Genomic DNA, 72089 nt, shown 5'->3' with positions numbered 1-72089 from the left:
GATTTCCGAGAAAATTAAAGTTCTTAAACACGATTTTACTAAAAGATTAAGTACTCATATGCCCAATATCCAAACTCGTTTACCCAACGACCGTAAGAAATGGGAAAATTCCAATTTTACGACTTTTATCCAAAATCTATTTTATCAAAGGAAAAGGTTTAAATATAGTTTAAATCACTTTTAAACATTTCTAAACTATCAAAAATGATTACATTTCTTCAAAATAAAATAAGGTTATATTTTATCAAATAAATTTTATTTCAAATAAATTAATATTAAATTAAAATAGATTAAAATATTACTCTTAAAATATAATAAAGGTTTTCAAATTTACGGGGTGTTACATTTATGGCCCACATAGCCTTGTACTCAAGCTCCACAGGTAAATGACAAGATTTGCCATAGACTAGACGGTAAGGTGATGCTCCAATCGGTGTCTTGAATGCAGTACGGTAAGCCCACAAGGTGTCATCTAGCTTACGACTCCAATCCTTTCTGTTCTTGCTTACTACCTTCTCTAAGATCTGTTTCAGCTCTCTGTTAGAAACCTCTACTTGTCCACTGGTTTGAGGATGATAAGCCAATCCTCTACGGTGTATAACGCCATATTTCTTCAAGAGAGAATTGAGATGACGCTCATTGAAATGCTTTCCTCCATCACTAATCACCGCGCGAGGCACTCCAAACCGTGGAAAGATAATTTTCTGAAACATCTTAACAACAGATTTAGTATCACAAGTGGGGGCGGCAATTGCCTCCACCCATTTAGAAACATAATGTACAGCTACTAATATGTATTGATTCCCATGAGAAGTAGGGAATGGCCCTTGGTAATCAATGCCCCAAACATCAAAAATCTCCACTTCTAAGATTCCTGTTTGAGGCATCTCATGCCTTTGCGAGATATTACCCGTTCTTTGATATGTATCACAAGAACGGACAAAAGTAGTAGCATCCTTTAAGATAGTAGGCCAATAAAAACCCGATTGCAATACCTTAGCAAATGTCCTAGAAGGACCATGATGACCACCATAAGAGGAAGAGTGACAATGAGAAAGGATGGCATGTACCTCACCCTCTAGAATACATCGTCTGTAGATACCGTCTACGCACTCCCGGAAAAGATATGGATCGTCCCAGAAATACCACTTCACATCATGCAAAAATCTCTTCTTCTGCTGATAGGATAAATCAAGAGGAAGCATACCTCCTACCAAGTAATTGGCATAATCTTCAAACCATGGAGTATTTGCAGCTACAGCTAGAAGTTGGTCATCTGGAAAAGAGTCATCAATGGGCAAAATCTCTCTTCCTGCAAATCTCAGCCTAGACAAATGATCTGCAACAACATTCTCAGCACCAAACTTATCACGAATTTCTAAATCAAATTCTTGTAACAACAAAATACATCTAATAAGTCGTGGCTTAGCCTCTTGTTTGGTTAAAAGATATTTTAAAGCTGCATGGTCAGTGTGAACAATAACTTTAGAACCAACAAGATAAGCTCTAAATTTGTCTAAAGAATAGACAACTGCAAGAAGCTCCTTCTTCGTAGTAGCATAGTTGATTTGCGTATCATCAAGAGTCTTACTTGCATAGTAGATGGCATGTAACACCTTATCCTTTCGCTGCCCCAAAACAGCTCCAACTGCATAGTCACTGGCATCGCACATAATCTCAAAAGGAAGGCTCCAATCGGGAGATCGGATATGGGAGCTGAGATAAGAGCTTGTTTAATCCTGTCAAAGGACTTAACACACTCATCAGTAAACACAAAAGGTGTATCTTTATAAAGTAGCTGAGTTAGAGGTTGAGCAATTTTAGAGAAATCCTTAATAAAGCGGCGATAGAACCCTGCATGACCAAGAAAACTACGCACACTTTTTACATTAACCGGGTACGGGAGTTGCTCAATTACCTCAGCCTTAGCTTTGTCCACTTGAATACCCTTACCTAACACCAAGTGACCGAGTACCACCCCTTCAGTAACCATGAAGTGGCACTTCTCCCAGTTGAGAACAAGGTTGCTCTCCTCGCAGCGCTGCAAAGCTTTAGTCAAGTTTCTCAAGCAAACAACAAAAAAAGTACCATACACACTAAAATCATCCATAAAGACTTCCATGATAGACTCTATGTAATCAGAAAATATGGCCATCATACAACGCTGAAAAGTAGCAGGAGCGTTACATAAACCAAAGGGCATCCTCCTATAAGCAAATACACCATATGGACATGTGAAAGTTGTCTTTCTCGATCGTCGGGATGAATGGGTATCCAAAGAAACCGGAGTAGCCATCTAGGTAACAGAAATAACTATGACATGCTAATCTCTCTAACATTTGGTCAATGTAAGGAAGTGGGAAGTGGTCTTTCTTAGTAGCAGTGTTCAACTTCCTATAGTCAATGCACATCCTCCACCTTGTAACAAGTCTAGTAGCAATCAACTCATTCTTATCATTCTTTACTACTGTAGTACCTCCCTTCTTAGGTACAACTTGGACAGGACTGACCCATTTAGAATCAGATATAGAGAAAATAATACCAGCATCAAGTAATTTCTGTACCTCTTTTCTTACCACCTCCTGCATTGGAGGGTTTAGTCGTCTCTGGCCTTGTGCACTAGGCTTGTGGCCTTCCTCCAAATGAATACGGTGCATACAAAAATCAGGACTAATACCTTTCAGATCATCAATGCTATACCCAATGGCCTTTTTATGATTTCCCAAAACAGTCAACAAAGCAGATAGTTGACCTTCAGTTAGGCTAGCATTGACAATCATTGGGTTCATTTCACAGTCATCAAGAAATTCATACTTAAGATGAGAGGGAAGGGGCTTTAGTTCAGGTTTCTTTACTTCAGTTACCTAAGGTGCGGTACCCAAACTATATACCTTTTGATGGGGGCATTCCTCTCCAGTTAGAAGTCTCTCAATCCGATGAACTTCTGGACTCCATGAACCCGTCTGATCAGCTGAATCCGAAACCAGGGAAATCTCCAGAGGATCCCTGTCCAAACACATAGGAAGACACTCATCAATAGTAAAATCAACAACATCTATACTATGACAAGTTTCTTCTATCATGGGATGTTTTAATGCTTTTTCCAAGTTAAAGACAATTGTATCATCCCCCACAGCTAGAGTCAATCTCCCTTGCCTAACATCTATAACCGCCCCCGCAGTGTGAAGGAACGGTCTGCCCAAAATGATAGGGATTTGGTTGTCCTCAGCCATGTCTAAGACAACGAAATCTACGGGGATGAAAAATTTCCCAATACGAGCAGGAACATCCTCCAACACCCCCAGTGGGTGTTTAACAGATCTATCGGCCATCTGTAGTGTCATATTAGTAACCGTCAACTGACCCATATTTAATTTCTTACAAATAGAATAAGGCATAACGCTGACTCTAGCTCCTAAATCACAAAGAGCTTTACTAATAGCAAGATGACCAATATGACAAGGAATAGAAAAACTTCGTGGGTCCTTTAATTTAGGTGGTGAATTGATCGGCGACATGGCACTGCACTTCTGAGTGTAAGCAATAGTTTCCACCGCATCAAAGGATCTCTTCCTTGTCAAAATCTCCTTCATGAACTTTGAATAAGCCGGCACTTGAGTAATTAATTTAGTGAAGGGAACACTTACCTGTAGATTCTTCACGACCTCTATAAACTTACCGAACTGCCTGTCCAGCTTGGATTTTTGCTGCCGATGAGGAAAAGGTAGTGCAATAGTAATGGGCTCGGCTTGCTTGACCTTAGAATCAAGTTTTGAAACACCGTCGTCTGTTAAGGAGGTGCCTCGATCGAGCCCTGACTTGACTCGATCGAGCACACTGGTTCCTCGATCGAGCCTGGGCTGGCTCGATCGAGGAACCTCAGCAGGTTCAGCTTTCTCGTTCTTTTTGCTTGTACCGTCATCTCGTGTTTCAACTTCGTCAGGTTCTTTCCCATCGTCACTAAGCTCAAAATTACCCAATCCCTTGGGATGCATGAGAGGTACCTCATCATCAGCAGTGGGCACATCATTATCAAGGCTTTGTAGGTCGGGATTTGCATATGTAGTACCACTCCTCAGCTGAATAACATTAGCTTGCTCGTGAGCTTGTTCACCTTGAGGAGGAAGACCCCCGGCCTGTTTTGATGGATTTTGAAGTGCCATCTGAGCTACTTGGTTATCTAGCATCTTATTGTGGGCAATTAGCTCAGAAATTTGAGTCGTCTGCTTCTGCTGCATTAACAAAGTTTGTTGCAAAAGATTACACAACTCTACCATCTCATTGTTCGGAGCTTGTTGAGGAGTTTGCTGAGGAGGCTGTTGATATTGATTGTTAAACTGCTGGCCTCCTTGATTTTGCCTTTGATATCCCCCTTGTGGTTGATTACCACGATTGTTGGGAGGGACATAAGTATTCTTCTGCGGTTGCAGCTAATGCGAGTTTTGCACATTTGGACTAGACCATTGAAGGAATGGATACTCCTTCGTTCTTTCATTATAAAAGTTGGAGAAAGGTGTACCTTGTGCACCTTGTCTGTAAGCCTGAAAGGCATTAACCTGCTCTAATGTGCTCAAGCAATCAGCTGCACTGTGACCGTCTAAACCGCATCTAGCACAAGACTCCTCTACTTGTTGACTCATAGCATGAACTCTCTCCTTACTACCCAATGATTGGGTAGTTTTTATCTCGGCAATCTGAGCAGAAATAGTCTCTAACTGTGCCGCAAGGGCACTATCAACACCAGAACCTCGCGTGCTTCCCCTAGGATTTCCATACCTGGCAGTATGGGTGGCAATCTGATCAATTAACTTCCAGGCGGTAGCATCATTGGTGTTGTCTTGAAACCTCCCATTAGCAGAAGAATCCAAAAGGGCACGATGATCGTCATACAACCCGTTATAAAACTGATTGCAAAGAAACCACTTAGGGAAACCATGATGGGGAACTGATCGGACCAAACGTTTGAAGCGAATCCAAGCTTCATTCAAATCTTCAGTAGCTCCTTGCTTGAAACTAGTGATCTGACTTCATAGTGCATTAGTCTTCTGAGGCGGGAAGTACCTCTTGTAAAAAGCAAGAGCTAGGGTATTCCAATCTGTAACTCCTTCACCCTCCATATCCAAGTCTCCCAACCACTCAGCAGCTCCATCTTTCAGAGAGAAAGGAAAAAGCACCTATTTTATCTGATCTTGTGTCACTCCAGCTGTTAAAGGAATAGAACAGCAATAGGTGACAAATTTCTCCATATGTGTCGCAGGATCCTCAGCAGCTGCCCCTCCAAATAAGTTTTGTTCCACCAGATTGATGTAAGATGGCCGAATTTCGAAAGTTCCATTGTCAGTAGTGGGCAGCTTAAATCCTTGTGGGATAGAAGCTAAGGTCGGCTCGGAATGACTGACTAGAGTAGGCATGATGGTAGTCTCGAGAATAGGAGTTTCAACTGGAATCTTGGTCTCGGGAATGTCGTCCTCTTCGTAGGACTGATCGCCCGACTGTGTTAAGCTCGTCGTCTCGACGTCAAGTATACTCAAGTCTTCTACTTGACCCACTTCTTGATTAAATTTTCGTCTGTAGCGAAAAGTCTTTTCTGGTTCAGGATCAAAAGGAATAACCTTGGACCTATTCGACCTGGGCATACACGGAACTAACAAAAAAGTGTGAGAACGGTCACAAGGAACTAGGTTCCCTGAGACAAAGAGACAAAATAAACAAAAACAAACTAAACAATTGTTGCCTCCCCGGCAACGGCGCCAAATTTGATATGACTAAAGTCGTATCACCAAATCAAAATAAAACTATCTCAAAACTAACAAGAATAGCTAGTGGCAAGACAGGTATCGAATCCACAGGGAGGCGGTAATAGTCAGTCTGTAAATATTTAAATTGTCTAAAGGTAACCGTTTTCTTGGGGGTTTGTTTTGTTTGTTATCTAGCCAACTAATTGCAAGTAATTAAAAGGATTTAAAACAATGATATTAAAAGTCTAGGATTTCCGGTTCACTAGGTCAATTATATGGGGTCTCTTAATCAATTGCTAGATCTATCAAGTTATCTATGGTCACAAGATTGGTCGATTCTATTATACCCTTTAGATCGATTCTAACATGCGGTCGCTATAATTAGATACAATCTATTTGATTATCGCAGCCTATATTATTTCTAACCCGGTCGGTGAAAGGATTAATTCGCTACACTAATTAACAACTCAAGCCTAAGTTAATTAACTAGAATAAGAACAATAATCAAACGACAAATTATATGATTTCTCTAGCAATTAATCAATTTCCCCTTTTTAATTAACCTAGATCCCCTTCATCCTAGAGGAGGAATTTAGCTACTCATGACTAAAGCAATAACAACAATAATAATAATTGTAAACATGATTAAGGACATGAAATAAGAACAATAATTGAAGAACATAAACTTGAATGATTAATTATTGAGGAAAGATTAGTACCGTAGCAAGGAAAGATTAAAGCTAGAGAGAGTATTCAGCCGTTCTAAGCAAAATAAAAGCATAACCTAATAATCCCGTACGAGTTTCTAATTTATAATACAAATAACTGTTTTAGGAAAATTCGGAAATAAATCTGCCAGAGAGGTTCCTCTATCGAGCCTGAGGTGACTCGATCGAGGGCGATTACTCGATCGAGCCTCAAGGGACTCGATCGAGGAATCAGCTTCACAGATGATTTCTTCGTTTCTTTCGCTTCTAGCCTTCATGCTACCTCGTTCCTCGCGCCATGCTCCATGTATTCTACTATTCCATCTCCGCTATGCTCATCTTAGCTTGATTATCCTCGTAATTCGTCATTTCTGCATTAAAACATAAAATAGCGGTAGTATCGACAATTCACTGAAATAAGGCATATAAATGATATAAAGGCACGAAAACGGTATATAAAATGGTATGAAAGGAGCTATAAAAGTATATATAAAAGTGATACATCAGTGCACCCGACGTGCTGAACTCCGCTTTGAACATTTTCCTTTGCTTCTTCTCTTCGACGGTTATGTGACACCCCCATACTCCAAGTGCCTTACCAGGACCACTTAAGGTATGAGAATGCCACCATCCCGGTTACCCAAGGCAATGATAATCAAATGACAATAAGGAAACGTACTTAAATAGTAAAAAGTTTAAGTGTTACATGCCAAACTCCAAAACTGATAAAAGTAAATACAAGGTTCTCAAAATTGTCTACTACTAAACAACAAAAAGGGTTCGACACAACGGAAGACTTCAAAAACTGCAACGTGGTGACTCATCCCAGATAACCCATGCGCATCGTCTCATACCTGCTCACCATCTCCAAATGGATCACCACAGTTTTTATAACATTTAAAAGGGGTCAGTACTAATTACATAAAAACAACAGCTGCAAGGAAACCATGTTACAAACAATCTCAAACAGCAATCTCAATCACCACAACTCCACCCTATCTCCACATATCTGACTACACACTAAAGTGTGTAGCCCTGCCAGAGTACCCATCGCAATAAGTACTCCTCGCCTCCAGTGGGGGACCGCAGCCGTTCCCACCTAAGCCCCGCTCATCTCCATAAAGCGATAAACCCAAGTTCATTAATGTGCACATCCCTTCTGTGGCGGGTTCCACATAAGGCGAATCAAGGGCGTGAAGCCACTCCCGCAAGTGACTCCACTCAGCCAGGGACGCACCCCGAAGATCACAGATAGTTATACAATCAATCAACAAGATACTATCAACAATCACCAAAACCAATCCAACATAACGATTATTCAACAACCACCACAACAATTACCAATACAATATATAGCCAATACTGAGTAGGAAAACCCTACCTGAAATGCAAACACCACAGACGGTCTTAGCAGCTAATCAGAATCTTTCCTCAACGAAACCTCCTCCTATAACATACATACATACAATTACTATCACATTCATACAAATCACCCACAACCTCCATTATCACCCAATTAGGGTTTAACCAATCTTAACAAAACATTATAAAAATTATATAAAAAGCTTACCCTCGACACAAGGATCACAACGGCGTAAAGAACAAGATGATCCGACACTCCTAGCCTTGGGGATTTGTTAACAATGCGATGAAAACAGCTTACGTAACTCCTCTTCTTCTTTAATAGGTTTTTAGAATATTAAAAGAGATTAAGAAAAGTGACGGTCATCTTTTTATATTAATCTCGCATCATTAACAAAACTCGTCAAACTCAGCCTGTAAAACTCACTTACTCGATCAAGTAAGTGACTTACTCGATCGAGTGACCCTTACTCGATCGAGTACCGTACACGCAGTCTACTGTTTTGCGTAAAAAGCTACTTACTCGACAGAGTAAGCCCCACTCGATAGAGTACCCAAAGACACATAAAACCGTAGTATTACAGTCTTCCCTCCTTAAAAAGAACTTCGTCCCCGAAGTTCAACCTACAAACAGAACAAAACATACTAACTTCCTCCCGACACAACAACATGACCGAAACTCAAAATAAAGCTCATAGCAAAACTCAAAACACACTTCCTACACAACACTCAACCCGACTCAAGACAACTACCAACTGAACTAAACCAACATAAAACATACAAAAACTCTATGCGACCATCTCCTACCCCCTAAAAGAAACATGGTTACGTCCCCGTAACCAGACATACCTAATCAAAAAGAGACGGATACCGCTCCCTCATAGCCTCCTCCGCCTCCCAAGTAGCCTCCTCAACCTCATGGTTAGACCAAAGAACCTTAAGCAACACTGTCTCACCATGTCTGGTTTTCCTAACCTTGCGATCAAGAATCTATTTAGGCACCTCAAGATAAGACAAAGACTCATCCAACTCGATGTTCTCTACCTCTAACACATGTGACGGATCACTAACATACTTCCGCAGCTGAGACACATAAACAAATTATGCACTCTATCCAAAGAAGTCGGTAAAGCTAACCGATAAGCAACCTCACCCACACGATCCAAAATCTCATAAGGTCCGATAAACTTCTGGCTCAACTTCCTTTTCTTACCAAATCTCATGAGCCTACGCATAGGAGACACTTTCAAAACAACCTTGTCCCCAACCTGAAACTCTATGTCACGACGATGTAGATCTGCATAACTCTTTTGTCGATCCTGGGCCGCTTTCATCCTTTGTCTAATCAGCTTAACCTGTTTAACCATCTCCTGTACCATCTGTGGTCATAAAACAACTGCCTCAGCACTATCATCCCAGCAAATCGGACTCCTACATCTCCTCCCATACAATGCTTCAAATGGTGCCATGCCTATACTGGTGTGATAGCTGTTGTTGTAAGAAAACTTAATCAAATCTAATCTCTGCTCCCAGATACCACCAAAATCCATAACACAAGCTCGCAACATATCCTCTAAAGTCTTGATGGTCCTCTCTGTCTAGCCATCTGTCACACGATGAAATGCAGTACTCATCTTCAAGGTAGTCCTCATCATCTTCTGCAACTCTTTCCAAAACCATTATATGAACCTCGCATCTCTATCAGACACTATATCCTTAGGTACCCCATGCAAACGAACCACATGCTTCCTATAAGCCAAAGCCAACTGTATCTTGGTCCAATTATCTTTCATCAGCACAAAGTGAGCTGACTTAGTCAGACGGTCAACAATAACCCATATCATGTTATTACCTTGTTGACTCCTCGGTAAACCCACTACGAAATCCATAGAAATGGACTCCCACTTCCACTCAGGTACCTCAAGAGACTGAATCTTACCTTTTGGTCGTCGCTGCTCCCCTTTCACTCTCTGACATGTCAAACAACGAGCCACGAACTCAGCTATTTCCTTCTTCATCCCAGGCCACCAGAAAGTCTGCTTCAAATCTTTATATAATTTATCACCGCTTGGATGTACTTAATATGGTGTGCAATGAGCCTCTATCATGATTATCTTTTTCAACTCCTCATCACTAGGAATACACCATCTCCCATCAAATCTCACACTACCATCTGTATGAATAGAGAATCTAGACATTGTCCCTTTCTCTACTCTAGCTCTCCACTCCTCAATCTTGGGATCCAAAGCCTGCTTCCTGCGAATATCAACATAAAGGTCTGGCTCTACTGTCAAGTCCTCTCTAGCATCCCCTTTCTGTATCATATGTATCCCCATCTTCCCCACCTCATCTCTCAACCTCATCAAAGACATAACTGTGCATAGAGAATGCACACTCTTCCTGCTCAAAGCATCTGCAACCACATTAGCTTTCCCTTCATGGTATATAATATCCATGTCGTAATCCCGAATCAGCTCCATCCACCTCCTATGTCTCATGCTTAACTCCTTTTGAGTGAAGATGTACTTAAAACTCTTGTGATCTGAAAACACCTTAAAGGTCGCCCCATAAAGATAGTGCCTCCAAATCTTGAGAGCAAACATAACCGCACCTAAATCTAGATCATGTGTCGGATAGTTCTCCTTATAAGGCTTCAATTGCCTAGAAGCATAGGTAATCACTTTCCCATTCTGCATCAACACACAACCCAACCCATTATTTGAAGCATCTGTGTACACCTCAAAGTTCTCACTCCCTTCAGGTAATGCTAAGATTGGAGCTGTAGTCAAACGTTCTTTTAATGTTTGGAACGCCGTCTCACAACTTTCATCCCAACGAAACCTGTTCTCTTTCCTCATCAAAGTTGTCATAGGTCTGGCTATCTTGGAGAAATCTTTCACGAACCGTCTATAGTACCCTGTCAAACCCAAGAAATTCCTGATCTCAGCCACATTCTTAGGTGCTTCCCACCGAGTAACTGCCTCTATCTTTGCAGGATCCACAGCTACACCCTTCTTTGAAATCACATGCCCCAGAAAAGCAACTTCCTCTAACTAGAACTCACACTTAGAAAACTTTGCATACAGCTGATTCTCTCGCAAAGTTTGCAATACTATCCTCAAATGCTCCTCCTGAGTCTTAGAAAAGACTAAGATATCATTGATAAAAACGACAATAAACCGATCCAAAAACTGACTGAAGACCCGGTTCATCAAATCCATAAACACTGTATGTGCATTAGATAACCCAAACGGCATCACAACATACTCATGGTGACCATACCTCGATGTAAAAACTGTCTTCGGTATGTCGTCTTCCCGAATCTTCACCTAATGGTAACCCGACCTCAAATCAATATTAGAAAAGACCGTTGCATCATTCAACTGATCAAACAAATCATCTATCCTCGGCAAAGGATACTTATTCTTCACTGTAACTCTATTCAGCTCCCTATAATCGATGCATAACCTCAAGCTCCCATCTTTCTTCTTCACAAACAAAACTGGTGCTCCCCACGGTGATACACTAGGTCTAATGTATCCCTTCTCAATCAGATTATCCAGCTGCTTCTTCAGCTCCTCCAACTCCTTAGGACCCATACGGTACGGTGCCTTAGAGATTGGCCCCGTCCCCGGTTTCAATTCAACGCTGAAATCTATCTCCCTCTTCGGTGGCAACCCCGGTATCTCATCTGGAAGACATTTGAAAACTCTCCCACCACTGGTATCTGCTCAACTGACGGACTCTCCATACTATGGTTTCTCACATGGCATAAGATCAACGGTCACCCCTTCCCCAGATAGGACTTCAAGGTCACTGCTGCAATCAACTTGACTTTGGGTTTGACAATAAACCTACGATAAGACACACTAATCCCCTTAGGACCTCTCAAAGAAACCATCTTTTGATGACAATCTATCTTAGCCTTATACTTACCCAATCAGTCCATACCAACTATCATCTCAAAACCCTCCAAAGGAAATTCTAACAAGTCCACTGGTAGGTCAACCTGCCCAAATATCATAGACACACCTCTATACAACCGCCCACAAGATACAGACTCACCCGATGGTATAAAAACTTCCTCTTTTACAGAATCATACTCACTCAAACCCAACAGCTTAACATGACTCGATGATACAAACGACAGTGACGCTCCCGAATCAAACAAAACAAAGGTAAAGACTCCATTAACAAGAAAAGTACCGGTGATAACGTGAGCATCATCCTCAGCTGCTTTCTTCTCCCTCATAAACAGCTTACCACTGGTCTTCTGCCCACCTCCCTGTATAGTACTAGCTGAGGTAGACGGCTTAGCGGCCGACCCCTGGTTTTTGTAGTTGTTCGTCGTCGGTTTCTGGTATGAATTACCGACATTGCGGTTAGCCCCACCATTGTTGTTACTCTGGCCACCTCTATTGTTCCATGACCCAGTCGGCCTGTTACTAGCATAACTCTGCGAAGGACCCTGAGAAAAACTCCCCTGCGACGGTCTCTGGAAACCCCCACTCATAGCACTAGTGCACTCATGCCTCTTGTGGCCCATACCACCACAGTTAAAATAGGTCATACCCCAACTACTACTACCACCACCACCACCACGCCCGTAAGAAGCTCCAGCACTAAACCCCGAACCTGATGAGTACGCTCTCGCCTAGTTATGGCCGATCTTCTTGTAACTAGACTGACCACCACCCTCACTCTCAGCTTTCCTCTTCTCAGAAACTCTCTCCTTGGTCATCTCAACTAACTTCTCAGCCCTCCCAACACGCTCATACTGTAATACTACGGTATTATGAGTCTTTGAGTACTCTATCGAGTGGGCCTTACTCTGTCGAGTAAGGGTGTTTTGATTTTAGAAACAGTATTCTGTCTGTAGGGTACTCGATCGAGTAGCCTTGGTACTCGATCGAGTAAGTGGCACTCGATCGAGTACGTTAGTTACTCGATCGAGTAGCTCGGTTAGCCGGTATTATTTTGACGGGTTTTGTTAATAACACGGATTAGTATATAATTCATATCGTCATCTTTATTAAACACTTTTAAAAACCTAATAAACTTAAAAAGGAGATTGAAACTACGTCGTTCGCATCATCCGTGATATTGACAAATCCCGGAGCTTGAGAGGTCAGATTTCATCATTCTTTGCATCTTAGTGATTCTTACGTCAAGGGTAAGATCTACATACCAATTTTATAGCATTTAATGAACTTTGTTTAAACCCTAGTTTGGGGATTGGGGGTTTTGATGGTTAATTGTGATTGTTAGTAATTATATGATTATGTGTTAGGAGGAGGATTCGTAGAGGAGAGGTTTTGCTACAGTTGTTGAGACCGTCTGCTTGTGTTGCATTCCAGGTAGGGTTTTCCCTACTCAGTATTAGTCACATAATGTGGTTTATTGTTGATTGTGGTTGTCGTAAAGTATCGTATTCATATTATGACGGTTGTTGGATTTGGATGTTGTTGATTGTTGTGATTGTATCTGTCTGTGTTCTTCGGGGTGCGTCCCTGGCTGAGTGGAGCCACTTGCGGGAGTGGCTTTACGCCTATGATTCGCCTTCTGTGGAACCCGCCACATAAGGGATGTGCACATTAATGGATTTGGGTTTATCGCTCGATGGAGATGAGCGGGGCTTAGGTAGGAACGGTTGCGGTCCCCCACTGGCGGCGAGGAGTAACCTGTTGTGATGGGTGCTCTGGCAGGGCTACACACTTTAGTGTGTAGTCAGTATTGAGGAGTTGGTGATGGAGTTCGGGTTGCGTGACGATTGAGCTGTGTTGTGTTCTGTCTTATTGTGATTATATAATTGTGTGATTAGTACTGACCCCGTCTTTGTTTTATAAAACTGTGGTGATCCATTCGGGGATGGTGAGCATTTGTTGAGCAGGTATGATTAGAGGCATATGGGCTAGCTGGGATGTGTCACCACGAGCTAATTAGAGTCTTCTGTTATAGTACTTGAGTAGTTTTAGACTTTTGGTTTTGAGGATATGTATTACACATTTTATCAGTTTGGATTTGGATTGTAATCGCTTTAAACTTCATTACTATTTAAATATTGTTTCGTTATTGTCATTTGATTATCATTGCCTCGGAAAACCGAGATGGTGACATCTTTATACCTGAGTGGTCCTGGTAAGGCACTTGGAGTATAAGGGTGTCACAAAGAGGTATTAGAGCGACGATCCTGAAACCTGTAACCAATGAATCCAATGAACATAGGGAGTCAATTAAAATGAACCCGGGGTAAAAGTTGTAGGAGCTAATGCAAAGGCTTTGGAAACGTCCTAAAGTCGCGAACTCGCCCTGCAATTTTGAACCGGTCACATGGGGATGTGTGTCAGGGTCGTATGTGTTTTCTTTTGGTTTGTATGTGTACATAACGGTATGTGTTGTGAATTGTTGGATGTTGGATGTGGAGAACTGAAAGTATGGTTAAAAGTTGAAGAGGTGTGTTTTATACGTGAATTGAGTAAGAAGTATGTTGGGTGTTTATAATGTGGCATTTTGATAACATGAAGTAGATTTTTTTGTTGATTATATGAGGAATTACGTAGATTTGCATGCGTAAGTATAATTATAATGTTGGAGTTATAAAGGTTGCATAGTAAGTTTGGAAAAGTGAGCTAACATGCGGGTAGTGTATACGAGTCAGCATGACTCGATCGAGTGGGGGGCACTCGATCGAGTAGGTGAGGTGCTCGATCGAGTGGATAGTTTGATGTTTTTCTGGTCAGAACCGTGTTTTTGGGTACTCAACCGAGTACATAGGGGCACTCGATTGAGTAGGGGTCACTCGATCGAGTGGCGAGTCAGCTCGATCGAGTATGTTTGTGATCAGGAGGACTGATTAGGTTCTGGAGTCGAGGCACTCGATCGAGTATGTTGGGCACTCAATCGAGTAGCCTCAACTCGATCGAGTGGGTTTTGGTACTCGATCGAGTGGGGTCTGTGCAGGCTATATACGTGTTTTGGGATATGGTATGCGTGTTTATATCTACCTTTTCCTATATAGTTTCAAGATGCCGCCTAAGAGAAATGCCATGTACGCTAGAGCTGAGAGCATGACCACAGATGACATAGTTAAGATGTTGGAGCACCAAGATGCTCTTACGGAAGCATTAAAGAGAGTGGGGAAAGATAAGGAGGTTGATCACTCAAAGATCAGTCTCTACATAGCGAGGTTTAACTCAAAAGAGTATAAGGGAACCGGAGAGCCAATGCTTCTAGATAATTGGCACAGAGAGATGGAGAACATCCTAGATTTGGTGCATTGTTCGGATGAGATGAAGGTAGAACAAGCTGCGTTCTACTTGAGAGAAGCGGCAGGTGAGTGGTGGGACAAGGTAAAGGTGAATGTTAGGGACATGTATGCGAAGCAGGGGCTACCTGCTATACCTTGGGAAGAGTTCCGGAGGGCCATGAGGAGAGAGTTTGTACCTGAACATGTTAGGAGTAAGCTGAGAGAGGAGTTCGATGGGTTTAAGATGACATCTGACATGTCGGTAACAGAGTACTACCGACTGTTCAACGAGAAGTCTAGGTATACTGAGGATATGGGACTGAGTGATGAGAACCTAGCTCTCAGGTTTGAGAAGGGGTTGACCCCCAAGATAATGGAGAAGTTACCCGTGGGAATCCTTACAGATGTTAAGGAAGCTTATGAGAGGGCTGGGAGAGCTGAGAGGCTAGTAGAGATGACCCAAGAGAGGGGTGTTGAGAAAAGGAAGGCTGAGAGTGAGGGTGGTGGCCAATCCAATTACAAGAAGGGCAACCACACTCAGGCTAGAGCGTTTTCATCTGGTTCGGAGTTTAGTGCTGGGGCTTCTTTTGGACGTAGCCGTGGGAGTAGTAGTGGTAGTTGGGGAATGACCTGTTTCGGTTGTGGCGGTGTAGGCCACAAGAGATATGAGTGTAGCAGTGTGTTGCCGGGAGGTTTTCAGAGACCGGCTCAGGGGAGCTATTCTCAGGGTCTGACACAGAGTTATGCGAGCAACAAACCGACTTGGTCATGGAAGAACCGGGGTTACCAGAGCAACAATGGTGGAGGTAACCGCAATGGCGGTAATTCCTATCAGAAACCAGCCACGAACACCAACAAAATTCATGGGTCGGGTGCTAAGCCGACTACCTCAGCAAGTACTGTCCAGGGAGGTGGACAGAAGACCAGTGGAAAGCTGTTTATAATGGAGAAGAAAGCAGCTGAGGACGACGCACATGTGATCACTAGTACTTTTCTTGTTAATGGTGTTCATACCTTTGTTTTGTTTGATTTGGGGGCGTCACAGTCGTTTGTATCTTCGAGTCATGTTAAACAGTTGGGTTTGAAGGAATATGAGTCTGTAAGTGAGAAATTTTTTATACCCTCGGGTGAGTCTGTATCATGTGGGAGGTTGTATAGGGATGTATCCATGATAGTTGGGCAAGTTGATCTACCTGTAGACTTGCTAGAGTTTCCTTTAGACGGTTTTGAGATGATAGTCGGGATGGATTGGTTAGGAAAGTACAAAGCTAAGATAGACTGCCATCAAAAGAAAGTGCCTTTGAGAGGTCCTAAGGGCGTTAGTGTGTCTTATCATGGGTTTCTTGTCAAACCCAAAGTTAAGTTGATTGCAGCTGTGACCTTGAAGTCCTATCTGAGGAAGGGGTACCCGTTTATCTTGTGCCATGTGAGGGATCATATAGTGGAGAGTCCGATAGTTGAGCAGATACCATTTGTGGGGGAGTTTTCAGATGTCTTTCCAGAAGAGATTCTGGGGTTGCCACCGAAGAGAGAGATAGATTTCAGTGTTGAGTTGAAACCGGGGACGGGGCCAATTTCTAAGGCACCGTACCGGATGGGTCCTAAGGAGTTGGAGGAGCTCAAGAAGCAGTTAGATGATCTGATTGAGAGGGGATCCATTAGACCTAGTGTATCACCGTGGGGAGCATCAGTTCTTTTTGTGAAGAAGAAAGATAGGAGCCTGAGGTTGTGCATAGATTACAGGGAGCTGAACCGAGTGACGGTGAAGAACAAGTATCCTTTGCCAAGGATAGATGACATGTTTGATCAGTTGAGTTGTGCATCAGTCTTTTCCAAGATTGATTTGAGGTCGGGGTACCATCAAGTGAAGATTAGAGAGGAGGACATACCAAATACAGCTTTCACGTCGAGGTATGGCCATTATGAGTATGTGGTGATGCCTTTTGGGTTATCTAATGCGCCGGCTGTGTTTATGGATTTGATGAATAGAGTCTTCAGTCAGTTTTTGGACACGTTTGTGGTGGTTTTCATAGATGACATCTTAGTCTATTCTAAGACTAAGGAGGAACATGAGGAGCATCTGAGGATTGTGTTGCAGACCTTGAGGGAGCATGAGTTGTATGCAAAGTTGTCCAAGTGTGAGTTCTGGTTGAAGAAAATTGCTTTTCTGGGGCATGTGATTTCTAAAGATGGGGTACCTGTGGATCCGACAAAGATTGAGGCAGTTACCAAGTGGGAAGCACCAAAGAATGTAGCTGAGATCAGGAGTTTCTTGGGTCTAGCTGGATATTACAGACAATTCGTGAAAGATTTCTCCAAGATTGCTAGGCCTATGACAGCTTTGATGAGGAAAGAAAACATGTTTCGTTGGGATGAGAATTGTGAGACGGCGTTCCAAACCTTAAAGGAGCGTTTGACCACAGCTCCAATCTTAGCATTGCCTGAAGGGAGTGAGAACTTTGAGGTTTATACAGATGCCTCAAAGAACGGGTTGGGATGTGTGTTGATGCAGAACGGTAAAGTGATTGCCTATGCTTCTAGGCAATTGAAGCCTTATGAGGAGAATTATCCTACACACGATCTAGAGTTGGGTGCAGTTGTGTTTGCTCTCAAGATTTGGAGACATTACCTTTATGGAGCGATCTTTAAGGTATTTTTAGATCACAAGAGTCTCAAAAACATCTTCACTCAAAAGGAGTTGAACATGAGACAGAGGAGGTGGATGGAGTTGATTGGCGATTATGACATGGATATTATCTACCATGAAGGGAAAGCCAATGTAGTTGCAGATACTTTGAGCAGGAAGAGTGTACATTCCTTGTGCACAGCCACATCCTTGATGAGGTTGAGAGATGAGGTTGGGAAGTTTGGGATACATATGATGCAGAAAGGGGATGCCATGGGAGATTTGACAGTGCAGCCTGATCTTTATGATGATATTCGAGGAAAACAGGTGTTGGATCCTAAGATGGTGGAGTGGAGAGCTGGAGTAGAGAAAGGGACGGTGTCTAAATTCTCTATTCATACAGATGGTAGTTTGAGGTTTGGGGGGAGGTGGTGTGTCCCTAATGATGAAGAGCTGAAAAAGACAATCATGACAGGGACTCATTGTACACCATATTCGGTACATCCAGGTGGTGACAAGCTGTACAAGGATTTAAAGAAGACGTTCTAGTGGCCTGGGATGAAGAAAGAAACAGCTGAGTTTGTAGCCCGTTGTTTGACATGTCATAGAGTTATAGGGGAGCAGCGACGACCACAAGGTAAGATTCAGTCTTGAGAGGTACCTGAGTGGAAGTGGGAATCCATTTCCATGGATTTTATCGTGGGTTTGCCAAAGAGTCAGCAGGGTAACAACATGATATGGGTTATAGTGGATCGACTGACCAAGTCAGCTCACTTTGTGCCAATGAAAGATACATGGACTAAGGCACAATTAGCTATGGCTTATCGGAAGAATGTGCTAAGGTTACATGGGGTGCCTAAAGACATAGTGTCTGACAGAGATGCGAGGTTTATCTCACGGTTTTGGAAAGAGTTGCAGGAGTCTCTGGGAACGACATTGAAGATGAGTACAGCATTTCATCCTGCGACAGACGGTCAGACTGAGAGAACAATCAAGACTCTTGAGGATATGTTACGAGCTTGTATGATGGATTTTGGTGGTAGCTGGGAACAGAGGTTAGATTTGATTGAGTTTTCCTACAACAACAGCTATCACACTAGTATTGGCATGGCGCCATTTGAGGCTTTATATGGGAGGAGATGTAGGAGTCCGATTTGTTGGGACGACAGTGTTGAGGCAGTGGTTTTAGGACCAGAGATGGTTCATGAGATGGTCGAGCAGATTAAGATGATCAGGGAAAGGATGAGGGCTGCTCAGGACAGGCAAAAGAGTTATGCAGATCTACATCGCCGGGATATAGAGTTTCAGGTTGGGGACAAGGTTCTTCTGAAAGTGTCTCCTATGCGTGGGGTCATGAGATTTGGGAAGAAAGGCAAGATGAGTCAGAAGTTCATAGGACCATATGAGATCTTAGACCGGGTTGGAGAGGTTGCTTATCGTTTGGCTTTACCGTCTTCTTTGGATAGGGTGCATAATGTGTTTCACGTATCTCAGCTGCGGAAGTATGTGAGTGATCTGTCACATGTGTTAGAGGCAGAGAACATAGAGCTAGATGAGTCCTTGTCTTACCTTGAGATGCCTAAGCAGATTCTGGACCGGAAGGTTAGGAAGACTAGACATGGTGAGACAGTCTTGCTTAAGATCCTTTGGTCTAATCATGAGGTTGAGGAAGCTACATGGGAGGCAGAGAAGGCCATAAGAGAGCGTTACCCTTTCCTTTTTGATCAGGTATATATGGTTACGGGGACGTAACCTTGTTTCTTTTAGGGGGATAGGAGATGATCGCGAAGAGTTTTTGCATTTTTTTATGTTGTTTTTGGTATAGTTAGTAGTGAGTTGTGTCGGGTTGAGTTTGGGTTGGTAGCATGTGTCGGAGTTTTTGTGTTGAGTTTTGTTTTGGTTGTAGAGTCGGGAGTGTGGTATTATGTTTTTATTTTATTTTATTTTTGTTGTGGTTTGAACTTCGGGGACGAAGTTCTTTTTAAGGAGGGAAGACTGTAATACAACGGTTTTATGAGTCTCTGGGTACTCTATCGAGTGGGCCTTACTCTGTCGAGTAAGGGTGTTTTGATTTTAGAAACAGTATTCTGTCTGTAGGGTACTCGATCGAGTAGCTCGGTTAGCCGGTATTATTTTGACGGGTTTTGTTAATAACACGGATTAGTATATAATTCATATCGTCATCTTTATTAAACACTTTTACAAACCTAATAAACTTAAAAAGGAGATTGAAACTACGTCGTTCGCATCATCCGTGTTATTGACAAATCCCGGAGCTTGAGAGGTTGGATTTCATCATTCTTTGCATCTTAGTGATCCTTACGTCATGGGTAAGATCTACATACCAATTTTATAGCATTTAATGAACTTTGTTTAAACCCTAGTTTGGGGATTGGGGGTTTTTATGGTTAATTTTGATTGTTAGTAATTATATGATTATGTGTTAGGAGGAGGATTCGTAGAGGAGAGGTTTTAATACAGCTGTTGACACCGTCTGCTTGTGTTGCATTCCAGGTAGGGTTTTCCCTACTCAGTATTAGTCACATAATATGGTTTATTGTTGATTGTGGTTGTCGCAAAGTATCGTATTCATATTGTGACGGTTGTTGGATTTGGTTGTTGTTGATTGTTGTGATTGTATCTATCTGTGTTCTTCGGGGTGCGTCCCTGGCTGAGTGGAGTCACTTGCGGGAGTGGCTTCACGCCCATGATTTGCCTTCTGTGGAACCCGCCACAGAAGGGATGTGCACATTAATGGATTTGGGTTTATCGCTCGATGGAGATGAGCGGGGCTTAGGTGGGAACGGCTGCGGTCCCCCACTGGCGGCAAAGAGTAACCTGTTGCGATGGGTGCTCTGGCAGGGCTACACACTTTAGTGTATTGTCAGTATTGAGGAGTTGGTGATGGAGTTCGGGTTGCGTGACGATTGAGCTGTGTTGTGTTCTGTCTTATTGTGATTATATAATTGTGTGATTAGTACTGACCCCGTCTTTGTTTTTATAAAACTGTGGTGATGCATTCGGGGATGGTGAGCAGTTGTTGAGCAGGTATGATTAGAGGCATATGGGCTAGCTGGGATGTGTCACCACGAGCTGATTAGAGTCTTCCGCTATAGTACTTGAGTAGTTTTAGACTTTTGGTTTTGAGGATATATATTACACATTTTATCAGTTTGGATTTGGATTGTAATCGTTTTGAACTTTATTACTATTTAAATATTGTTTCGTTATTGTCATTTGATTATCATTGCCTCGGGAAACCGAGATGGTGACATATTTATACCTGAGTGGTCCTGGTAAGGCACTTGGAGTATGGGGGTGTCACACATACACCTCCTTAACATCAGTAAGGGCTCCCACCGGTAACTTCTCCATGATCTTGGGGGTCAACCCCTTCTCAAACCTCAATGCCAAGTTCTCTTGGCTCAGCCCCATGTCCTCAGCATACCTAGATTTCTCATTGAACTTATGATAGTTGATACCCGTCGTTGTGAGTACCAAAAATAATATTTATAATTTCCTATTAAGACTAACCTAGGCTAGTGGTAACAGGGTCGAACCACAGAGAGGCGGGGGAGTTATAGTTGCTTTTATTTCAGTCTATCGGTAACAGTTGTGGGGGTTTTGGTTTGAGTTGATTCTAGAACTAACAACATAAAATAAATAAATAAATAAATAAAAGTAAATAAGGATGTAAACAACGATGAAAGGAATGCTAAGACAGTCGGTTCACTATAGCTGCGATGGCACATAATCCTAGGTAAGTCCGAAATACAGTCGTGTAGGATGGGTAAAACAAGTCCTTTCGGTCCAAGTTAACTAGTAGCTCCTTTCGGCCTATGCTACTAGTCCCTAAGTCTCACTAATACTAGCTCTCGCCCTGAAAAGTGATTCTTAAAGCCTAAATTACATTATCTCTCGATCTCAGCAATTTAGTCGTCTTAATTCGTTAATTAATGCCCTTCCCTATCTCTCGATCTATGGGTCGGTTAAAACTAAGCATCTAACAAGTCTCCTCTCGGTCTCATTGCTAAATATTGCACTTAACGAATCAAACAATGCTAATCAAACACGAGGTCGTCGATCGATCGACTACCCCTACGATCGATCGACCAACGCTTCGATCGATCGACTAGTTAAGCCAGTCGATCGACCAAGCCCTAATGCGGGGTCACCTGTTTTATTGCCATCTACGCCATAGATCCCCTACATCTTAGCAATGGTGATTTAGCTACTCATGATACTGACAATAACAGCAATAAACTTAACTAATAAAGCGATCGAATTCATACTTGAATTAATTAAATAAATAATTAACATAAACGATAAATAGGCTTTGGGATCCTATCTAGCAATTCTAAACTACGAAAGAATTAAAGTAATGAAATTTAACAAAGAAAACAGAAGAATACCGTACGAAGAACTGAAGAGGAAAGAACCAAAGCTTAATGCGAAAAGTAAATTTTATTGTCGAAAGCTAAACTAAAACAATCTTTGAATATGAACCCTAATTAATTCCTAAAACTCGATGATCATAAACTGATGCCTCTGGTTACATTATATAGAAAATATTACGTAACTCTTATTCCTAAACCTAATTAGAATGGGCTTTGGAATTCTCGATCTTTTAATTTGCGTATCAGCTCGCGTGGTGGTCGATCGACCACTGATGCCAGTCGATCGACCAAAGATGCTGTACAGAATTGCATTATGACGATTCCTGCAGCGCGCACCGATCTTAAAACAGCTGCCATTTCTTCGTTAATTGGTCAAATCAGGCGTTCTATGCGGCGTTGGAAAGCTAAGAGGATAAGCTTTCACCTCCAATCGGAATCACTCGATTATCTACTCTAGAACTCGAGATATAGCCATCTGAACGAGGCTGCAATATCGTGAAATGCTTCTTTGCTTGTTAAACTCGTACGCACCCTTGCTTTTGCTATCTTTAGGCCTTGAAACGCGCACCAAGCTCATTCCTCGAGTCAATACTCCATGTCAAATGCAATGCTAAGTACTTAGGGATGGATTCAGCTTATTCCCGCTCAATTCTTCATATTTCTGCAATAATAGACGAAAACACGAAAGTAGAGGAAAATAGGGAAATAATGGCATATATTGCACATTTGAGCTCTGAAATGCGTGTAGAATAAAGTGTGAAACATCATATTTTAGACACGCATCAATAGTACTCAGCAACTGTCATGCATATCAGAAGCCATCTTAAAATCATCAAACTCCTCCCTTAGCTTACTATGCACAAGCTCTGGCATAAACTCTCGCCTCATAGCTCTCTTAAACGTGTCCCATGGTATCGCAGGTAACCCATGTTTCATATACAACTCCAAAGCACTCACCTTAACCTTGTCCCACCACTCCCCAGATGCTTCCCTCAAGTAGAACACAGCTTGTTCCACTCGAAGTTCATCTGGGCAATGAACCAGATTGAGTATATTCTCCATCTCTCTATGCCAAGTATACAGCAAAATTGGCGCCCCCGTTCCCATATACTCCTTGGGATTAAACCTTGCTATATGTATGCTGATCTTTGAGTGACAGGCCCTATCTCTTTATCCTTTCCCACCTTCTTCAAAGCCTCAGTAAGAGCATCCTGGTGCTCGCCAATACTCATATTTTCTGCCCTGGCATACAATGTTGTTCTCTTTGGCGGCATCTTTGAAACTATATAAGAAAAGGGTAAACATAAACACACATCCCATATCTCAAAACACGAAACAACCTGCACAACACCTACTCGATCGAGCCTCATCACCCACTCGATCGAGTTGAGGTCACTCGATCGAGTTGCCCACTTACTCGATCGAGTGCCTCGACTCTAGAACCTGACCAGAAAGCTCCCAAAAACGTACTCGATCGAGCCAACCATCCACTCGATCGAGTTAGCCCTACTCGATCGAGTTCCCTATCCTACTCGATCGAGTGCCCAAAAACAGACTTCTGCCCAGAAACGAAAAACTAACTACTCGATCGAGTCACACCCACTCGATCGAGTCTCTCACCTACTCGATCGAGTGGCCCCACACTCAATCGAGCCATGCAGACTCGTATACTACCCGCATGTTCAAACTCTTACTTCCAACTATCTATACTCTTATGCAAAACGACAAACGACAACATATATATGCATATCTCTTTATATACTCAAACAAAAACGACTTTCCTTCCGTATTTCTAACATGCCACATTATAAATCAAATATCATGATTTCATGCTTTCAACCAATCAACATATAAACCACATCATCACCATCTTTCACTTCATATCTCCTATCCTCCACATGTATGCATCCACCGATTCATAGCACACATTACTATATAGATTCACAAAGCACAAGATAAACACATAGCGATCCCGACACACACCCCATGGTGACCGGTTCAAAATTGTAGGACGAGTTCGCGACTTTAGGACGTCTCCCAAGTCTTTGCATCAGCTCCTACAACTCCTACCCGGGTTCATTTTAGTTTGACTCCCTATGTTCATTAGGTTCATTGGTTACAGGTTTCAAGATCGTCTCTCTGATACCACTTTGTGACACCCCCATACTCCAAGTGCCTTACCAGGACCACTTAAGGTATGAGAACGCCACCATCCCGGTTACCCGAGGCAATGATAATCAAATGACAATAAGGAAACGTACTTAAATAGTAATAAGTTTAAGTGTTACATGACAAACTCCAAAACTGATAAAACTAAATACAAGGTTCTCAAAACTGTCTACTACTAAACAACAAAAAGGGTTCGACACAGCGGAAGACTTCTAAAACTGCAACGTGGTGACTCATCCCAGCTAACCCATGCGCATCGTCTCATACCTGCTCAACAACTGCTCACCATCCCCGAATGGATCACCACAGTTTTTAATTCATTTAAACGGGGTCAGTACTAATTACATAAAAACAATAGCTGCAAGGAAACCATGTTACAAACAATCTCAAACAGCAATCTCAATCACCACAACTCCACCCTATCTCCACATATCTTACTACACACTAAAGTGTGTAGCCTGCTAAAGTACCCATCGCCGCCAGTGGGGGACAGCAGCCGTTTCCACCTAAGCCCCGCTCATCTCCATCGGGCGATAAACCCAAGTTCATTAATGTGCACATCCCTTCTGTGGCGGGTTCCACAGAAGGCGAATCAAGGGCGTGAAGCCACTCCCGCAAGTGACTCCACTTAGCCAGGGACGCACCCCGAAGATCACAGATAGTTATACAATCAATCAACAAGATACTATCAACAATCACCAAAACCAATCCAACATAACGATTATTCAACAACCACCACAACAATTACCAATACAATATGTAGCCAATACTGAGTAGGGAAACCCTACCTGAAATGCAAACACCACCGACGGTCTTAGCAGCTAATCAGAATCTTTCCTCAACGAAACCTCCTCCTATAACATACATACATACAATTACTATCACATTCATACAAATCACCCACAACCCCCAATATCACCCAATTAAGGTTTAACCAATCTTAACAAAACATTATAAAAATTATATAAAAAGCTTACCCTCGACACAAGGATCACAACGACGTAAAGAACAAGATGATCCGACACTCCTAAGCTTGGAGATTTGTTAACAATGCGATGAAAACAACTTACATAACTCCTCTTCTTCTCAAATAGGTTTTTAGAATGTTAAAAGAGATTAAGAAAAGTGACGGTCATCTTTTTATACTAATCTCGCACCATTAACAAAACCCGTCAAACTCAGCCCGTAAAACTCACTTACTCGATCGAGTAAGTGACTTACTCGATCGAGTCTCCAACTTACTCGATCGAGTCTCCAACTTACTCGATCGAGTACCCTATAGGCAGTCTACTGTTTTGCGTAAGAAGCTACTTACTCGACAGAGTAAGCCCCACTCGATAGAGTACCCAAAGACACATAAAACCGTAGTATTACATGTTCTTTTATTGATCTCTTGTAGCTTGCTTCCCGGCTTCCCTTGGGACTTAGAACCACCCTGAGCTTCCTCTAAAACATGACCAAATCCTCCTCAACAACTCAACACTCGGAATTGGCTAACAAGGATATAAGTCAAGCAAAACCGCTTCCTAATATCGCTTATTATGCACAAAATAAGCTAAATAAATAGTGAATATGTGAGTTTATCACAATTCAATAATACAATTACGTTTATGAAATATTCTCCCCTCTATAATCTTAACCGAATGCATCCATATATAAAGGCATCACCTTTATACCTTTAGGATTTATTCAGAAATAATATAACAATTCTATTGCAGTAGCCGCATGTGCATTGAGCACTGCACTTCTCTCATTCTCTATTGCATCATCACATTGTGCACCACAATATTTTACTTTCATGGCTCACAGTATTTCCCACAACAGAGGAAAACTCCATATATTTAATTTAAATTATCAAGGGGAAATACACGAGAAATAAAGAGAATTTCAACCTCTTTTAATACGGATGAAGTGCAGTACCAAGCTTTAACCGTTGAAGTAAATAATTGCGACGAAAGTATATTAGGCGATGCGGCGATACATAAATGACGTTTGGTGCAAAGGAATAGTCCGAGGAAAGAAGATTCAGTCAGGGGAAACTAATTCTTAAGTAGTTGACAATGCCATAAGTACAGCTTTATAACTAGTTTAACATATTCTAGATGCTCTGTATCTTATTTCTACTACGTATTCTTGGTGCTTCAACAGCCATGGAAAAACCACAGACTTGTGTCAAGTTATAAAATAATCTTATCCAAATTTATTCCTTGTTTCGGTCACTTCCTTCATTTAAAGCATAAATATATAATGAAATGTCTTATGTACCCAAGTATGGTAAAATACCGTATATTTAGACTTGATAAATGGGTTAATCGATCAGGAAGAGTCATTTTGGATTTGCAACAATCTGGATAGGACCTCGAATTTTTGTGTGTTCGTAATTGCTCTTTCATGTACTGTTTGAAAAACGGCAGAAGCAGATTTATAATAACAAATAACGTTAGAGAATACGGTTAAAAGATTTTAGTAGCAGGTTTGATTATCAAATTAAATTAGCGGATTTAAGAAAATGTGTTGGTATTTAGCATATTATACGACAATTATATTATTTTTACGTACAAAATGAATATGATCTTACAATATGCTGGAAATACTATTAAGCCCCGGTTTGGTAAACAACATATTGAGTGAAATTAGTAAATTTCGGCCTAATTAGTAGATTGACTAAGCAATTTACTATTTCATGTGCTTGGTAAATGGCGTCTTCAGATAGCATATTGGTCGGGATCTACTACTAGCAGCATATTTTATTAACATATTCAATTTACACATGTAACCATTATTCTAATTATCTTATAATCTGCCAATTATCGAACACCCTTTTTTAATTCTGCTAAATTAATTTGATAGTCAAACATTCTACTAAAATTTGCTCACCGTGCTAACCGTATTCTGCCAACGTTGCAACGTTGTCTTCTATCATGAATTGCTTCTGATGTTTGCCAAAAATAGTATATTTCGACCAATATACTATGAATATGTCATTTACCAAACACATGAAAGTGAATTAATTGATCAATCTACCACTTAGGCCGAAATTCACTAATTTCACCCAATAGTCTTTTCACAACAAAACGTTAAAACTATTTTTATTTTTAAAAAAAACGTTCATAGCCAAAGTCATCCAAATAGATTCAACAATCTTCTACCAAAAAAAATAAAAGATTCGACAATAACACAAAATCAGCCACAAATAAACAAAGTCAACCGAGATTCATCAATAAATAAATTAAAATGAAAATAAAAACACAAAGTCAATTTATTATCTGATACAGCTCGCAGGCCGAATGCACCAGAAATCTCAAATATAAGAAAATTGCTACTTGTCCTTAATTAACACAAATAATACCCTGAATTAATGGCCTAAATGCAACATAATACTCCGTATCAGACAAGAGGAACCTAACTAGTAGTAAGGGGGTAACATTCGTAATAGGATAATTATAATAGTTGGGCCTTAACCATAACTTTAAGGTGATGGTTGAGACCCAACTATTATAATTATCCTATTACGCTTCCTCACTCAAATGTCCATTGGGCTTGAAGAGTGGTTAGTTGTGCACCGGCTCCTCCGTACCGTGTGCTGGAATTCCACTTCAGAGTTTTTGAGGAGTTTTGAGGTTGCCAGGATTCGAACCAGTGACCTTTGGTCACTATGGCTCTGATACCATGATAGATAAACTATCTCAACCAAAACCTTAAGATTTTGATTGAGATAGTTCATCTATCAATTCGCTATTTCAAATTTTCAAAAAAAATAGTTCAGATTATCATTTTCGTTATTCATTCATTATTAAATACAAGCCTTAACCTAAGTAACATTATAATGAAAAATCGCTTGTCCGAAATTTTATTTCTAGGTTCACCTCTTATGATAAGATACTCCCTCTGTTCTGGTTATCCTTTTTTATTTTGGGTGTCTCAGTCAATTATTGTCCCTTTTATTTTAAGAATAAACTTGATAAGGAATTTGATCATTCACACTCAATTTATTACACTCGTCATTTAGTAATTGGTTCACTTCTTTTTCCATGATTTTTGTGCCAAAACTAAAAAATAACCATTGACGGGAGGGAGAGAGTATGTTTATATAACATAATTACAACTTGACCTTAATGAAGACAAATTGAACACAAAATAATGTAAATAAATTGGACCACCAACATTTGGCAATTTACATGGTCTAACCCTCATATTGTTTCATGTTTCTTGCCATTTCTTAGTTTTTGTTCTATAAAAGTCTCTTTGCATTAAAAAAATGATTGCAGTAAATAACAAAGTTTAGAGAAAACGTACAATTTGCCAGAGTTAGATACGTCGGAAGCTAAGGAGAGGTGATGACGACAATAGCGGTGGCCGTGAACGTCGGTGGGGACGGGCGAGGTAGTGGAAGCAAAAGGGCATTGAGCTGGGCAGTTGATAATCTGTTGCCACAAGCAAGTCGTTTTGTGTTGGTTCATGTTATGCCTACCATTACTCATATTCCTACACCATGTAAGTTTTTAATCTTTATTGTTGTTTATTTATTAATCTTAATTATATGGAAATGGGATTATTTACTTTACATTTTATAACTTTCTTAGAGATGTAATGGTGGGAAGTAATAATGGAATTCAATTTTCTACACCATGTTCGTATTTCTTAGGCTAAAATTCCGTATATTTGTATGAAATAATTATGTCATACAAATATACATTACCTTTCTTTTATTTATTTATTTTCAAACAAAATTCCTTTTTTACATTTGAAGTATTATATGTTTATAGCGAGATAAAAGTTTATATAATTTTTTTTTATCCACATCCATAACAATGAAAGACAAGTGGCGTTGTGGTTTCAAATGGAGGAGCAAGGACGGTACAATATAGGGGGAGGGGGATTCAAATTCATAGGCCATAACATATCTCAGTCTAAATCATTAGGTTAAAACTCTTTGATACTGAAAGTCAAATGATAAAAGACGGGAATAACTTTTTTTCCTTTCGTCTTAAAAAGTTAAAATAAAAGAGATTGCTCTACCTCAATAGTTCTCAAATCCTTGATTGGTAAAGATAAGTATAAATAATAATTCCAACTCGCAAAGAGTCAAATTCTTGACAAACTTGTTTAAAATAAATATCAACAATTTTATCTAAATTTATTGTAAAATAGGTTATTCTATTAACTAGTGTAGATCTCGTATTATAGTACGATATTTTTTAGATTTTCTATTTATATAGAGACGTTGGTAGAAAAAAGAAAGATTACTACAATAATAAGACATTTTAAGTTGAGTTATTTTTATCTTAACCTATTACTATTATTAAAAATAATGTTATATCATTACATCCAACTAATTGTACTTTTTCAGATAGGCATTTTACTTTTTCACATACGTCTTTTACAATTAATATAGAGGTAACTTCATGGGAGAGATTTTTAATGATATATTTCTCCTTATTTTTATAATTGTATCATATCGACTATATATAAAATTTAAGAAGAAAAAAATATCATAAAAAATAGTGATTTTTTTAATTATTTATTTATGTTACTCCCTCTGTCTCGATCAATAGTTATCTTATTACTTTTGACACAAAGATTAAGGAAATATATGAGAATGTTTTTGGACTATACAAATTATCTATCTCTCACTTGCACCTGCAGAGACGCACAAAAATATGCTAAAAGTGAAAATAGATAACTATCGACTGATACACCAACAAAAAAATAGATAACTATTGACCGGAACTGAGGGAGTAGTTCTGAAGAGAACTACGTAAAAGAAATGTTTGATAGCAGATTAATGAAAACTAGTATAGACCCATTGCAATGTATGCGCGGTATTTATAGCGTTTTACTTTTCAGTTATTATTTGTGAAATTTAAATTGACAATTTATCATTTTTTCATGTTTCTCATCATTGTATTTTGATTTGTGAATTAAAAAATGAAATAGTAAGAAGTCATGAATTGAGTGTTTTTTTTGAATTTTTTTTACCGAGAAATCAATGACGTTACTTTACAAATATATACTAATAACAAATTTTTTTAAGCGGCAACGTTTTATCATAAATAATCAATGAATTTTTATCCTAAAGTTCTTAAGAAAAAATAAATAATTTCTTTGTCATAGAAAGATCGGAGATAAATTTATGCAGAATGTGAAATATTGAATGTTATAAATATTCAACTCTAAAAGATTATACTCATTTATAACCTGTCATGTAAATACCAATAGTATATGCTAAAAATACAAATCTATATTCTAGGAAACATGTTTTAGGCGGAAAAATTTGGAGTTTCGCCTATTCATTTAGTAAATAGGGGATTGGGTATTAAATTGCACCTAATGACACTTTAGGCAATTACAATTCTATATAAAAATTACAATTGTATTAAACAAATAAGTGTTTTCAACCAATCAAGGGATTACTTAATCCCTTATATCCGTTAATATAATTATGTTTAAATCCGTTTTACATTATTGTCGTTTAATATGCCTTATACCTTGAGAAAATGCTATGTTTAAATCCGTTTTACACTATTGTCGTATAAAATGTCTTATACCTTGAGGAAATGTTATACTTAAATTGACAGCCGGAGATCGTGTGGCAATTAAAGACATAGACGCACACGGGGCGACAAACTACGTCAAGGACGTACGAGAAAGGGCTCAACAAATATTCCTTCATTATACCACCCTTCATAAACTACCCGGGGTATTTATTTAATTTACACATTTATTTATATTTTCTCGTAACATAATTTTGTTATTTACTTTAATTTATTGTTATAGTGTTATTAACAACATTATTGTTTGTTGCATTATGCAGTTGGAGTTTGAGACGATGCTTGTTGAAAACGACGACGTTTCAGCCGCACTTGTAGAATATATTAGTCAGTCTGGTGTTAAAAGTTTAGTCATTGGTTCTTCATCGTCACTACCCTTCTGGAGGTATTTACTTAATCTTGTCAAGTCTAGTTATACTTAGCTTACATGTCAAATTTCGTTTCATATAAGATTTATTGTCCTTTAATGTCAGGAAAACAAAAACGAAACGAGTAGCAGAAACGGTGTTGAAGAGTGCAGGCAGTACTAGTGATGTATACGTTGTACACAAACGAAAAGTGAAGAAAAGACTGGCTAGTTCAATGCCCTCAAACGGTCTGTTTTTATTTCCATACATATCATTTCCATGCGTTCTATGATTAAGTGAGTAACCGTGTTACCTAAATGTGAAACCTGCAGATGTGTTAACTGATAAACACACAATACTAAGTGAAACTTACAGTTCAGCATCGAGTTTGAGCCAAACGCCTTTGTACTCTTCCTTCTCAACTGATCACACTAGCGCTAGTCAGACACCCGTGTACTCTTCCTTCTCAACTGATAACACAAGTGCTATCACCCCTGTCTCTTCCTGGTCGGAATTGACACGATCAATCTCTTTGTCCGATACCCATCACAATGCTTGTGTTGAAGACGATTTGGATACTGAAAAGCATACTTCAGACAAGAAGATTCCATTAACAACCAAGGATCAAACGGTTGTTAAACCGGTGAGTTTAATTTAAATCTATGTTATTTCGACAGTACTTTTACTTTGACTGCATGTTGCAGACTGACAAAAAAACTCGACATTTTTTTTTACTTTAGGCCGAAAGCATGATTATTTTAGAAGACAAAACCGTTTGTCTTCTAATGTTTTGGAATTGTTTGTATGTTGGCAGTTTTTGTTGGACAATGAAGTACATCAACTGCGGGTTGAGTTAGATACGACCAAGGCTATGTATAGTTTGGCTCGGGACAATCTTCTTCATGCGCAGGAGGAGGTAAATGCCTAAATAATTGTGTAATTGGCTCGGGACAATCTTAAAGCGAAAGAATTGTAACTGTACTGGAAATGGAATGATTGATTAAAAACTCGACATTTCAGGTAAACATACTTTCCTCAGAATGTGTGGAAGAAGTTGAGAAAGTAAATGCAGCAACAGAACGAGAAGAAACAATGAGGAAAATTGCAAACCAGGAGAAAAGGAGGCATTTAAAAGCAGTAAGAGAAGTTAAGAAAGCGCAACATTTGCTCGCGAAAGAGTCTAATGAAAGGCAAAAGGCAGAGCTAATCGCCCTGAAAGAGTCAGAAGGGAGACAAAGAGTTGTTGAGGAACTCATTTCAAAAGATAAACGTACTCGACAGTACACCCTGGATGAGATTAAGGAAGCCACAGATTGTTTTTCAGAGAGTAAGGTTATTGGTGAAGGGAGCTACGGAAAAGTTTATAAAGGGTTTCTTGATCATACACCGGTCGCTATTAAGGTTCTTCAGAGTGATGCTATCGACAAAAAGGAGGAGTTTCTGAAAGAGGTATGTCCTTGGTCATCATCGTTTCATTCCAAGGCCGAAACTTTTGGGTCCAGACCAGTTAGACCGAAACATATGTTTGTCCAATGATTAAACCGACTGGTTTTTTCCATTTTGAACCTACCAACGCGTTCTACTAGTCTGGTTCAATTTGGTCCGATCTTGGACAGATGCTCAAACCCAGTGGCGGAGCCAGAATTTTAAGTCAGCAGGGGCGAAAGGGTAATATTATAAGGAGACCTCGAGAAAAATCGAAAATTTTAACTAAAAATTTTGAAATTTTCAAACGCCAGCTAGCCCCCCTCGCTCCACCACTGATCAAACCGTAGTTTCAAGTACTTTTCATTGGAAATAGACTAATGCTTACTTTTCTTGTTTTGCTATGTATTTGAATCAGGTGAAAATCTTAAGCCAGTTGCACCATCCAAACATAGTGCTACTCCTAGGCGTATGCGCTGAAATCGGGTGCCTAGTATATGAGTACATGGAAAATGGGAGCCTAGAACAACACATTTTCCGTCACAACGGAAGAGAACCCCTCCCTTGGTTTGCACGTTTTCGAATAGCTTTCGAAATAGCTTGTGGCCTAGCATTCTTACACAGCAACAAACCAACCCCAATTGTTCACAGGGATCTAAACCCGGGAAACATCTTACTAGGAAAACACTATGTAGGCAAAATCAGTGATGTCGGGTTAGCTGCACTATTACCAGAAACCGCACCTGACTCAGTTACAATGTTCGGGACATCATTGCTTGCTGGGACTTTGTACTATATGGACCCAGAGTATCAGAGAACCGGTACTATCCGGCCTAAATCAGATTTATATTCATTTGGGATTATACTTCTCCAGCTGCTAACCGGCCGACACCCAAATGGGCTTCTGCTAGTCATGGAGAATGGCATTGCTAACAAGTCTTTGGGGAAAATGCTGGATAGCTCTATCAAAGATTGGCCATTAGAAGAGTCGGAAGAATTGATCAATATCGCGATGGAATGCTGTAAGTTAAGATGTCGGGATAGACCGGATCTTGAGAAAGTCGTTTTGCCTTCACTTAAGAGACTTGCAGACATTGCTGATGCTAATATGAAGATTGAAAAACACAGCAAGTTTGCTCCCAGCTACTACTTCTGTCCCATTCTTTATGTGAGTTTCTTTGTTTTTCCGACTCTTATTAATGTAGTAACATAGCATTCAACTTTATGCAAAACCAGCCAAGTCGAGATTTCCAACCAAGTCCGAGTAACATAGCATTCAACTTTATGCACACATTTTAACTTGTGCATTTGAATGTAGGAAATTATGGAAGATCCACACATAGCAGCAGACGGATTCACGTATGAACGTAAAGCGATAGAAGCATGGCTAGAAAAAAGCGACGAATCACCGGTTACTAAGTACAAATTGGAGCATCTTGATCTTACACCAAACATGACATTGCTAGCTGGTATAAAAGAATGGAAATCTCATCAGTCCTCTAAAGATGACTTGAACCATAAACAAAAACTCAAGAAACGTATAGTTTAGGGTTTGACATATCATTTAGTTTGTCGATCATAACTCATAAGTGTGAATACTTTGTACATTTGGGGGTCGCAAATTGACCCATTTTGCTTAAAATCATTCATCAGCTAATATTAATAAGTTCCTGTTTAGAACAATCAAATTACAGTAGTACCGAGTAATTTAGATTGAATCGGATTTCGGGTACCATTCAGGTTACTCATATCACGTGTTCGTGTTCGATCTGTTCTCAATTCAGATATTTTCGATTGGTTTTCCGGGTCTGGGTTATTTTGTCAGGTCTAGACCTAATAATGAAATAACTAAACGGTTAAACTAAATCATTCATATAATAATAAATAAAAAAAAGGGATATTCTACATGGTACCCCTCAATTTTTCGACTTTCTACATGGTACCCTACACTTTTTAAAACATACATGCTACTTTTAATTGTTGTCATTATCACTAAATATACCCCTACACTTTATTTTCCGTCAATTAAACTTAGTTTTAGGCGTTAAATGATTACTTGGACGCGTAACCAAGCTTGTCTTTTATCATCCCACTAGTTTTATACCCGTGCAAATTGCACGGGTTTGTTACTTAGGTTGTTGTAACAAAATGTGTTAATAGTGGTTGCTCTTTAACTGAAATATCTGTCGAGATTATCTAAAATATAGCAATAATAAAGTTGTATATATCGAGAGTATTTAAAATATGGCAATAATAATAAAAATACAACAATAACTCCTCAAAAATTTCAAAGCATAACAAAAGCTGACAAATTTGAAAAAATAGTTTTATACCCGTGCAAATTGCACGGGTTTGTTACTTAGGTTGTTGTAACAAAATGTGTTAATAGTGGTTGCTCTTTAACTGAAATATCTGTCGAGATTATCTAAAATATAGCAATAATAAAGTTGTATATATCGAGAGTATTTAAAATATGGCAATAATAATAAAAATACAACAATAACTCCTCAAAAATTTCAAAGCATAACAAAAGCTGACAAATTTGAAAAAAAAAAAAAACAATAAGCTTTTACGATGTACAATCATAAGCTCTTACGGTGTACAATTATAAGTAAGTGTTGTAAATAGTCATTTAAGATTTTGTTATAATTAAGTAATATTACTACGTAACATTTAAGATGATTTTTATATTAATTAGTTATTTTTGTTTAAAGCTAATTATCTTTAGGAATAGAGTTTTAACATAAAGTAATAAACTTTCTCTAATTTTTGTTGAATTAATTTTTTTACTATATTTGAGTTTTTAGATGTCATTATAAATTTCATTTACAATTAGCGTTAATAATGCATTACGTCAATTGCGCGAGTAGTTGTTGTCGGGCGGCATATCTACTTGCTAGCTAAATTTGAATTTCTACTCGCCTTTTTACTTGAGTGACTTCATACAAATCCACTTGACATGTGAAGCAAAATTATTAGGATGAGAAGTAAAACAAAGTTATTAAAATTGCACGGGGTCTGAATTATAAATGAAATATATAAGATAATTATCTTAGTTGTTTGCACGGGTGTGTTAATGATTATATATATGAAATTATCTTAGTAAATTATAATCATTCATACTAACCTTATATAAACAAACAACTAAGATAATTTACAAATTGCTATATGAAATCCAAAATTTTATAAAAGAATAGCCCGTTAAAAATAATATGCAATTATTGGTAAAATAGGTCAAAATTTCTTTGAGCAACGACTTTCAACGAACGTCATAAACAGTTGGCCATAAACTCAGAAATTATAGAATAATAAGAGGGTCTTGCACGGTAAGATGACTTTTTTTGGGGGGGGGGGGCACTAAAAATCTATATGACTAATAAATATGTTGTTTTTCTACCCAATGATATCGTCTCACAATGCAAACAGTATCATATTTAATGTTACATTAGTTATATTGACATAATTGTGAAAATAAAGTTTTTTTATTAATTATTGTATTATTAAATGTTATAAATAGTTATATAAATTGTTTTTTTTAATTATGTGTAATTTTAAGTTAAAAATAATAAAAAAAATTATTATTGCTTTAAATATAACATATAAATATTAATATTTTAATAAAAATTTGAACCCTTCTACCTAACGGGTCGACCCATTGGGGTTGGGTCTTGACCCTAAAATAATGGGTCATTTCGGATTCGGGTCGAACGGGTCAACGGGTCAAAATTTTCGAGTCTTAATTCTAGAAAAAACGAGTCCGAGTTTTAGGTCGGGTCATAATTTAACAGGTCTATTTCCTTGTAATAAAACATGTCAAATAACACGCACCTGCATAGATGTGACAAATTTTTTGCTAATCTCAATGCATTTCTTTTTTAATTTATGTAAAATACATGACCTTTTTTAAATTTAAGACGGATAGATGAAAATTTGGATTAATATTGATGTTATAGAGTGTATTATACAAAGTCTAAAAATCCAATACACATTACAAAGTCAATCCGAATTCCGAGCTAGCCCAAAATGAGTCCAACCCATTTGCATTCTTCAAGTTTTTGTCATTAACTTTGTTCACAACTGATTTACCCTAATCAAACATTTATATAGCTTTTGATTTATTTCCTCCGCCACCAGATTACCTCCTTTCATGCAAATCCAAATTCTAATACTCCAATCTTGCTCCGTTCACCCCCCATCTCCCTCAGTCGGCCATATATTTCCTCCGTTACTCCTCCAACCACCTTCTCCCACTTCACATAATTTATTTTGAGCCATCTCACTCTATTAAATTGGCCTATAATACATTACGATTTTGAAACTCATTTATTTCTGCTGTTTTGGCTTCAAGTATGTAGATCTACTAACTACATGTACTTTTAGTTTCTTTTTTTAAAAAAAAAAGTTTCAAAACTAAATAAATTAATTTTTAATTGTCGATTTTTTAATTTGAAATAACCAATTTTATGTCAGATTTTAGCTTCAAGTTAGTAGATTAATTGTATTGAGTTTATATGTTTTGTTTGCTAAAGTAATGTTCAATGTTCATTAATCATTAATCATTTTATACAACAATTGTACTCCACGGCTGTTCTTTTAAGATTCTATGAATTTTGCCTTATTTTTTTCAAAATAATTTTATTTATTTTTCCGTATTTAGGTAGATCTTCAACTTTTTTATTAAATACTCTTAATTGTGTCTACTTTTGATTTGAACCCCATTACAATTTTAGTCATAGAAAATTTCTAGTATTTTTTTCGTTTTTCAATTTTAGTGCCTATTTGTAGTAATTGTTTTCCAAATTTTATTATATACTTGTAAGTCATACAATATGGAATTGAATAATTGTACATTGAAGAATGAAAAAAATAAGAGAAAGCAACTATTGCTGTGTAATTAATCTGCATATAGAACGTGGGACGTAAAATGTGGAAGAAAAAAGTTGGCTTTTGACTTGTTGACTTTCAACCACAGAGCGCCACATAGGCTCTGTGGTTGTTCTTTTAATAAATAGGACTAATTTGCATACTTCGGTTTGAATCTAATTTTTTGTATGACGATATTGGGCCATAAACTTTTACTTGTATTAGTAGAGAATACCGGGTAGCCTGTCATTGCTACAATTCTAAAGCGGGTTGTTGTTTGATAGCCGTTGCCATATTTTTTGCTCCAAGTATTACCCGATGATGATTGGCTCTCTATCCAGATCTGAGGGGACATTTATTGTATTATTATATTATTATTATAATATTATGTAATATTATATTATTATTATATATTTCGTATTGAGTTTATCGGAATTTCATGTAGTATTATTCCGACTTAAATTATATTGCATACTAAAATTTAAGGCCTAGTATCTATTACTTTATAATTTTTTAAATTTATATTATGGTATTTACATTAATTGTTTTCAAATTTATAATTATGGATTCTTGCTGATATTGGAATTCGAAATTATGTATTTAGTGTGAATGGTTATGAATTTGTAATTTGTAATAATATTTAATCATGCAGTTGTAATTTGTATTATTTGAATTAAAAAATTTACCTTGCTATGTAAATACAGTAATTGTATAGATAGATTCATCTCTTTACAATTTGTATTGTAGACTTGGTATTTGTATTTTAAGTTAATCGACTATTGTACATTGCATGAAGTAAATGTATTTCCGTAATTAATTCAGGGGGAGTTAGTGGGTCCTTAAAATGGGGAAGATAATTTTTCTTTGAAAAGTCAACAGAACAACCACGTGCTGACAACTCAGTAGTGTGGTTGTTCTTTTAATAAATAGGATGACATAAGGACTCTATTAAGCTCAATATCCATCTCTGAACGTAATAATTTGGCAAGGAATCAATAAATTTTCCGTCAAAATTTTTGTACCCCATATATCAATAAATATTAGGATCGAGATGGATATTGAGCCTAATAGAGTCCTTATGTCATGGAATAATAAATGACAAGTTTGGTTACGTGTCCAAGTCATTACCTAGTGCCTAAAACCGAGTTTAATTGATGAAAAATAAAGCTTAGGGGTACACCTAGTGATAATGACAACAATTAGGGGTACCATGTATGTTTTAAAAAGTGCAGGGGCACCATGTAGAAAGTCGAAAAATTAAGGGGTACCATGTAGAATATCCCTAAAAAAATGAGTAATGCGGTACCAAGACCTGATCCCAAACCCGACCTGACATGATTCAAGAATTGACCCGACAGACCCGAATTGAAATCCACCCAACCCAATCCGAAAAGATATACTGACCCAATATAACCCAAACCCGATATAACTAGACATGGCAAAATCAATCCGACCAGATTGACCTGATCCAAGATCCGAAATTAACCCGAACTACGACACTCGAACGGCGAACGTGACCTGAACCCCGGGTTGACCCGACCCGACTCGAAATGACCCGATCCGAAAGCAACCAACTCCGAAAATGACCCGACAAAACATAACTTTAATTGACCAAAAAGATTTGAAATGATTTTTTCTATCTTAATCATTGACCCAAAAATAACCCTAGTCGGGTGACCCGAAAAATATACCGAAACAGACGTAAAACCCGAAATGACCTGACCCAACCCAAAATGACCTGACCCAACCCAAATTAACTCGGAAAAAATGAGAAACCCAAACTAACTCGACTCAACGAACTCGTTTACCATGTCTAGATATCCCACAAGTCCACAAGTCCACAACACATTACACAATTGGGCAAATGGCCCTCTTGGTATCCAAAAAGAAACAGTATTACCGACCAAGTAACCAACCAACCATCAATCATTCCTTTTTTTTTTTTTTGAAGGATCCATCAATCATTCCTGGGTATTGTTTTGTTTTGGCATTTTTAACAACAAATCAATCACTATTTTTGGAGTAGATTTTATTGTTGAACTACTTCAACTGACCCCTTTAACTACAACATTTTTTGTTTGCTTTAATTTCTGTTGTTTCCTCAACTTTTAAACAAACCCAACATCACCAACAACAAACAACAACCATTTTCTGCAAACTTTTTAGAGACAAAGGAATCAAGTCACTGAAGCAAACAAACATTTCCTCAGATCTGGGTACCAATCTCTTTATTTTCTTCAATTTTGTATTTTACTTTTTTCACTCAAGTGGAAATTCCTGTGATTTCTTTTTTGATAGTGTAAAGGGCGATTTTGATGCTGACGGGATTGAACCCAGGTCATAGGCGCTAGATGTGTAGAATCTTGTGATTTCTAAAATCCCCTTTTTGTGTTATTCATCAGTTCCCTTTTCATGACCCTTTGTACTGCTTTTTTTTTGTTTAGAATTACTTCTTTTCTGCTTTTAATTTGTTTTAGTTTTCTGGGTTCTTGTGAAAATTATGTTTTGAATCACAAGTTGGTGAATTTTGATATTGCAAGATTAAGGTTTTCACTGGTTGCTCATGTTATTCTGGAAAAAAAGATTGTTTCTTTGGGGTGATTAATCCACTGTATACATTTTGTTTTATACTGTGTAGTTTTCGCAACCCGATAAACAGAAGTGAGGAGTGTAATGATACACTGTCACCGGAGAATTAATTACTTTCTGTTCAATCAACCAATGTTGTGTTCAGTGTAAGCCAGATTGTGGGTTTGGTCAACTGGTGTTGTTTACGGTGATTGGCAATCAGTTCTGGGTTTTGGAAACTAGTCGTTGAGGAAATTATTGACGCCGGAGAATTAGTTACTTTCTGTTCATCGGAAAGAGAGAGAGAGTGTGTATCTGTGTATTGGGGCCTTGTGGGCAAGTGGATGGTTGATTAATCATTATGGGGAAAAGGGGTTCAGTTGACGTAGCAGCACAGACTCTGAGTCTCCGGTTATTTGTAATGGACACTCTACTAATTGGTGAAATGTCGATAGTCATAGCTTTTCGCAGATCACTGGGATAGAAGCAGACTTTTGGTTTCAGGTTATTGACTAGTTTAATCGTCATGAAGACTGAGGATTCTTCTATGATCGAAGGAGAAGATTGCTCATTTTGTGAAAGTCCATTGGAGAAACTGGTATTTGTGAAAGATCCCTTGCCTGTGAAAGAGGATGATGTAGAACATATTTTTGTAAGAGGGTTAACTGAAATTGATACTTGTATTTCTAGCGATAATGTCGATCTAGGAAGTGGAGAAGAGGGTTTCTTATCGAGCTCCTATTCTTTGGAAAGTGAGATAAGTAGCATCAATGGCGAGGAAATTCAGGCAATTGAGGCTAGTTATGTTCCCCATTCACCTGCGTCTGTTGACATGGAAATGAGTGTTCAACAATCAGAGATCTTGGTTGAATCTGGCAAATTGGAATTAAATCCTGGATTGGATCTTATTGGGAATATGCTGGTAATGACAGATGATCTTGATCTGGTGGAGGGTGATGGAATCCGTGATCCGACAGTGATAGCCAAGGAGGAAGCAAATCGTGAAAAAATAGTTCGGACAATGAGCAGCCCGTGTGCTTTTGACGTGGATTCTCTTGCCCTTTGGGGGTTTACATCAATCTGTGGCCGAAGGCCTGAGATGGAAGATGCTGTTGCTGCTGTGCCAAGCTTTCAGAGAATTCCTGCTAAACTGTTGGTGGGTGATAATGTTTTGAATGGAGCAAGTGATATTTTGAGTCAGATAATGCACTTCTACGGTGTATATGATGGACACGGGGGTTGCCAGGTATAAGCTGCTTCTTTTTTGTTTTTCCTTTTATTGTGTAAAACTGTAAATCAATATCACCTTGGACTTTTGGAGTAATATGGATTATGGAATAACTAATGTGTAGAACTTGCCTTTTGCTTTCTTGTTGAAAGGTAGAAATAGCTTGCCTTAGGTTGCGAATTGCGATGGACCCACGATGTTTTTCTATAGGATTCCGTGGAAAATTGCTAATCTTAAACCTGGGCTCAAAGGCGAGATTTTTATCGTCACCTTGTCCATAGGTGCCTTGTGGCATATAAAACTGTAGATTGTAAGTTAAGTTCTACGAATGCACGGTGTGTTAGCCTTGGGACTGCATGTTGTTATACATAAATCCTCCCTAGCCACTTGGAATCCTGAATTCAGGATATTGTTGATTGCTTATCCAGTATGCTACTTGATATTTAGGTTGCCGACTATTGCCGGGAGCGATTGCATCTGGCACTAGCAGAGGAAATTGAAGTGGTGAAAGAAGCCTTCCTTACTCCAAGCTCCGAGGAAAATATGCATCAGCAATGGGAAAGAGTTTTTTCTCGTTGTTTTCTAAAAGTGGACGCTGAGGTTGGGGGAGTCGGGCAAGGGGATTCTGCAGGAAGCAGCAGTGTCTCTGAGGCTAGTACAGAACCTATTGCGCCTGAAACTGTTGGGTCAACCGCTGTTGTTGCTATTGTTTGTCCAACCCATATCATCGTTGGTAATTGTGGTGATTCTAGGGCTGTCCTTTGTCGTGCAAAAGCACCCATGGCACTGTCTGTAGATCATAAAGTAGGTCACAAGTCTCTGCTTCATATCTTTATCTTTCGAAAGGTGGTCATAGCTACCGAGGCTGAAATTCTCGAGCCTAATATCTGTATTGTTTTCTGTTTCCCCTAGCCCGATCGGAAGGATGAATGGGATAGAATAGAAGCTGCAGATGGCAAGGTTATCCAGTGGAACGGTTACCGTGTTTTTGGTGTTCTTGCAATGTCGAGATCAATCGGTAAGCTTTTAATTGATGAACTTCAGTCGCCTTATATATATGGAGCAGTTCTTGCGTGACACAGTCTCGTGACGAAACCATACGAGGTTGTAAGATATAGGGTGGATGTTTCAAAGAAAATTCACACTACAATCCTTAAATATTCCATAATATTAATAAAGAAAATATGACTATGGTATTAAATCTCAGTATCAATCATTGCGGCCTAAAATCTTGGAACGGTGCGGCCTAAAATCTTGGAACGGTGCTTAACACAAGGTGAAGTTGCATACTTATGACCCCTCCACCCCGGCACTCCGTAATATCTGAGGGCCTCTAACGCGCTAGAGTTCTTCTTGTTGTCACTTGTAGCTGCATTGAACTATTTTGACGTATTTAGGGTTGGTAATAGTCCCAGTCCCACAGCCTTCGTTTCTCTGCACTGAGCATGTCTTAATGTTTCTGATACTATTTCTGAAAGCATATGGCTTATTTCAATGACTAAGCCAAGTAATAGCATTCAATTTTCATCAAATTGTTGGCAGAATGACCAAGAACAAACCATATTTTTGTCATATGCTTGTCTTTTGACTGTTTTATTGGCTATATCAGCAAGATATTCCTGATTTTTGCCAAAAATATTAGAAAAATACAAACATCTCATGAATTGCATAGAGTATAAACAATGCACTAGATTGTGGTCAGTAGTTAATCAGAGATCATGTATTGACAATTCACATAGGTGTAACCATTAGATGGATATGCAACAGCCTTTCCTAGAAGAAGCCTCACCTCATCTTTAAGTAGCACCTAGCCCACTTTGCATAGATACCCTTAGGAGCGAGGAGATGGTTGGACATGGTTCTTTAGGCATGTGGTTAAAAATTGCTCGATGCCCCAACATTTCTCTCTTTCTCATAGTAATCCAGAATTTTATTTCCCCTCCTAATCTGTTGGGATTTGCAGTAGCATTTAGTTATTTACCACCCTGCTTCAGAGTATGGTTTACAATTATGGTTTTGTTTTGGACAAGCTATCTTGGTGGTTTTTCCTTGAGTCAATTTTTCCAGTATTTCGCCCCTTTCTTTCCCTTATATATTGATATACTCCAATAATAGAATCCTACATCCTCAAAACATGTATGATTTTCGCTCTTGGACTGTGTCTGAGGAATGAGCAGAAGTTAGTAATGCAAAGTCTACAAATATTACTGGACATTGACCAACAACAACAACAACATCATTACCCCAGTGTCTCAATGGCTCCCGCAAATTGCGGGGTAAGGGGGGGTCGGATGTACGCAGCCTTACCCTTGTGTTAGCAACACAAAGAGGTTGTTTCCGAATGACCCAAGATGAAAATTGCGTCGAGAACTGCATTGAAGGACCGCTACTTCACAAAAGAAAGAAACGCAACCACTTTAGTGAGCCATTTTGATTTATTCCATTATAATCCATAACCAAAGAGTAATGAGTCTTTGGCTCCATTGGAAATATGGAATTATTACTGGACATTGACCAGGATTTATTTTTCTATACTGAGGCTTGAATTTGTTTCCATAGAAATAAAGTAAAATGATTTGCTAATTTTCATTATAAGTCATTACTCAGTAGCTAGGAACCGCCTATTCGTGTTGTTAACGCGTTAAAGGCTGCGTACACTTAAATATTTATTCCCCTTGTTAGGCCTTACCCTGTCATTTCCGGGGGCCCTTGAGACGCTGCTGCACTGGGGTGATGTTTACTGTTTCAACCAGTATTTTGAAATCTTCTTAAACCAAGATTCTTTCCTATAATAGTTGCAAATCGTAGAGATGCTCTAACGAGAGATAAGTGCGTCAGTACGGATTTTGATGGCCAACTAAATTGTCTGGGTTTCTTATTTTGCAACTTTGCAAGAAGCCAATCAGTCATTGAGTCAAATCCAAGTCTCTGGAAAACAGCCTCTGGACGTTGAATCAACACAAGGGCTATGCATGGTATTAGATATTAATCACATATGACCCCAAGTTATGAAGGGGTTTGAAGGTTACCACGACAGATTTTGATGTGGTATCGGCACTATTTATTGCACTGCGAATGAGATCTAGCCTTAATTAACCGATTCTGAGATCACAATCGCTGACCCTCAAGTCTTACCTCACTCAGCTTAAGCGGTGTTTCTGAGACACTTGGGTAAAGCTGTTTCTGCGCGTATAAAAGCATTTCATTTGTAACCTTCTTTGCTCATACTCTCTAATTTTGCCCTCAGGTGACAGATATCTAAAGCCATGGATAATACCAGACCCAGAAGTGATGATTGTTAAGCGGACAAAAGAAGACGACTGCCTAATTCTTGCAAGTGACGGTTTATGGGATGTCATGACAAATGAAGAAGCCTGTGATTTAGCGCGAAGAAGTATTCTTTCTTGGCACAAAAAAAACGGCACAAACACAATTTTAAACAGAGGGAAAGGTGTCGATTTAGCAGCACAAGCGGCTGCAGATTACCTATGCAAGCGAGCTCTCCTGAAGGGAAGCAAAGACAACATTAGTGTCGTTGTGGTCGATTTGAAAGCAAATAGAAAGTTTAGAACCAAAACCTGAAAGGTAATAACGTTCACTTGATTTTCGCGCATATGTTAATTCTTTCCTTGTTACATGATAACAGATTGTAACATAGTATTCTCATTTCTCAAGCCCATATATTTTTTGAAGTGGGTTGATTGTAGGCTCAAGAACATGTATAGTAAGTCTCATATATTTCCAATTTAAAAAAATTGGATTTTTTGGGAATAATGTCTTCAGAAGACTTGTGAACAGACTGTTTTTCGTTATTTTTATTTTTTTTTTTTTTAGTAGCTCTGGAGGTCTCTTATGTAATGAACTTGATATAAAAAGGAAAGTGAAATTCTTTCAATGGACTTATATCCTCTCTTCTGTCAACATTGTTTCAGTTTTGCTATAGCATTTCCCCTTCTTTTTTGATCTCATTTCTATTGTTGTTATAGATTGCCTACTTGCCTTAAATTATGTTAATGTGTGACGGTCTCTCGAGAGATTTAGACTTACTCTTGGTGTAAAGAGAACCACAAGTGGGTATGAATCTAGGCCTATTTGTATGAGCTAAAGCGGCGAGCGGGTTACGGGTTCGTTTATTTTGGGTTGAGACTATTTCGGGTTGTAAAATACGGGATTGTACTAGTCGGGTTTATACGGGTTTTGGATTGGGATAGGGTTAGAAGCGGGTTAAATTAACGACTTTTTACAGAAGTTTATTTTCTTTGATTTTACTACCCTGGGCACTCTCCTACAAGATTGTGTTGTGTAATAGAGCTATGAAGCTTATTGGAAAAAAGATGGAGAGTAATTTTTGCATTGAAAATATGAAATTAAACCTATGGTTTATGTGGAACTTTGCACAAATTTGATCACTGCACGATCTTTATTTTTAATTTTTCGTTATGTTTCGTAATTCTATTGATCTGATAAATCTTCCTTTTACAAGCTAATGGATCTCAAGTTGTCTTTTCAAACCTCAAAATAGACTTGTCAAATTCAACTGTAGTCCTAAATTATCAATTCATGATTCCAACCCTTGCCACGAGGACTTATATTTTAGACTGACGGGTTTTAAAAGCAAGTCATAAATATTTATCTTCACTATTTGTATTAGTCATTGGCAACCGGTGCAAAAGAGAATAGGAAACTTCTCAAAAGTGGGCCGGTCTTTGGTACAAATTGAACCTTGTCCTTGCTACATCAAAATTCACCCGGCCTTAGGTAAAAATTTAACATGGCAACACATACAATACAAGAAAAAATGAGAATAAAGTACAGATACTTGTATTACAGAAAGTAAAAGCTTTCGTGGTAGACAAACAACAATTCTTCAACTCCTAATTGCACTAGCGCCCTCTGCAATCAATCGATCAACACTTCGAGTTGGAGTTCCATATCTAGTTCCTTTCATACGAGCACAATATTGTTGTCCCATGAGCCATACATATTTCCACGGTTTTCACCTAGAGTCCAAAAATCACATATCACAAATCTAGCATAAGAGAATGGAAGTAATTCGGTGCATAAAGGGAACACCATACAGAGTTGGGATCAGGTTGGTTTAGATAAATGATAGGATGATACTTTTGTGTTAGCCATGGTGATAAACATGGGCCGTGCTTATTGAATGTTACTGTGACAGCATTTTGAGGCAAGATCAATCACATTTTTGCCATAACGGGTAAGAGAATGTAAGTAATTATATCTAGGTATAAACATGGGCAGTGACATAGCATCACTTATTGTATGGTATGGTACTGCAACATCTTTTTGAGGCGAGATCAACAACATTTATGCCATAACAACCAAGATCAGGCCACATCAACCAGATAATTAGTTTCATGTTTTCACTTGTTATACCCAAGTATATTACTAGTTTCCCTTAAGCAATATCCAAATTGAAATATACCTCAATGATTCTACAAGGTTGTTAGCGGGGATCCGGCATTGGTGAAGTATGATGCAAGATCGATGGCCAAGTCATCATACATACTCAGGAAAGGATGTTCCTGCGAACACAGAATAATAATTCAGGGTGCCTTCTAAGTAAAATGGAAGACTGAGAATAATATACAAGTTGCCATGGAACAAAGACAGAAACCAAAGATGCATACCAGTAGTTGTTGAGCCGAGAGTCTAGCCTTTGGGTCTTTCTGCAAGCTGAGTGAATTAACAGATATTTTTAGTACAACCATAGAAAAATTGAGATGGAAAAAAAAAGTAGTAGACAAATTAGCTAGCTGAAAATCTAATGTAATTTTTGGTATGATATTACACTATGGATCTGCAGACAAAAGTGAAATTTGATGTAAAGGGAGTAGGGGCAATTAATTGAGGTCAACTTTGACTATTAATTTCTCCAAATTCGTATAGTTACAATGTAATATTTGCCCGCAGTAAATTAATCAACATATATAGAATATTATTATTTTTAACAAATTGCCATTATTGTATAATGTGAGAAAATGGCGGTGGCAGTTGACTTTGTTTGACCTCCATAGTCAAATGGGGACAATATAATGGTGGGAGAATTAAAATGAGACTTGCACTGTTATAGTTCGAAACTTTGGCAGAAAGTATGAAACAGGTCTAGCCTCTCTGGCAAAGAAAGCCTACGATATAACCCAACAAGTCTTCTCCAGACAGAAAACATTTTTGCCATAACCAACAGTTCAGCTATAAAACATGGAACTGCCATAAATTCATACTTAACATAGAACTCATATATCGGAAAAGAGCATTTAAATGAAAGGCTACTTTGAAAACTATTAGGATGCCGTAGAACCAACTAAGTGAACTAACACAATGAATGTTGTACTCCCTCAATCATAAGAAATAGGTTGCAGTTGCTTACAGAACTGAGTTTTAGGAAAGCATAAAAAGGTGGTGTGGACTATTGCGAGTCGAATTTCCCACTATTGCCCCCACAATCATTCTAGCAGACATCACACCTTCCTCTACCTTCCCAGCCAACCGCGAATCAATCCCTACGTATTTTATTAGGTTGTAAAAATGTGTATCGTGTATGCGTATTTCATATTCGTATCGGAGCGCACAACAAATTTGGCAACAATGCCTCAAACACACACTCTCTCCTCCCCTACACCACCAAACACCACTCTTCCTCTTCCACTTCACCTACACCGCTCTGATAGTCAATCTCCTTTCCCACTCACATACATTGCAAGCAATAAATAGAGAGAATATGATGCATTGGAAATGTTTTTTTTTTATGCAAAGATTGTAGCTCATCTTTTACTGTAGCCATAAATGTTGAGACGAAACAAGTCTAGTAACCAAAAAGACGGGGTTTTGGCAAAATGCGCCTTCGCGGATCAAAACGCGCTCACAAGGCGCACAATAAGAATAAGACCAATATAAGAATAAGACCAATAGAGACTTCAAACCTTGGTGGAGGGAAGAGAAAGTGGATTTGGGTGTTCGGATAGGGTGGAACGGCGGTGGGTGTTCTATGGTTGAAGTGGCTGTCAATAGTGGGTAGAGTGGTAGACGCACAGAGGTGTCAATAGTGGGTAGAGTGGTAGACGCACAGAGGTGGCTGGAAAGTGGAGTGAGGTGATTAGATCTAGGATTACAATGTGGAACAGTGGTGGCTGGGGTGTGGTGGAGGATTCAACAGGTGAAGTAGGTGTCAAAGGTAAGGTTGTTGTAGTTGGTTGACGGCAGAAATAGTGGTACAAAGGCAGCAGTTGCAGTGATTGGTGCAGGGATGAGGTGGATAGGGGTGGGGAGAGATGAGTAAGAGGAAAGGGGTAAATTCTTAAGGGGTACAATTGTTTCAGCTATACTGCTTATAATTTTACTTACGACACCATATTATGTTAATTTATTAGACCTTGACAGTTCCATTAGCTTGGCTTAAGTAAAAGTGCTCCGAACTTGTAAAATAAGAAATATAAACAGCTAATTGAAACGCCCCATAGAAGAAAATGCAAACAACCAGCTGAAGTTTTGAGCATTATCTATTGGTGCTCTGAAAGTAATGTGGTCTATGAATGAAGAGTATTTGTATTCAATATTTAATGGCTGACATTCTCTCAGATGGGTAGTATGTTAATTGACACCAAGCCCGATCAACAGAGAAAGCAAGTTACCATGATGAAATAAATGAGCAGAACTCTGGAGAAAACTCATCAGGAGAAGCACAAGGTGGAGGCTGTTCAATAATAGTTTGCATGATTGAAAAATAGTTCACCCAATCGTCCTCTCCTGGTATTGCATAAGGAAATTTTCCAGTTGCACACTCAAGCATGACCAAGCCTAAACTCCAAATATCGCTTTTAGCACCATAAGTCTCTTCACTGAATCTCTCGGGCTGCAAATTGTAATGACCACAAAAGTTAAGGTAACAATCAGAAACAGTAGTCGGCACCTCAAATAAACAAAATGAATTAGCATTGTAAATCACTATCCACAGAATAAAAAAAAATCACATGTTCCTAAAAAAACATGAAGAAACTTACGGCCATATAATAGTAAGTCCCAATTTTAGTATTAGCTTGGGCAGAGGTGCTAGCGACAATTGCACTAACACCAAAATCAGTAATCTTCACTTCTCCTAAATGATTTATCAGCAAATTTGAAGGCTTTAAATCTCTGTGAATGATATGCTTCTGGTGATGAAGATAATGCAAACCTTTTACAACCTATTACACATGTAAAACATTTACAAACAATAGACTTATCAGCACATATCAAATTAAAAGGACTTGACGATCTAAAAAATAGTAAAAAAATTCGGACTTTGAAATTCATCACCTAACCTGCTTACAAATTGCAGCAAGATGATCTTCTGGGATTGTGTGAACTTTCCTCAAGAAATCTAAAAGAGACCCACCATCCATGTACTCCAATATTATTGAAAAGGCATCATTTTGGAAGAAACACTGGTAGCAGGCAACAGCATAGGGGCATTCCAGTGATTGGTTAATTTTCAGTTCTTTTGCAGTTTGCTTACGAGCGGACTCCTCAATGCTCATCTGAATAACCTGATGCCAACACCACGCATAAAAACAAGCTGCAACTCTATAAACATAAATATTTAAACGTATCAAAATTCTAAAATATAAATTGAGCAAACTAAACAGGTGTGAGACTTTTTGTTGTATGTATGTTATAAAATTATATTAGTGGCATGATATCATCGTAAAAGCTCCGCTTGGTTTTCATGCCAAGCTAAATTACACTTGACCAGAAATAACTGGATCTCCTGCTAAATAATCGCGACTTGACCAGAACTAGAAACTCGTGACTCTGCACTTGGGTAATTCGGACACTCCAGCCATATATAATAAGCTAGTATGAAATAGTAAAAAGTTCATACAATAATCGACTATGTTTTTTAAACACATGGACTAAACAGAGAAGTAGAAGACTCCGAAAGTCAATTCGGTTAGAAACTGTTATATTACTGTTTCCTAATTTAACAGCCTCAAGGCCCTCGGGAATTATAATCTCTCCATGAGTCCATCCTTATTTATCGTCCTTGTTGACTTTGGTGATCAAACTGTGTCCACGATACTTTCTCACACTATATAACAGTTACAAATTTGTAATAACACTATGAAAATAGTTATGATACATTGATACAACAAGAGTACAAGACAAATTTTACATGGTATTTCTGAATATAATTGGATATTTAATATGGTCAGAGTCGATATCAATTGACCATCGAAGCCATATGCAGACGATGAATTTGGGATGGAGAGAGTAATGTTTTTAAGAGGCACTCCTGCCATTTTAAATAAAAGCATACCTTCAAAGCAAAGAACTGGTTAGTCCATTTATGTTGCACAAGTTGCACGATTCCACCACTTCCTTTACCAATGACCTTGATTATGTCCACATCAGCTAAGCTTATCTGGTCGTCCAATGGCTTGATGGGAGGTGGAGGCTATGAAGAAAATACGAACAGAAAAGAGTAAGCCACAAAACTAATCCCCTAAAATGGATCACTTGATTACACAAGTTCATCATGAAAGAAAAGAGACACATGCCAAATTGCCTGGAATTCTTTATCAGCAACTTTCCAAATCATATATACATTTGGCATTAATGTCCTAAACTTAACTCCTGCATATGAAAGACATACTTCCTCCGACCCAATGTTGGAGCTGAAGGCAACAACAAATATTTTGAGAATTTTTGTTAAAATCGAAATTTTTTCTAATCTACCTTATTTCCTAAGTAATTCTCTATCGCCATACTTCTAAGTCATATATACATTCGGCATTAATGTCCTAAACTTAACTCATGCGAATGAAAGACATACTCTCCTCGATCCAATGGTAGTTAGAGGGGACAATGAAATTTTGAGAATTTTAGTTAAATTTTTCAAACTTTTTGCTAGTTTACCTTATTCCCTTAGTAATTCGCCCCTTAACAACAAATCCTGGCTCCATCTTGCCTCGACCATTGCTATATCTACTTCTCAATCACACAAAGCACTACAAAATCATACTAGCTCGTTCCAAATTCACTTTACTCCCATACACACTTGCTCGTTCCAAATTCATTTTACTCCATGTCTCCATCCAAATCACACTAAATTTTTAGTAATCCCGCACATTTACACAATGAACATAGTTTCTCAATGTAAATCAAATAATTACGACATGACAATAAAAAAGACATTTTATATAGCTAATACTAATATCAGCACGTCTTGCTTCAGACGGCTGTTTTCCGTCTGAAATAAGACAGGCAATATGTTATCATTTTACAATAAAATGTTGTTACTTTCTGATAACATGTTACCATTATTTTTCACATCATTTTCAGGGTAAAAAATGACACCTCTGGTGATAACATTTTGTGAATTAAATGGTTACATTTTCTTAAAAAATGACAACATTTTGTCGGTGTTATTTCAGTCGGGAAAACAGCCCGTCTGAAATAATACACTTTAGCAAAAGCAATAAAGCATAGGCACTCAATCAAATGAAGCCGAAAACCGAAGCTCAAGCAAGATCAATATTCAGGAACAAGGCACAATAACTCGCAAATTGAATTACAACATATACAAATCAATAACCGCGAATTGGAAAAAAAGTATTAAAGGATTGAAACTAACAGCATCAACATCAGAATTAGCTAAAATTCGAACTCCAACGCTGTTCACCAAGAGATCGCCGTCTCGAAACGTACCGCTTTGCGTTCTGCATCCAATTAAAAAAAACCGCAACATTAATCAATCTAATAATCAACATCTAAATCAAATTATGCGTATAAATTGTGAAAATACATTGAAAAATGAAAAGGAGAGAGAGGAGAATACAGGAATTTGGCAAGAGAATCTTGTTCAGGAGGAACATCGAGTTTGAGATTGAAGCGACCTCGGTTCGCCATTGTTGAGCTTAGATTATTCAGGAAATTAAGGTTTGCGATTTAAAAAATTGGTTAATTTTTGAGAGAGGGGACAGAGGAGTCGTTGCAAAGTCGTCCAAGCATTATTTAATTTTCAATGTCGACGAAAGAGGGAGTGGGTTACCGGGTTAGTGCGTCTAGCGGTGTCGGAGTCAGAACGCTCTTTCGGACAGAAATTGATTGTATCGAATTTTATTAAACTAAATCAAATTAAATTAATTTGGAAGAAAAGTTTAACTGAATAATAAAAATGGAAATGAGAAACAAATTGATTAAATTGGATTTAAGTTAGAAAAAAAAAAGTATAGTGAACAACATTTTGTTAGGCATGTACTAAGTAAATGTGGGTAATGTTTCTTTAGATATCTCTATCTTTAGAATGTTTGATGCTAGTGTTATGGAATATAGGAGTTTTGTCAATTATGTTTGTTTTATACGGAGTAAAATATACGAGTTTTGTCAATAATATTTGCTTTATTTTTATTTTTTTTGCTTTATGCGGAATAAAAGATATCACTTTTTCATTAAGCGGTCAAATTATGGATATAAGGAGCAAAAAAGGGGATAATGGTACATCATTTTTTTTTTGTTGTTGTTGTAAAGGGCGATTTGATGCTGACGGATTTAAACCCAAATCATGAGTACTTCCTTTCATAACTTTACCAACTAAGCCACAGTTGACATCTGATACATCATTTGTGTTGTAGTAGAGGGTTTTTCGTTGGAATAACATAGTTAGTAGAAGGAGCTGAAGAGAAAAAATACCGAGAAAGATATCATATTAATGTGGTAGTCTACATGTTCGTAAATTGTTAGCTACGAACATTTAGTAAATGGTCATTTTTTTCTTTTTTTTGTCGAACCATATGACAGTTTCATAGTATAATATGTGCAATAAACAATAGAACAAGATATGAACTGCAGAAATTTTAGGGAACAATATATTTGGAACAAGCCTCACTTGGAAGGCTGGAGACCTGAAATCTTGTACTAAACTCGGCATCAAGTACTCTGTACTACATTGACGAGAGTAGGATGACACAGAGACATACTGGTCAAGCAGAGCTGAAATGTTAGTATGAATTGTATCCTCATCCCATATAATACCGCCAGCAGAAAACGCCTACTATTCGGGTAGATTATAGCATCATACCGTCTACTGGTAGATTTCAACGCCTTTCAGTCAGATAGTTGGATAGTCGGTCATTTATTCATATGTAATGCATATCTGAACGAGTAACAATGACTTACCATAACTTCTGCAGGTGGATATATTATCACTAGATTCACTACTGTGATATGCTGGTCTATGGTGATGGTCATTGTGAGCCTAACATCGGAAATATGGGGTCAATCGAATTGTTCGGTGCATTGATTTTTGGAAGATGGATTGAATAGATGCAAGAGTATACAAGAAAATATATAAAGTTCATATACTAATGCAGTAAGTAAAAGCTTCAGAAGTAGGCAAACGACGCAGCTTCTTTAACTCGTATTTGCATTATCGGCCTCTGCAATCAATCAATTAAGGCTTGAGTTGGAGTTCCATATTGAATTCCTTACATGCGGGGGCGAAATTGTCCCATAACTCATACTGTCAATCTGTCATACATCCACATCTTTCACCTAATGATTTATTGAGTCGAAACCATATCAAAGGTCCAGCAAAAAGAAAATTCCAGTACTTTGATTCATAAAGGAACACCATATACAGTTGCAGTAGTTGTCATTAGATTAATAGTAGGAATGTAGGATGATAAACTTTCTGAACGTCATTATGACCGTATTTTAGGCGACATTAACTGCATTTGTGCCAGGCTTCAACAACTGACGCATAAATCAAGTTGCTAACTAACCAATATCTCATTCAATGGTGTTAGTCCTGTCAGATGTCAACGAGGTTAATTCTAAGTATATTAGTAGTACTAGTTTTGCTTAAGCAGTATCCAAATCAAAATTTACCTCAAATGATTCTACAAGGTTGTTAGCGGAGATCCATCATTGGTGAAGTATGATGCAAGATCGATGGCCAAGTCATCATACATACTCAGGAAAGGATGTTCCTACAACACAGAACAGCATTACAGGGTGCTTTACTGGATAAAATGAAAGACTGAGAATAGTAACCAGGTTGCCATGGAACTAAGAGAGAAACCAATGATGCGTACCAGTAGTTGTTGAGCCGATAGTCTAGCCTTTGGGTCTTTCTGCAAACTGAGTGAATAACAGATATTTGAGTATAGCCATAAAAAATATGGACTTGCAGAAATTTAGATTTTAGATTAAACAGCCAACTGATACCGAGCGACTAAACAAGTGCTAAAATCGAGCATCATGTATTGGTGCTGTGAAGAGTGAAAAAATGTGGTCTTATTCAAGCTTTTGACGCTTGACATTCTCTCAGAAGGGTTGTATGTTAAATGACAGTAACCCAAACCAGATCGTCAGAGGGCGTAGTTACCATGATGAAATAAATGAGCAGAACTCTGGAGAAAACTCATCAGGAGAAGCGCGAGGTGGAGGCTGTTCAATAATAGTTTGCATAACTGAATAATAGGTTGCTGCCCAACCGTCGTCTGGTATCGCATAAGGAAATTTTCCTGTTGCACATTCAAGCATGACCATACCCAAACTCCAAATGTCGCTTCTAGCTCCATAGGTCTCTTCACTGAATCTCTCGGGCTGCAGAGTTGCATTGACCACAAAATATCAGCTATACCAATCATAAACAACCATCCGAATCTCAAATAAACAAAATGAATTAGCATGTAAATGCCAATCCCAGAAATAAATAAATCACATTATCCTTAAAAAAAAAGAAAAAAAACTTACGCCCATATAATAGTACGTCCCGACATTTGTATTAGCTTGAGCAGAGGTACTAGCAACAATTGCACTAACACCAAAATCAGTAATTTTCACTTCTCCTAAATGATTTATCAGCAAATTTGAAGGCTTTAAATCTCTGTGAATAACGTGCTTCTGGTGATGAAGATAATGCAAACCTTTTACAACCTATTACACATTTACACAGGCAGAACATTTAAAATTAGGAAAACTTGAAGATCACAAAAAATAATAAAAATTGGAAGGACACTGAAAGTTATCAGCCAACCTGCTTACAAATTGCAGCAAGGTGATCTTCGGGGATTGTGCGAACTTTTCTCAAGAAATCTAAAAGAGATCCACCATCCATGTACTCCAATATTAAGTAGAAGGCATTATTTTGGTAGAAACACTGGTAGCAGGCTACAACATAGGGGCATTCCAGTGATCGGTTAATTTCCAATTCTTTTGCAGTCCGCTTACGATCAGACTCTTGGATGTTCATGTGAATAACCTGATACCAAGACCTTGTCAAGACACCCCCTTCATATACTAAGCTTGTATGAATAGCAACAAGTTCATACAATAACCAACTACTTTACATTTTTGCTCCGTCTTTAGCGGATGTATACACGAAACCTGAAGTCTCCACACTTCCCACACAGATTAATCAAACTGATAGCACAAGCTCAACACCTTAACAAGAGCTTCTCAAGCTATCAATTCCCATCAATTATTTCAGTTCATTCTAACTAATTAAAATAATTTACACTATTGTATGCGAGTACATTCTATTAAAAAGCTCACCTTTAAGGCGAAGAATTGGTTAGTCCATTTGTGCTGCACCAATTGCACGATTACATTATTTCCTTTACCAATGACCTTGATTACGTCCACATCAGCTAAGCTTATCTGGTCGTCCAATGGCTTGATCGGAGGAGGCTATGAAGCAAATATAAATAAGATAAGGGTAAACCAACAAAAGCAAGCGATCATTTGTTGGGGCTGAAGTAGATTATTCCCTCCCTTCCAATCATTTGTTGACTTTTGATTAAAATAAATGAAGTAGACAAATGCATGCTCGCGACAAATGGAGTAGTTAATTACAAAGTTCATCATGAAAAAAGGGGAATTACTCCATTAAACTTCAAATCTTATGTACACATCCAGCATTGATGTCTAAAACAACAACTACTTTACGCCCAAGAAAGAGCAAAAGATGCCGCCTCCTCCCCCACAAACGCGCCCAAACCTACACTCACTAGTTCGTTCCAAATTCATTTTACTCCATCCATATTACCAGTGGCATTCTCACTTATTGGATACTGGCGTCTCAAGACCCTATGGCGTTCCAGACAATAGACGTTTTTATTGTTAAATTTGTTTGACTTGAAAATCTTACGTCTTTTAGAACCCATACTAAAAAAAAAAACTCCCTTTGTGTCATTTGTTGTCCTTTTTCATTTTTGGGTGACTCAGTCAATTGTTGTCCTTTCTATTTTAAGAATGAATTTAATGAGCAATTTGATGATTCACACACAATTTGTTCCACTTGTCATTTAGTAATTGGTCCCTGCCAAAACCAAAGGACAACAATTGACCGGAATGGAGGAAGTACAACAATTACACTAAAATTGACCCAACCTCTATCGATTGATACTGCATATCAGTATATCACACTGAGCTTTTTTGTCATCCAACACTTTCGCACAATGAACATAAAGCAAAATCAAATTTCAGCATACGATATACAATCAATCAAGTGGAAACTCGAAATCAAGCAATATAACATAAATAAACAAACAAAATGCGATTTAGAAGACGTAAAGTAGTTGAAACTAACAGCATCAACACCAGAGTTGCCGACAATTCGAATTCCATCTTTATTCACAAAGAGATCACCTTCTCGAAACGTACCGCTTTGAGTTCTGCATCCAAAATAAAACCATTAATCAATTATAAATACGAATAATAAATAATACTTCACCCGTTCCATTGATTGTTTACATTTAAGAAAAAGTAAATAAATGATTGAGACGTTGGGAATACTATTTAATCACATTTTGTTAAATGTTACTTTTAGTCCCAGTCGCATGGGACGATATAAATGGGACGGAGCGAGTAGTAAATAGTAAATAATTCACATTGGACTAAAAGTAATACTCCTACAAGATTGAGAAATTAGAAAAAGAGAAAGAAGAAAAACAGGAATTTAGCAAGAGAATCTTGTTGAGGAGGAACATCGAGTGAGATGATATTGAGAGGGCCTCGTTTCGCCATTGTTGTTAGCTGTGAATCTGTGATTAAATTATGGAGGAAATTTGAGAGAAGAGAAACAAGTCGTTGAAAAGTCGTTGCAAGTATTTAATTGAATTTTCAAGGAGGAAAAAGGTAACAGTAATGGTCAAGTGTCGTTTGTCAACTTATCATGGCTCCATAAAAGTTTGTCTTTGGGAGGGTACTATGGTAACGAGGTAGGTCTTTCTTTCACACGGTATGTTCATTATTGTTCAGTTGGTCTCCCTCAAAAGCAGCCTTTTTTATTTTAGAAAAAACACGATTTTGAAATCATTTCATAGTACTTGTTTGCCTGGAATTCATGAAATAATTCAGAGGTAAATTTTAATTGGGTGATAATTATAGGGCAAGTTAATTACTTGGGTAACGAGTTCATTGATGATATGTTTGACATATAAGTGTAATGATTACTGAGTAGATGTTTTACTTCCTTAATCATTGTCCAGAGAGGAGGATGGATAATTTATTAACATTTCATAACGGTAATAGATTCGGAGGTAAATAGTTACTCTCATGTCAAATATGGAAAATGCACCTTACCTATCACTCCTCTATTCATTCTCCTTCTTTTACAAATTACCATAAACTGTAAAACTAGCTAGACCATTGTGGTTACATTTGATCATAAAATGATCACAAAATCTCGTCTTTTTGAAAAGACAAAAATGGTCCGTTTGAAACAAATTTTGTGTTGTACTTCTGTTTCTGTCTATATTTAATAAGTTGTCCTGATAAGCAGGAGTAAGGATCATCTCCATTTCTCTAAAAAGAAATGGATGTCCAATACTTCTCAACGGTTTGGATTTAATCTAGGCCCGATTATCAGATGGTTATAAATTTACTTGGGACCGAAAAGGTAAATGATTGAAATTGGAATATATATAACTAGTATTGGTGCCCGGCTTCGCCCGGGCTACCTCTACTTACCATTAATTTTTTTTATTTAAATAAATTACTTTGTTGCATAACCCATAAATTTATCATTAATATATTTTTTATATAACCCATAAATTTATCATTAATATATTTTTTATAACATATCCTAAAATTACGATGAAATAAATTTTGAGACAAATTCACTACTCCCGCTATTAATATTTTACTCTTATTAATGAAATAATAGTAATAACATTTTACTACTTGCCCGTAATCATTGTTACTTTCACTACTCCTGCCGTAATTATTATTACTGTCACTACTGCCGCATTAATATTGATAATTTCACTACTCCGCCGTAATTATTGTTACTTTTACTATTGCCGTATTAATATTGATTATTTCACTATTCCCGTTGTTGTTTCTACCACTATCACTAATCTTGTTGATAATATTGTTACTTTTACTATTCAAATGAGTGATTACTATCATATAATTATATCCAATGTTACTACAATTCTTTTCTTTACTGACGAAATTATTTTTACTACTTAGGCATGCAATTTTAAGAGGATTGTATATTTATATAAATATATTACATATATACATTAAGGCCCTGTTCTTTCTGGCTTTTTAGAGCCGAATCGAATCGAATCGAATCAATGGAGCCGAGATGAATGAATCTGAATCGATGGAGTGAATCGAATCGAATCGAATGGAGCCGAAAGCCGAATCAATCGAATCGAATAGAGTGAATCAATCGAATAAAGTCAATTGAGTGAATCGAATCGAATCAAATAATCATATTAATATTAATAATAATAATAATATTTAATATTATTGTTATTATCAACTATAATAATACTAATATTCATAGTATAATACTATTTATACTAATACTAAAATTTTTAAGACAAAAATTATAATATTATATATGAATAATCATAAATTATAATAATGAAAAAATAGTAATTTTTTACTAATAATATTCTTAATAACAATAATAAATAATAATGTCAATATTAATAATGATATTAGTAAAATAGTTGTTTCGAATAAAAACACTCAAGTAAGAGTTGCTCGAATCCGGGTCGGGTCAACGCGCTCCTCTCAGACGATGGCACCTCGAACCTATGCTTGCTCTCTCCGGATGGATCTTTTACGCGTAACAAATGTGGGAAATAATCTGTATACTTCCCTTAATTATGAAGGATTATAACGAATTTAATTAAGACGATCATAAGTCATAAAATAAATACATAAACAAAGTAAAGGATCCAGAAATAACCTTCGGTCCTAGCAAAAACGGCTTAAAAACAATATCAAAATTGATATTCGCCTATCAGTTGCACCCAAGACGATATGAGATATGCCCTATTGATTGTGCTAGAATCGATCTAAAAATTTCTGTAAAATTTAGTTGTTTTTTTGTGTTTTTCTGATGAGAGAGGAGGCTAGGTCAAGAAAAAAAATTAGGGTAGAATAATCATCTCCCTTTCTTTCTTATACTGACCGAAATATGGGAGTCAATTAGGAAGAATAAATCTTTCCTAATTTCGGCCCATCTGACCGAAATAAGGAGTATAATCTCCTTATTTTTGGTCTTTCCAAAAATGTATAAAATGTGTTAAATTGTCATCTAGTGAGGATCGAACTCATGACCTCTTGGTTTGTGTACCCTCACTATTACCACTATGACACATTCATCTTGTTGATATTAAATATAACTGATTACATTTAATTACGAATTAACAGATTAATTCGTCCAAGCTAACATTACATACATTTAATTAAATATAACTTATTATATTTAATTTACGAATTGATGATTAATTGTCTCAACTAATATTATTTAATTTTCATTAAATAATTATCTCATCAACACATTGACTAACTATTTAGTCATATTGGGCATCAATGTGATTATATTTCTATAACCACTTTTCTCAAACACATCTTATAGGTGTGACCTTTAGGGACCAGTTGATCACCGCCATCTGTATGATAATAACGTCAAACTTTCTAGCAAGCCAACCGTTATTAGGTAAACGTTAATCAACTGATTAAATATACGAAGTATACCCTTGTGAACCTGTAAGAGATTTACAAATGTTATCACACTAATTTGTGGAGGACACAAGCTCCAACAAACTCCCACTTGTCCTCACAAGTGTATGTGCGATAACCGATTCTCATATCCTAAAATTTCTCCCACTCAATGTAAAACAATTTGCAAATCCGTATTCACAAAGGTCGTATTTTAAAAGCGATCAATATCAAGAGTGGTTTCCCCGACTAGAGAGTAACTTAACTGATAAACGAATCAACATTCGAGCATGGCCATGCATTTCAGTTACAACTCCTCGAGTGGCCCTGAGAAATAACTATACCTGATAAGGGTTGGATATTTTCCTCAACTCGAATCCTGCAGAAGTAAGCACAGTATGAAATGACCCAGAAAAAATCTACTTAGCCTCCAGTTACGGCTGTAACACCCCGTATTTTATAATAATATTTTATTATAAAAGTATTTTATTAAATTGGTTATTTCGGAATTTAATAATGTATTTTGGAAATATTTATATTTATCGTCTCTATTCTCTATTTTATTATTTCTCGTTTTAATCTACTTTTGATGGGTTAAAATGTCCGTGCACGATTTTACTATTTTAATTTAATGATTATCTTTCTATTATAAGCTCTTCTTTCGTTTTAATAATATCCAATTGGTTTTGTAATCAGATAATCCATTGTATAAGTTAATGGACCAAAGCCCATTAGTTAATCCCTTATAAATAGAATTAACCTAGCAAGCAACTAGGTCAATCCTTCCTCTTTCTCACGTGAAACCTAACCTAGCAGGCAAGCTGCTCTCCTTTGTTTTCTCACGTAAAGTGCCGCACGACAGCTTCCTCTATTTCTCTCTTTTATTCTTCTTTTCTCCCTTTGACTCCATTATTGAATATCTTTTCTTCCTCCAAACTTATTGACAAATTATATTTTCACAATCATTGCTCTTACCTTTACAATAATTTACTCTCCAAATATTTTTATGAGAATTATTTATATGGACCTTTAAACCTACCTTTAAGGTCTCTTATTTTAATGGGTAAAGAAGAAGGATAGCTTTTCATGGCGTTTTCAAGCGTTTCGATTTCTGCCTTTCTTTAAAGTCGATTTTTGGGACGTGGACACGTGTTGGAGACAAGGTTTTCTTGGTCATGTCTTTCTTAGAGTTTTCATTCTTATTTCGCATCATTAATTGCTAAAAAGGTAACTAGGTGTTTTCCTTTAATTGTGTTTATGTCAATTGATATAATTAATATGATTTAATGAATGTTTTGCATGATTAGTACATGTTTGATTGTTTATTATCATATTAATTATGTTTTCTCATGTTTGTATATGTTTCAATGCGTTAATTATATATCGTATGTTGTTTATGTGTTTATTATGGGTGTCATGAGTGTAATTAGGGTTTCCGAATCGAACCTTAGCGGCGGCATGATAGGCGGCCAAGAGTTCTCTCCAAAGTTATAGCTAAAGCTAGTATAACCTTGATGATGATTCATGTGTTATGGCTAAAGTTAGTACAACTTTGGGTAGTTACTCTAGTTATGGCTGAAACTGGTATAACCTTGGAAGTATGAATCCTGGTTATAGCCATAGCTACTATAACATTGAAGTACGAGTTAAGGTTATAGCTGGAACTAACATACCCTGAGATTTATGGCTCAAGGTTATGGTTGGAACTAGTATAATTTTGAGTTTCGTGTCAATGTTATAGTTGAGGTAAGTATAACTTCAAGTTATATGTGTTGAAGTTATAGTAGAGGTTACTATAACCTCGCATCTAGAGCTTATGTTATGGTTAGGGTTACTGTAACATTGCATGGTTAATGTTAGAGTTATAGCTGAAGTTACTATAACATTAATTGTTAATACTTGTTCACATGTTGTGTTATGTTCGGTTATTAAATGACATTGTGTTTACATATATCTTTGGTTACTCTTGTTCATATGATAAGTAGGATGGTCAGTTATACTATCCTATGGGTTGAGTCGTGATGTTGTTCACGCATGTTAGTACAGTCAGTTATACTGTGCATTTGTTTGTTGGCTGGTTTGAATAGATGACGGTAGTATCAGTTATATACTATCGGAATGAACTAACGCCACCCGTTGATGCGGGATTTATTTTGGTCTATGTTCGGGGGTGGCCAGATTCGTTAATTATACGTTCTGGGTCCCGAGTGTCGTCGGTGTACTGATTATTGCATCGAGAGGTCCGGCGGTCTTAGGCATATAGCGGTGGTGATACGCTATACATAGTACCGTGGAGGCAAGTGGTGATCGCTCCACACCGATGGAGGAAAGCGTGGTGATACGCTCCGTCGATCGAGGCGTGGTGATACGCTCTGACAAGTTAGAGGCAGTGGTGATACGCTCTAACGGGCGTTCGCTCTATTCGCTATGCTTTGTTGCTAGCTTTGTGCCTTCTGTTGCTATGGATTGTGTGTTACCGTATTCGCTATGCTTTGATGCTAGCATTGTGCCTTAAGTTGTTAGGGGTCGTGTGTTATAATGGTTATTAGTGTACATGGTCTAGTTCTTGCATATGGTTTAGGTTTGCATGATTCCGTCTAAGATTGATAGGTCATGGTAAGCTTTATTGGGTTTTTCATGAGTATAGATGATCTCACATGTTTACTGGTTTTACATTTCATTTGTTAATGATTGTTAGTTATATTCAATTGTTGTAAACATGACTGGGAGAGCATCTAGTTACTCCCGACTGATTGTCGACCTCCTTCTCAGGTTGTTCAGATTATTGCTGTTTTGGATGATATCTTGCTGGGAAGTTCTGTGCGGCGAGATGAATAATAAATTAAGACTTTGCTTTATGTTTTAAGAACCTTTTGAATAATGTATTAGTTTGGTTTTGGATTTAGTAGCGAACCGGATTGGTCAGGTGTTTCCGCCACCTTGACCCTTTTATCAGTATCGTATTCTGATATTTACTTTATATAAGTTTTTCCTTTGTTTTATAATCCGGGTTGTTACAGTTGGTATCAGAGCGAACACGCTCCCAACTCTCGCGTAGTTAATGACTAAAATAAATTGACTTAGTAAATGAGTGAGAGTAAATGGGGTAGAAACAATTAAGGACTTGTTTGTTTATGCCTTAATATTTCATATTTTTTTTAATTGTATTAAATGTGTTGTTTATGTATCTGTTAGTTTACGCCTTAATGTTTCCGATCATTATCAATTGTTTTACATGAGTTATTTTTGTACTTGCTTTTCGTTGTTTAATACTTTGTATTGTTATTAATTGTATTATATGTATAGTTTATATATTGCGTTGTTTATGACTTGACGTTTTGTTTCGTCATTAATTGTATAGAATGTGTTTTCATGAACGGTTTTTCGAGCATGCTTTGTTGATTTTAAAGACGGACAATTTTGAAAACGTTCTATGCATGTTACGTGTCGTGCATTTTGGTTATATGTCGGTCAAAACTTTTATTCCTTGATAACCCGAGCTTTACTCTTATCGTACTTTCATCCTTTTTGGATCACTTGATGGTGTTGTCGTGCTTGAGGTAAATTTCGGAGTTGATTCCCCTTGTGGTTTGGGTCTTGAGACAGTAAGTTAAGATGGATTATGGATAGGGATGTTCAAGTATGATCGGGAATAGCATTTATTATTATGAGCTTGGTAACGAGAGAGTTTATTTTGGGATTTGTGGTTGTTGAGATGAAGTGCACTTTGGGAATATAGGTTGTTATGACGATGAACCCTTGGGATTATAGGTGTTAAGTTCTTTTATGTGTTTGAGGAAATCCTTATTGATGATAGAGGGTGATGAGTTGTGGCATAAGATGTATGATTGTGGTTTTGTAGTTTCACTAGATGTGAGAGGTATGATGAGTATATCCCTCTTATGGTTTTATTTGGGAATGTTGAGAATTATGTTCCTAACAGTGAGAATTATTGAACTTTGTCTTGTGTTAAGGGAAGGGTTATGCAGTTATTTATGGATCGAGAGTAGAGTAATGATATGGATCGAGAGTAGAGTAATGAAAATGAATTGAGAGTTATCGTGGAGTTATGATTGAGCACGTTGGGAATTTTGGAGACTATGCTCATCTTTGATTGGAATACCATAATTGAGGAATAAGGATCGTTAATGATTATTAGTGAGTTATGAAAGATTTTATGATTTATCCACTGAGGATTTATTTAGTGATCGTACGTTTTAAAGGATTGTTTGGAAGAGGTGAACTGTAATTTATGGACTTGTGAGATGTTAATGTTACTGTGTTCAAGTGTTGACTTAGTAAACAACCATGTTGAAGATGGTTATAATGGATTATGGTGTTCATCTTTTGAGGGTTTAGAGATTGCTATGGATTGATTCATTAAGTGTGATTATATGGAGTTCTTGAGAGTGGAAGGACTTGAGAGTTGATGGTCGTGAGAGTTTATGATCTTGAGAGTTAATAATCTCAGGAATATAATGATTTTAAAGGGGCTATTATAAAGAGATTTGTTGGTCCTGAGGTATTATGGAGATATGATGAAAGGATGTTACGAGACGTTGTTACCTTGGGTGATGATTGTACGAGAAGTGTAAGACCCTGGTTATCTGCTTTGTTTATTTTTATCGTAAGGTGTCGTCTTTGCATAGATAAACTAGTTTTGGAGTTGTCTATCCTTGTCATCCTTGCACGTGTTAACCATACCTCTTCTTATTTGAACCTTCGAACCAAAGATTTATTATCTTGGTCCTCTGTCCATTTAATTTATCGTTACTCTATATTTGTTCTTTATTTCAACTCCGGTTTCCTTCTTCTCTGACTTTTGTAATTACCCTTTTCACATTGATTTCTCTATGAGCTTATACATCCTAAAGCTATGTGTTCTTTTGCCTTGCGGTATTGCATGAAAATATTTTGTTCTGGTTTGCAAGTTATTTATTCTTTCATGGTAACTTGAAAATGTTTGAAATCTCTTTAGAGCTACTTGTGATCATCTCGTAGTGGAAACTTGGATCCTTTTGCGAGCGATGTTAGAAACCTTGAGTTTGATGTTTGGTTATTTGAGGTTAATAACAAAATGACATAGTTGTATGTAAGTATGAAGTGGGACAACGTATAGAGTTTCTGAGAAGGAGTATTAAAGGTTTTATATTGAGCTCTGAAAGTTTGAGGATGTTTTTACATTGAGGATATATAGATGTTTGTTTGTTATATGTGGGGTTAAAGATGTTTCTTTAAGAGTATGAGTGACTTTTGAAGGACATAGATTTATACAGTCTTGTTGTGGTTGTGATGTCAGGATAATATTGATGGATAGTAAACCGTGATTAAAAGTTGAGGTTATAAGTTTATTGTTGTATGGACACAGATGATAAGATTTGTACGGTGATATCATTTTAAGAGCGATGATGGAATTGCGTTATCGGGGGATAAGTGTGTTGTGGTACAATAGGTACTAGCTTAACAAAAAGTGTATGGTCCCTTGGGTGCTTAGGAATGTTGTGATCATAAGTGTTCAAAGGAAATGATTGGGTCTTGCGAGTGTGACTAAAGTTTTTGTCATGAGATTGAGGTTGGATAGGATTTTGACAGTTTAGTCGGAGTTTGAGGTTTGAGATTGATGAGTTTGGATACTAATGTATAACGAAAATTATCGAGGTTTTATAATAAAGGCTTTTGACCTTAAGAGTTGTGATTGGTAGTAAGCACTACTCGCTTTGAGGATATTAGAGTAGGAGTGATTGTAATGGCGCTCGTGAGTGAAAGAGTTTTCTCATTTGAAGGATGGTTCTTTGTTTTGAGATTATTTGTTTGGGGTTTTGGTTAATGTCAGATCTTGTGGTGAATGGTAAATTAGAATTGGCGTATTTGTTAAAGGTTATGTGGCTTTGGAGTAATGATAATGTGTTCACAATTTTGAGAGGTCATATATGTTTTGAATGATGGTTAATGATGGTGGAGGAATGTTTGGAATATGAGGACTAGATGTTGTCTTAATGATTATTTTGGCTTCGATGGTATGAGTTTGAGGTGGCTTTTGAGATTATAGAGTGTGTGAAAATGATAATAACATTGAAGATTTAAGATCTTTTCTGTGGTTTGAGTTTGGATATGGATCAGAGTGCGCAGCGGTTAGGATTTCGAGATGACCTTTATTGATGATCACTTGTAAGTCTTACCTTCTTTTGATTTTATCTTTGAAATTCAAGTTTCGAGGACGAAACTTCTTTTTAGGGGGTTGGATTGTAACACCCCGTATTTTATAATAATATTTTATTATAAAAGTATTTTATTAAATTGGTTATTTCGGAATTTAATAATGTATTTTGGAAATATTTATATTTATCGTCTCTATTCTCTATTTTATTATTTCTCGTTTTAATCTACTTTTGATGGGTTAAAATGTCCGTGCACGATTTTACTATTTTAATTTAATGATTATCTTTCTATTATAAGCTCTCCTTTCGTTTTAATAATATCCAATTGGTTTTGTAATCAGATAATCCATTGTATAAGCTAATGGACCAAAGCCCATTAGTTAATCCCTTATTAATAGAATTAACCTAGCAAGCAACTAGGTCAATCCTTCTTCTTTTTCACGTGAAACCTAACCTAGCAGGCAAGCTGCTCTCCTTTGTTTTCTCACGTAAAGTGCCGCACGGCAGCTTCCTCTATTTCTCTCTTTTATTCTTCTTTTCTCCCTTTGACTCCATTGTTGAATATCTTTTCTTCCTCCAAACTTATTGACAAATTATATTTTCACAATCATTGCTCTTACCTTTACAATAATTTATTCTCCAAATATTTTTATGAGAATTATTTATATGGACCTTTAAACTTACCTTTAAGGTCTCTTATTTTAATGGGTAAAGAAGAAGGATAGCTTTTCATGGCGTTTTCAAGCGTTTCAATTTCTGCCTTTCTTTAAAGTCGATTTTTGGGACGTGGACACGTGTTGGAGACAAGGTTTTCTTGGTCGTGTCTTTCTTAGAGTTTTCATTCTTATTTCGCATCATTAATTGCTAAAAAGGTAACTAGGTGTTTTCCTTTAATTGTGTTTATGCCAATTGATATAATTAATATGATTTAATGAATGTTTTGCATGATTAGTACATGTTTGATTGTTTATTATCATGTTAATTATGTTTTCTCATGTTTATATATGTTTCAATGCGTTAATTATATATCGTATGCTGTTTATGTGTTTATTATGGGTGTCATGAGCGTAATTAGGGTTTCCGAATCGAACCTTAGTGGCGGCATGATAGGCGGCCAAGAGTTCTCTCCAAAGTTATAGCTAAAGCTAGTATAACCTTGATGATGATTCATGTGTTATGGCTAAAGTTAGTACAACTTTGGGTAGTTACTCTAGTTATGGCTGAAACTGGTATAACCTTGGAAGTATGAATCCTGGTTATAGCCGTAGCTACTATAACATTGAAGTACGAGTTAAGGTTATAGCTGGAACTAACATACCCTGAGATTTATGGCTCAAGGTTATGGTTGGAACTAGTATAATTTTGAGTTTCGTGTCAATGTTATAGTTGAGGTAAGTATAACTTCAAGTTATATGTGTTGAAGTTATAGTAGAGGTTACTATAACCTCGCATCTAGAGCTTATGTTATGGTTAGGGTTACTGTAACATTGCATGGTTAATGTTAGAGTTATAGCTGAAGTTACTATAACATTAATTGTTAATACTTGTTCACATGTTGTGTTATGTTCGGTTATTAAATGACATTGTGTTTACATATATCTTTGGTTACTCTTGTTCATATGATAAGTAGGATGGTCAGTTATACTATCCTATGGGTTGAGTCGTGATGTTGTTCACGCATGTTAGTACGATCGTTATACTTTGTGCATTTGTTTGTTGGTGGTTTGAATAGATGACGGTAGTATCGATTTATATACTATCGGAATGAACTAACGCCACCCGTTGATGCGGGATTTATTTTGGTCTATGTTCGGGGGTGGCAGTTCGTTAATTATACGCCGGGTCCCGAGTGTCGTTCGTGTACAGTTATTACATCGAGAGGTCCGCAGGTCTTAGGCATATAGGCGGTGGTGATACGCTATACATAGTACCGTGGAGGCAGTGGTGATACGCTCCACACCGATGGAGGCAGTGGTGATACGCTCCGTCAGTCAGAGGCAGTGGTGATACGCTCTGACAAGTTAGAGGCAGTGGTGATACGCTCTAACGGGCGTTCGCTCTATTCGCTATGCTTTGTTGCTAGCTTTGTGCCTTCTGTTGCTATGGATTGTGTGTTACCGTATTCGCTATGCTTTGATGCTAGCATTGTGCCTTAAGTTGTTAGGGGTCGTGTGTTATAATGGTTATTAGTGTACATGGTCTAGTTCCTGCATATGGTTTAGGTTTGCATGATTCCGTCTAAGATTGATAGGTCATGGTAAGCTTTATTGGGTTTTTCATGAGTATAGATGATCTCACATGTTTACTGGTTTTACATTTCATTTGTTAATGATTGTTAGTTATATTCAATTGTTGTAAACATGACTGGGAGAGCATCTAGTTACTCCCGACTGATTGTCGACCTCCTTCTCAGGTTGTTCAGATTGTTGCTGTTTTGGATGATATCTTGCTGGGAAGTTCTGTGCGGCGAGATGAATAATAAATTAGGACTTTGCTTTATGTTTTAAGAACCTTTTGAATAATGTATTAGTTTGGTTTTGGATTTAGTAGCGAACCGGATTGGTCAGGTGTTTCCGCCACCTTGACCCTTTTATCAGTATCGTATTCTGATATTTACTTTATATAAGTTTTTCCTTTGTTTTATAATCCGGGTTGTTACAACGGCAGACCGTGAGAAAGAAACCAAAGTCACCTAAAAACTGCCTTAATCTCAAGAGACAGTCGATAGTCAAAAGAATCGACTCTAGGAACACAATGGATGTCCTATCCACGACCTGGCACCGAATGTTATTAAACATTTAGGACTCCATTACGTTGTCACAAAAAGTTGTCCTACGAGGTATCGTCATAATCTCGCATCTGTGATCGATCAGTCAACCGTTTGACTTATGGCTCGTTGAACCCACCATCAATCGACTGTACAATATAATAGCCGGAGTTATCAGCTCACATTGGCGATTACGGACCAAAACAAATATAATGTAATTCAGTTCACTTTGTGGTGTTCAATGTTGTCAGTACAATCCACATGAAAAACAAAATATTATATATAAAACGATGAAGTTATAAATAGTATATGAAAAAGATAATGTATCAAATCCATAATCAAGTACTACAACTAAGGAACATGTTTAATTCCCATGGAATTAACATGCCCTACATGCTTATCATAATTCAACGATTTGGTGAGAGGATCCGCGATGTTATCATCCGTCGCAATCTTGTCAATCACTATCTCTTCTTGCTCCACGTAATCACGGATCAGGTGAGCTTTCCGAAGTACATGTCTAGATTTGTTGCTAGACTTTGGCTCTTTAGCCTGGAAGATGGCACCTCTATTGTCACAATAGATGGTGATCGGGTCATTCGAACTAGGAACTACCGAAAGCCCTTGTAAGAATTGACGCATCCATATCACTTCCTTTGCTGCCTCCGAAGCGGCATAGTACTTGGATTCATTAGTAGAATCTATTACAACACTCTGTTTGGAACTCTTCCAGCTAACCGCAACACCATTAAGAGTGAAGACGAACCCGGACTGATCGAGATTTTGAATCATCTCGATCCGTTTGGAAGCTAGCATCTGCGTAACCGGTTGCGCATAGCTTAGTATCGCCTCCATAAGTCAATACCCAATCCGTAGTCCTCCGTAGGTACTTGAGGATGTTTTTAACAGCTATCCAGTGTGTTTCACCTGGAGTATTTTGGTACCGACTCGTCATACTCAATGCATATGCCACGTCTGGACGTGTGCATATCATGGCATACATGATCGATCCTATTGCAGATGCATAAGGAACACGACTCATGCGCTCAATCCCTTCAGGCGTCGTGGGTGACTGAGACTTGCTCAACTGCATCCCAGTCGTCATAGGAAGGTTCCCCTTCTTGGAGTTGGTCATCTTTGAACCTCTCAAGAACCTTATCCAAATAAGACTCGGACTAAGTGATAACGTCCGTCGTGATCTATCTCGGTAGATACGGATTCCCAAAATGCGCTGTGCCTCACCCAGATCTTTCATCTGGAAATGGTTCTTCAACCATTCTTTAACCGAAGATAGGAGAGGAATGTCATTCCCAATCAAAAATATGTCATCGACATACAATATCAAGAATACAATTTTGCTCCCACTCGACTTGATATATAAGCATGGTTCTTCGACCGATCGAATGAAACCATACTCTTTTATCACTTGGTCGAAACGATGATTCCAACTCCGAGAAGCTTGCTTAAGTCCATAAATGGAACGCTTAAGCTTGCATACTTTCTTAGGATGCTCAGGATCTATGAAACCTTCGGGTTGCACCATGTACAACTCTTCCTCCAAATAACCGTTTAAGAAGGCGGTTTTCACATCCATTTGCCAAATTTCATAGTCATGAAATGCAGCAATCGCTAAGATTATCCGAATGGAACGTAGCATGACTACAGGTGCAAAAATCTCATCATAATGCAATCCTTGCACTTGAGTGAAACCTTTTGCCACAAGTCGTGCCTTATAGGTATCTGGTTGCGCGTCTACAGAATGCTTTATTTTGTAAAGCCATTTGCACTGTAGAGGTTTTACCTTATTAGGTAAATCAACTAGATCCCATACGTTATTCTCATACATGGAGTCCATCTCGGATTGCATGGCTTCAAGCCATAGCTTTGAGTCGGAACAGGCCATAGCACCTTTATAGGTTGCGGGTTCATTACTTTCTAGAAGTAAAACGTCATTCTCCTCGACCATACCAATGTATCTGTCCGGAGGATGAGAGTCTCTACCCGACCTCATAGGTTCCTCAGGAATATTAACCGTATCATCAGTTGGAGGAACCACTTCCTCCATCCGTTCCTCGGTCGTTGGTTTGGAATCTCCGACGGACTCGAAGGTTCTATTACTCGTCTTGTTCTCGAGAAATTCTTTCTCTAAGAACGTCGCACTAGCCGCAACAAAAACTCGATGTTCGGTAGGCGAATAGAAGTAATGACCAAATGTTCCTTTTGGATAACCTATAAAGTATGTCTTGACCGATCGCGGGCCGAGCTTATCCTAGTGTCTCCACTTGACATAAGCCTCGCAGCCCCAAACCCGAATAAAGGACAAGTTAGGGACCGTTCCTTCCACATTTCATATGGAGTCTTGTCGACATGACTTTAGACGGACTTGGTTAAGTATAAGAGCGGTGACAAAAGAGCATAACCCCATAATGAATCGGCACTACCGTGTGACTCATCATGGATCGAACCATATCAAGTAAGGTTCGATTTCTCCGTTCGGACACACCATTCAATTGAGGTGTTCCAGGTGGAGTTAACTGTAGAACGATTCCACAGTCTTTAAGGTGTTGATCAAACTCATTTGAAAGATATTCGCCACCCCGATCTGAACGGAGTGCTTTAACCTTTCTACCCAGTTGGTTCTGTACCCTGTTCTGGTATTCCTTGAATTTCTCAAAGGACTCACTTTTATGCTTCATTAAGTAGACATATCCGTATCTACTCAAATCTTCCGTGAAAGTGATAAAATATCTATAGCCATCTCTAGCGGTAATTGGCATAGGTCCACATACGTCCGTATGCATGAGTCCTAATACGTCACTAGCGCGCATTCCAACACCTTTGAAGGAAATTCGAGTCATCTTGCCAATGAGACATGATTCACACGTGCCATATGTAGAAAAATCGAATGCGTGAATAGTCCCATTATCGACGAGTTTCTTCACGCGTTTCTCATTTATGTGTCCCA

General features: G+C 37.9%; 4 protein-coding genes across 7 annotated transcripts; 2 read left to right on the top strand and 2 right to left on the bottom strand.

The window, feature by feature from the left end:
* The first annotated feature begins 28484 nt into the window (after positions 1-28484).
* Positions 28485-34216, top strand: LOC141590531 (U-box domain-containing protein 34-like). The gene is made up of 9 exons (XM_074411117.1): positions 28485-28739; positions 30824-30945; positions 31060-31181; positions 31270-31391; positions 31476-31786; positions 31958-32059; positions 32164-32592; positions 32987-33736; positions 33887-34216. Exons 1-9 carry the CDS (start codon positions 28583-28585, stop codon positions 34115-34117), a joined length of 2346 nt encoding a protein of 781 aa, XP_074267218.1. The 5' UTR covers positions 28485-28582; the 3' UTR covers positions 34118-34216.
* A 5191-nt stretch (positions 34217-39407) lies between these two features.
* On the top strand, positions 39408-45130 carry LOC141592553 (protein phosphatase 2C 50-like). The gene is made up of 5 exons (XM_074413287.1): positions 39408-39647; positions 40070-41245; positions 41675-42031; positions 42140-42245; positions 44475-45130. The coding sequence occupies exons 2-5, from the start codon at positions 40526-40528 to the stop codon at positions 44807-44809; spliced, it is 1518 nt and encodes a 505-aa protein (XP_074269388.1). The 5' UTR covers positions 39408-39647; positions 40070-40525; the 3' UTR covers positions 44810-45130.
* Positions 45131-45915: 785 nt separating this feature from the next.
* Positions 45916-52466, bottom strand: LOC141592552 (mitogen-activated protein kinase kinase SIPKK-like). The gene is made up of 9 exons (XM_074413286.1): positions 52065-52466; positions 51861-51945; positions 50544-50681; positions 49549-49773; positions 49249-49431; positions 48880-49100; positions 46879-46924; positions 46674-46773; positions 45916-46227 (listed from the first exon to the last, which is right to left on the bottom strand). Exons 1-8 carry the CDS (start codon positions 52133-52135, stop codon positions 46684-46686), a joined length of 1059 nt encoding a protein of 352 aa, XP_074269387.1. The 5' UTR covers positions 52136-52466; the 3' UTR covers positions 45916-46227; positions 46674-46683.
* Positions 52467-53528: 1062 nt separating this feature from the next.
* Positions 53529-57379, bottom strand: LOC141592551 (mitogen-activated protein kinase kinase SIPKK-like). Of its 4 annotated transcripts, none has more exons than XM_074413283.1 (9): positions 57186-57379; positions 56823-56907; positions 55787-55921; positions 55269-55493; positions 54986-55168; positions 54615-54835; positions 54322-54367; positions 54116-54216; positions 53529-53779 (listed from the first exon to the last, which is right to left on the bottom strand). In XM_074413283.1, exons 1-8 carry the CDS (start codon positions 57257-57259, stop codon positions 54127-54129), a joined length of 1059 nt encoding a protein of 352 aa, XP_074269384.1. In that variant the 5' UTR covers positions 57260-57379; the 3' UTR covers positions 53529-53779; positions 54116-54126. The 4 variants fall into 4 exon arrangements, with proteins under 4 accessions (XP_074269384.1, XP_074269385.1, XP_074269383.1 ...); XM_074413284.1 differs by having other exon boundaries at positions 53529-53755; positions 57186-57375; XM_074413282.1 differs by having other exon boundaries at positions 53529-54035; positions 57186-57369.
* Positions 57380-72089: the final 14710 nt, after the last annotated feature.

Source organism: Silene latifolia, chromosome 7, assembly GCF_048544455.1.
Source record: "Silene latifolia isolate original U9 population chromosome 7, ASM4854445v1, whole genome shotgun sequence".
Classification (NCBI taxonomy): Eukaryota; Viridiplantae; Streptophyta; class Magnoliopsida; order Caryophyllales; family Caryophyllaceae; genus Silene; species Silene latifolia.
The sequence above is the reverse complement of the archived record's forward strand: the minus strand, read 5'-3'. Positions and strand labels throughout refer to the sequence as shown.

Excerpts from the sequence above, each read along its gene's own strand:
- LOC141592551 (XM_074413283.1), bottom strand. The coding sequence starts at position 57,259 with ATGGCGAAACGAGGCCCTCTCAATATCATCTCACTCGATGTTCCTCCT. Across the intron at positions 54,368-54,614 it reads TGCTCATTTATTTCATCATG|TTTGCAGAAAGACCCAAAGG; the intron begins GTAACTACGCCC and ends TTATTCACTCAG. Across the intron at positions 54,217-54,321 it reads TATCGGCTCAACAACTACTG|GAACATCCTTTCCTGAGTAT; the intron begins GTACGCATCATT and ends TCTGTGTTGTAG.
- LOC141592553 (XM_074413287.1), top strand. The coding sequence starts at position 40,526 with ATGAAGACTGAGGATTCTTCTATGATCGAAGGAGAAGATTGCTCATTT. Across the intron at positions 41,246-41,674 it reads ATGGACACGGGGGTTGCCAG|GTTGCCGACTATTGCCGGGA; the intron begins GTATAAGCTGCT and ends CTTGATATTTAG. Across the intron at positions 42,032-42,139 it reads CACTGTCTGTAGATCATAAA|CCCGATCGGAAGGATGAATG; the intron begins GTAGGTCACAAG and ends TGTTTCCCCTAG.
- LOC141590531 (XM_074411117.1), top strand. The coding sequence starts at position 28,583 with ATGACGACAATAGCGGTGGCCGTGAACGTCGGTGGGGACGGGCGAGGT. Across the intron at positions 31,392-31,475 it reads TAGTTCAATGCCCTCAAACG|ATGTGTTAACTGATAAACAC; the intron begins GTCTGTTTTTAT and ends TGAAACCTGCAG. Across the intron at positions 32,060-32,163 it reads TTCTTCATGCGCAGGAGGAG|GTAAACATACTTTCCTCAGA; the intron begins GTAAATGCCTAA and ends TCGACATTTCAG.
- LOC141592552 (XM_074413286.1), bottom strand. The coding sequence starts at position 52,135 with ATGGCGAACCGAGGTCGCTTCAATCTCAAACTCGATGTTCCTCCTGAA. Across the intron at positions 51,946-52,064 it reads GATTCTCTTGCCAAATTCCT|AACGCAAAGCGGTACGTTTC; the intron begins GTATTCTCCTCT and ends AATTGGATGCAG. Across the intron at positions 46,925-48,879 it reads TGCTCATTTATTTCATCATG|CTTGCAGAAAGACCCAAAGG; the intron begins GTAACTTGCTTT and ends TAATTCACTCAG.